This window comes from Malaclemys terrapin, chromosome 13 (assembly GCF_027887155.1).
Source record: "Malaclemys terrapin pileata isolate rMalTer1 chromosome 13, rMalTer1.hap1, whole genome shotgun sequence".
Classification (NCBI taxonomy): Eukaryota; Metazoa; Chordata; order Testudines; family Emydidae; genus Malaclemys; species Malaclemys terrapin.
Genome location: NC_071517.1, coordinates 31,984,263 through 32,050,057, shown reverse-complemented (window position 1 = coordinate 32,050,057; position 65,795 = coordinate 31,984,263). Strand labels below are relative to the sequence as shown.

At 50.2% G+C, this 65,795-nt stretch overlaps 1 protein-coding gene across 1 annotated transcript; it reads right to left on the bottom strand.

Moving 5' to 3' along the window:
• Positions 1 to 23,997: 23,997 nt before the first annotated feature.
• Positions 23,998 to 65,262, bottom strand: LOC128848301 (butyrophilin subfamily 1 member A1-like). The gene is made up of 10 exons (XM_054048213.1): positions 65,157 to 65,262; positions 62,484 to 62,831; positions 53,239 to 53,520; positions 48,779 to 48,895; positions 48,332 to 48,364; positions 47,510 to 47,542; positions 47,389 to 47,421; positions 40,162 to 40,188; positions 38,037 to 38,063; positions 23,998 to 24,768 (listed from the first exon to the last, which is right to left on the bottom strand). Exons 1-10 carry the CDS (start codon positions 65,260 to 65,262, stop codon positions 24,209 to 24,211), a joined length of 1,566 nt encoding a protein of 521 aa, XP_053904188.1. The 3' UTR covers positions 23,998 to 24,208.
• Positions 65,263 to 65,795: the final 533 nt, after the last annotated feature.

The following is a 65,795-nucleotide window of genomic DNA, read 5'->3' as shown; positions in this document are numbered from 1 at the left end:
CTCCCCTCCCTGAGCAATAGCCAGAGCCCTCTGGTGGGGGCAGCTGGTGAAACAAATGTAGCGCCCCATCTCCACCCAATTACTTTCTTTAATGCCAATCTGCTTACAGGTTTTGATGGACAGGTCTGGATCCCGCCACCTACTCAGCAGGATATATCTTCTTTATTTTTTCCTATGAATTTATTTGGCGGTGCCTCCACCCCCCTTGCTCCTTCCTGGCAGGGTCACCAGGGCAGCTTGGGAGGAAAATTCTAACCACAGGGTAACCCCCACTTACTTGCCAGATAGTTGGAGATTTCCAAGAAATAACACAAACACAATAATTATATTAAACAGGAGACATATACAACATAACAGGGTAAAACACTATTCTTAGGGTCACCGATGCCCACACTGATAATACCCGTGACTTTCCTCAGTCATGGGACCTGATGTAGCAAATGTAAGATTAGTGTCCCGTTGGTACGCGTACTTTGTTGGGACCCCAGATGACCTATGACCACAAAATTCTTCTCTGCAGTGGTTTAGCAGTGTGGCTGACTGGGTTCAGTACAGCCCAAAGGACTCACAAGTGGGAGAAGGTGGTAAATCCCTCCACAGGTGTAATATGCAGCAGGTTATAAAATCCCCAAACCCTCACTCACTGACTTGAGGACACAGTTCAGGGAGTAGGGGGTTCCCAAAACAATTTTCCTGACTGACTAACTAAAAGATGGTGCACTCACAAACTCCATGAATGAGCCTCAGGTTCAGAGATGACTCTGGACTCCTCAGTCACTGCAGAGGGGCTGATCTCTGCTGGCAGGGATCCTCCTCAGGCAGGAGTCAGGCTGCTTCGGTCCCAGGATTTCCCTGCACCACAAAGGGGTGCAGCGCTCAAGGTGCAGGCTACACAACTGTACTGAAATCCAAACTGTAGTCTCCTAGCCCAGCATCCAGACATGCTCACAGCAGGTAGCAGCCCTGGACTAGCAGCCAGAGCAGAGCTGACCATGTGGTGACTGGTCTCACCTAGGGAGCTGGAGGGCTAACTCAGCCTGGCTGGGGAAGTTTCCCAGCAAAACTCTACAAACTGGGAGTCATCAGTGGAGCGGGAAAAGCCCAGCTAAGGGATTTGCTTTCAGGTCCCTAGAGGCCAGTTCTCAGGGGGAACCTGTTATGCAGACAAAACTACACAGGATCATTTTGGGGGATAAGGCAAAGATGCCACATTTATTATGATAACACAATTTGATTTATGACCAATACCTAATACTTATACCCACACACACACAAACACACCAAATGTTCTGCAATTGCTGTATAGTTACCAGTCCTGAACATAGCTTGAGTCCGTGGCTTGATTTCGCAGCTTGGGTTCGTAGCTTGTGGCGGCTAACTGTCCAGGAAAGCTGGGGACAAGGAAGGGCTGGGTCTGCCCTCCCATGTTCTGCTGCCAACATTACCCAAAGTCTTCCATCTCACCCATCTTTTTTTATAGGCTTTTAGTTTGAATCCAGAGTCTATAGGTCTTGCTGTGTCACACTGCCTCTGGGTTCAGTGTGATTGATCACCCGTCAATTGCAGACATGACTTTCAGCCTTGGACCTGGCTTTGATCTTCCTTCTATTGTACCTTTGTTCTTTTCTTTTCAGGGTGGACTCTTCTTACTTTGTTAGGGCTGTTGTCTGCATCTTGAGCCATTGGTGTTTGAACTCCGTTTCATCAGAACAGGCTGGCACTGGAGGTTGATTCCATCATCCATACATACCTCATTCACACATCTAAACTAAACTAATAAGACTACAGCAGGGTTTTGCAAAAATGAAGGTTGCAGCAAGCTTTTACAAAATGGAGTGAGCATTTTAAAATGGAGTTTGAATTACAAAAGGGACAAGTGTAAGGAATGACAAAGAGTGAACAGAAGCTACAATGTAGACAAGTATAATGAATGGCAAACAGTGAGCAGAAGTTACAATGTTGAAACAGTGCAAGTTTCAGTGATTTAAGCAGCAATTGGATTGAAAGTGAAACTTACAAGGGCAGCTGGCTCAAGGCTATGGCTCTTAGCAAGCATCTTAATTGTCAATTAGCCAGTTACTGGGGTAACCGGTTTTATGAATGAATGTTGTTTCATTCATAAAACTTTACTTATGAAGTTACATTAATAAAGTGAACAATTAAAAAAAATTTCATTCATCAGTTCTACAAACCCTGCATGCAGGCCTGGGATTCACCAACTCCCCACACAGCCAGTCCTGCCTAGGGTTACCATACGTCCTCTTTTTCCCGGACATGTCCGGCTTTTCGGCAGTCAAACCCCCGTCCGGGGGGAATTGCCAAAAAGCAGAACATGTCTGGGAAAATGGCGGCTCTGTTTAAGAGCCGGGCTGCCTGAACGCTACCGGCTTCGGGCAGCCCCGTGCCTGGAGACCCTGCGCCGCCGGAGCCTGGGAGGGGAAGTGCCCGGCTGGGGGCGCAGGGTCTGGAGGCACAGGGCTGCCCGAAGCCGGTAGCGCTCGGGCAGCCCGGCTCTTAAACAGAGCCTCCAGCGGCTGGGGCTCTGTGTAACTGACACTGTGTCAGTTACACACAGCCCCAGCGGCTGGAGGCTCCAGTCCCCGCGGCTCTATTTAAGAGCCGGGCTGCCCGAGCGCTACCGGCTTCGGGCAGCCCCGTGCCTCCAGACCCTGCGCCACCAGCCGGGCACTTCCCCTCCCGGGCTCCGGCGGCGCAGGGTCTCCAGGCACAGGGCTGCCCGAAGCCGGGAGCTCTCGGGCAGCCCGGCTCTGTGTAACTGACACTGTGTCAGTTACACAGAGCCCCGGGGGCTGGAGGCTCCAGCCCCCGCGGCTCTGTTTAAGAGCCGGGCTGCCCGAGCGCTACCGGCTTCGGGCAGCCCCGTGATGCTGGTAGCACTGGGGCAGCCCTTTCCCCCTGGCTGGGAGTGGGAGGGAGGAGGGGGCAGAGTTAGGGTGGGGGAAGGGGCGGAGTTGGGGCGGGGCTAGGGGTGGGGAAATGGGCGGGGCCATGGCCCGTGGAGGGTCCTCTTTTTTTATTTATGAGATATGGTAACCCTAGTCCTGCCCTTGTCCTGGCTGGCTCCAGACTGACTCAAAAATGGCTTCTCCCCTTTCCTGAACTCCCTGGGAAGGGCATCTCACTCCCTATTGGTTGCCAGGCAGACTCTGAGTTTGCCTTGGCTCCCCCTCCCTACCAGGGACAGTGTGCCTCTCCCTGAGCTGCCAGCAGACAGAGCCCCAGGAATCTAGGTAATCTCCTTGGGGGTTACACAAACAAACCAGAGACAGAGACCCAGAGAAATGTGGCCCCTGCTGCCATTCAGGGCCCTACAACAGCCTCCCTGGGGCCAAGTTCCCATCAGCCCTGGTGGGCCTTTATTTTGGCCACCCCCAGAACAATTCCATGTCCCTCTAGACACCCCCACCTGGGGTGTCCTCATTTCTGTCCCCACCAACTGTGTCTGAGGAGGAGGGAGGCCAATGCTAATGTGGCTGCATCCTCCAGACTTTCCAGAGTCCCTCATCCTAGCTGGGGGTGGGAGGTTGCATGAGGGGATTTGCCCATCCCAGCTGTGGAGGGACCCATCCAGACATGCAGGACTCTGGGCAGAGACATGACTGAGAACAGAAGGTCTCATGGAGTGTGAGAGATGTGTATGGAGAACTGGTCCTAGGGTCAGTATTTTCTGTGGCCACCATCTGGAGGGCTCTATTGTTTCTGGTTCTGTTTTAGAACATAAAGAATTTAGGGGCAAAAGCAGCAGGGGGGTTGAGGAGAAATTAACAAAGGGGAAAGTGAGGCTGAGTCTCAGGGGAAACATCCTGGCAGTGAGATCTGTGGGGTTGGGGAACCATCACCCCACGGCCAGCGCTGGGCTCCCCATTATTCCATGTTACCTCTGGGAACCCTGCATCACCAAGCCCCCCGAGACCTCACAGTGCATATGAGCTGAAACAGCCCCACAGCCACCTCTGTACCCTGCTCTGGGCCTCCTCCCTGTGCTGCCTGCAGACTAAGTGAGGCACAGGCAGCGGTAGCAGCCTGGTGTATTGCAGACTCCAGGATTCCCCAGTGGCAGCAGGCGGTGCTGCCCCCCACAGTGTGTCAGCTGCACTGCACAGCAGTTACATTCCTGCTGGGACTTCACTCCACCCTCTGCAAGGAGGAGCCGCCCCTGCTGGTGACGGTTCTCTGCAGGGCCAGGCCCCCTAAGCAAGAGCCCCTGGTGAGTCGCACTGGAACACATAGTGCAACAGGAGAGAGTCTAAGGGGAGATTCTGGGGGAAGCAGAATAAATCGTGTACAGGCCCTAAAGTGCCAGGGCTCAAGGCTTTTGGCTGTTCTGCCTGTAGCTAGTTCCATGAGGTGAGGCCCATTGTTGTGAAATGAATGAATGAGATTGAATTTCCCCTCCCTGTTCCTCTCCCAGGGCCCATGCTGCTGCAGCCCCCCCGCCCCCTCCATCTCTAGAAGGCACTTGCCTACCAAGTCTGCCTTGATTTTGAACTATGGGCAGAATTTCTGCTGCGTCTGCATCACTCGCAGCTGGGAGGAGTTAGAGGGAGACTTTCACCAAGAGGTGTAAATACCGTCCACCGTCACAGCAGGGCGTGTGGAGGCCTCCTGCAAAATTCCTGCCCTGTTCACCAGAACCAAACGGGACAGTGCAGGGGCTTCCCCACGAGGAGTTATTGTCCCTCCCATTGCTGTAGGTGGCTTCTCAACGGACCACAGAGGGGATTAAAGATGCAGTTACCCCCAACTCTTTCATCAAGGTCCCCCTTTTGCCCACCCCGCCCAGTGCCAAGGTCCCCAAGTGTCTCCCATTTCCTGCTTCCAGATTTCTGATGCAATCAATGCAGTTCTGCCCGCTGATGCCTAGAACATTTGCTGACGTGTTGGAATTGATCAGATGCAGCATTGAACCATTACTGTGTTACAGACAGAGAGGTGAAATGCATTGAGTTGAAGGTAAGGCCTCTGTACCTCAAAGCAGCACCCTGGAACCCCCATATTCACCACTGTCAGATGATTATGGTATGTTTTGTACAAGTATGCCTTGTGAGGTATCACTTTAAAAGTCTTGATCTGTTGGATTGTATGTGTTATTGTATGTGAAGTTATGAAGTGTTGCTATATAGACTCATAGACTCATAGACTTTAAGGTCAGAAGGGACCATTATGATCATCTGGTCTGACCCCCTGCATGCTGCAGGCCACAAGACCCTTCCCTGGACTCTGCTGTTGAAGTCCCCAATCCTGTGTTTTAGTGACTTCAATCAGCAGAGACCCTCCTGCTAGTGATCCCTGCCCCATGCTGCGGAGGAAGGCGAAAAACCTCCAGAGGCTCAGCCAATCTACCCTGGAGGAAAATTCCTTCCCGACCCCAAATATGGCGATCAGTAAGACCCCGAGCATGTAGGCAAGAGTCTCTAGCCTGACCCTTGTTGGCCATTATACTATTTACGTACCGTTGCTTGGTTTTCCTTGGCTACTATGTTTTACCATTAAACCATTCCCTCCATAAACTTATCTAACTTAATCTTAAAACCAGACAGGTCCGTCGCCCCCACCATTTCCCTCGGAAGGCCGTTCCAATATTTCACCCCCTGACGGTCAGAAACCTTCGTCTAATTTCAAGCCTGAACTTCCCCACGGCCAGTTTGTATCCATTCGTTCTCGTGTCCACATTAGTACTAAGCTGGAATAATTCCTCTCCCTCCCTTGTATTTATCCCTCTGATATATTTAAAGATAGCAATCATATCCCCCCTCAGCCTTCGCTTTGTCAGACTAAACAACCCAAGCTCCTCTAGTCTCTTTTCATACGACAGGTTTTCCATTCCTCTGATCATCCTAGTCACCCTTCTCTGCACCCGTTCCAGTTTGAGTTCATCTTTTTTAAACATGGGAGACCAGAACTGCACACAGTACTCCAAATGAGGTCTCACCAGCATCTTATACAACGGAAGCAGGACCTCCTTATCCCTACTAGATATACCTCGCCTAATGCATCCCAAGACCGCATTGGCTTTTTTCACCGCCACGTCACATTGTCGACTCATAGTCATCCTGCGGTCCACAAGGACCCCTAGGTCCTTCTCCTCTTCCGTTACTTCTAACCAATGCGTCCCCATCTTGTAACTAAAATTGTTATTAGTCATCCCCAAGTGCATCACCTTACACTTTTCACTATTAAATTTCATCCTATTTCTGATACTCCAATTCTCAAGCACATTCAAGTCTCCCTGCAGGATATCCCTATCCTCCTCCGAATTTGCAACTCCTCCCACCTTCATATCATCCGCAAACTTTATCAGCCCACTCTTGCAATCGGTTCCGAGGTCAGTTATAAATAGATTAAATAAAATGGGTCCCAAAACCGAACCTTGAGGCACTCCACTAGTAACCTCCCTCCAACCGGACAGTTCACCCTTTAATACGACCCGCTGCATTCTCCCCATTAACCAATTCCTTATCCACCTCTGGATTTTCATATCGATCCCCATGTTTTCCAGTTTATCCAATAATTCCTCATGGGGTACAGTATCAAACGCTTTACTGAAATCCAGGTATATTAGGTCCACCGCATTTCCCTTATCTAATAAGTCCGTTACTTTCTCAAAGAAGGAGATCAGATTGGTTTGGCACGATCTGCCCTTCGTAAAACCATGTTGTAATTTATCGCAATTGCCACTAACCTCCAGGTCCTCAACTAGTTTCTCTTTCAGAATTTTCTCCAGCACCTTGCACACTACAGATGTAAAACTAACAGGCCTGTAGTTGCCCGGATCACTTTTTTTCCCTTTCTTGAAAATAGGAACCACATTAGCTATTCTCCAGTCTAACGGGACCACCCCCGAGTTTACAGATTCATTAAATATTATCGCTAATGGGCCTGCTATTTCCCGCGCCAATTCCTTCAATATTCTCGGATGAAGATCGTCCAGTCCTCCCGACTTAGCCCCATTAAGGCATTCAAGTTTTGTTTCTACCTCGGATGCGGTAATCCCCCATCCTGTATGCCCCTCTGTAGTGGTGCTAGTATCCCTAATACCTTCATTGGCCTCATTAAACACCGATGCAAAATATTCATTGAGATATTGCGCCATGCCTAGATTGTCTTTAATCTCCTCTCTGGCTATAGTCTTCAGTCTTTAGTATATGTGTTACTAAAATATGTTGTCAGGTTGGGAACACCACAACTAGCCTTTCAGGTACAATAATGGAGTAGCCAGACAGCAGTTAATGGCTCATCAACTCCCATCAAGGAAAGAATCCACGATCCAGAGACTGTGTACAATGGAGACTGCTTGACCAATGGGGACTGACTGACCCACACATCACAGCAAAAGATCTTTCCAGCAAGCTGGAAGAAACTATAACAGAAGGGGATACCAGGCTGGAAAAGAGGAACTATACCACCTGTCAGGGTGAGACACTGCTTGATTCAAATCCCATTTAGTTTGTAGAATTTAGCCTGCAAATATATTTTTATTTCTTAGGTAACCAGCTTTGATCTCTACATTTGCTACATATAACCACTTAATCTGTCTTTCTGTAGTCAATAAATCTGTTTTATATTTAATCTAAAACTGTATGTTTTGGTTGAAATGCTTGGAAAATTTCAGCTCAGTTTACGAAGGCTAGTGCATGTCCTCTCCATATCAAGGGAGAGGGCGCCTGGGTAATGAACTTATATCGGCCAGGCTTCTGACAGTGCAGGACAATACAGTTCCGGGGTGCAAGGCTGGGAGCTGGGGGGAATTGGCTGGAGCCTCCCTATTGATGGTTCATGAGTGTCTGGGAGATCATTCATGTAACTCAGTTGGGTGTGTCCCTGCCTGTGCATGTCTGTGTAAGTGCAGCACCTGCCAGAGGTCTGTGGCTTGACATCAGTATAACAGTGTGAGAGGGATGCCCCAGGTTGGTGGGAAAGGGGGCTCAGTGATCCCACAGGTTGTACCCTGGGGACCCCATCATAGTCTCCCAAACTCGGCCAAATATGGAGGAAGGGCTGAACACTCCAAAGAGTCAAGTTCCTATTTTAGGCACTAAGTCCTTGTTTTGGCACCGCCGTGATGCTCAAAGCCTCTGTCAAACCTGTAGGTGCCTAAATTCACTTGGCCCCTAAGTTTTTTTAAAGTAAAAGTTCCCTTTGAAGCTATGCTTGAGTCTCTAGGCACATGCAATGCTGCCTCCCTGTGGGCATCTGGAGGCCTATCTCTCCTGCCTGAATCCCAGAGCGATGCACAAACCAGTGGGAGATAAGCTGACAAACTTCTAAGGGTCTGGCTACACTGCAACAAAAGACCCGAAGCAGTGAGTCTCAGAGCTTGAGTCTACAGACTTGGGCTTGTGCTACTGCACTAAAAATAGCCATGTCATAGTTTCCACTCAGGCTGGAGCTTGGGCTGTGAGACAAACTCCCTGGCTTGGTTTCAGCAACAAGTGGGAACATCTACAGAACTATTTGAGTGCCATAGTGTGAGCCCCATGTGAGCCTGAGTGTGCAGAGCTGGGCTCTGAGACTCGCTGCCATGGGTTTTTGTTTGTTTGTTTGTTTTGTTTATTTATTTATTTTTCAGTGCAGACATACCTGAAATCATATGCAGGGCCTGATTTTACAGGCATGATCAGAGGCTGCCTACTGGATCGGGTCCCATTCAAAATCCAGGAAGAGGAGCCTGGTGGTTAGAGCACTCAGCTGGATGTGGGAGACACAGGTTCCAGTCCCCCCTTTCTAGAAGAAAGGGAGAAAGGATTTGAAGAGGGGTCTCTGACCCCACTTAGAAAGAGAGATTCTGATGTGGGGCTCCCTCAATCTCCCCTCCTGAAGCTGTTCCACTGTAGATAAATAGTGTCAGAGGGGCTGGAGCAGGGGGACTAGACCCAGGGTCTCCCATCTGGCTGCAGCATCATTTTCTCCCACTCTCCTAGGCACTGGCCCTTTAACTGACAGAGGGGAGGGATGGATCTAGAAGGTTCAGTGGCAGCTGGGAGGGGCATCAGCTGGGATGGGCAAATTGGGGCTGGTTTATTAATATTTGGTATTTTGCGGTAAATGGGGCACAGTCTGCAGAGGATTTTCTATCAATAGTTGATGAGTTTAATCCAGTCAGTTGGGATCTGGCCAACTGCCCCGATAGCAGCCCGGCAGCACCGCTCCCCCAAGTTCTGTTCTGTTCAGTCCTTAAAGCCCCTTATCCCCGCAGGGTCCCAGCGCTGTTGTTAGGGGGCTTATTCCTTCACCCGCTCACTTCCCTGGTCCTTCTTGCATGAACGGAGAGCAACAATACCCCAAGTCCGAAGGTGCAAACAATTCGATGTTTATTGAGGTGAACTTCCAGCAAGCATGATTCCAGTTTCCTTCCTCAGTGTCCCCCTTCCCAGCTCTGACACCAGAGAGCCTTACCTGTGTCCCTGTTCCTGTTCCCATTCCCTGTTCCCATTCCTCCCCCCTTAAAAAAACATGATTCCAATTCCCCCACCCCCAGTGTTTTCCCCAGAAATTAAAATTGAGGGGTGGTGGTTCAAAAATAGAGGGGGGAGTAATGAGAACTGATGGGGGGCGAAGGTGGGCTGTATGGCACCATAGTAAAAACTGAAAAATGTTTCACAACCATTTTATTAGATTTAACTCATGTTTTTAAATCATCACAGAAATTAAAGTTGACTGAGCGAAAACGCCCACATTCACAAACTCAGAGCATGCATTCTAGGGGTTGTGAACGTGAGCAAAAACATTCACAAACCCGGAGCATGCGCTCTAGAGGTTGTGAATAAAAAACCAAGGACTGACAAACCAGTCTCCCAACACCATAAGCTCGTCACAGCTCCCCCATATTCTAGTATTTGGGAAAAGTATGGTGCTTCATTCAGAAAACTGATGGATGCTGTATCCTCGGGGGTTCTAAAAGAATGGTGTTCTAAAAAGATTTGGGGAAAATATGACGCTTCATTTAGAATATTGGTGGATGCCATACCCTCAGGGGGTCTAAAAGAATGGAGGGTTGGAAACTATATCAAAAATGCAAAAACTCTGGTGGGTGACTTTTTGAAAAATACTTCTATTTTTCCAAAGGGTGACTCTGAGCAGGCATGACTATTCATGGAAAGGGAATAGTAAAAGGGGCACCCTCAAGGGTACACATTAGCTAAGGTGTAAACAAAAGGGGGGACAGTGCTTGGGGGATAAACAGATGGCTGCCAAAAAGTTCCAGGCCAGGGTCGCTGTAATTTAAAAATAAAAGGCTAAAGAGGTGATGAGGAAAAAAACAAACAAAAAGAGATGCCCCCTACTGGAGGCTCTCAAATTGGTGTGTCTGAGAACAGGGAGGCGGAATCCAACCTGTGGGGTGGTGGTGACTCTCTCACGCAGAGTCTGATTTAGAAAATTCCCCAGATGGCTCTCTAGATGGGTCCCCATCTACTCCCGATGACCGTCACGGAGGCCCCTCGGAGTCTAACTCTCAAATAGCATCTGATGTAGAAGATGACGCTGATGGTCGTGTAGAGGAACCCACAAGTAACACTGAAAATGCAGCGGTGTATATGGAGAGAGTGAGAAGTTGGCAACATGAATTACCTAGATTTGACGGGTCGGTGTATTGTGAGGAATTTTATTTTGTCAATCTTGAGAGAATAAATTCAGCTCAGCAGGTTGTTGAAGCCATACACAGGGGGATACAGTTAGTTCTCGATGACGTTAATGGCAGGGTAGGCCCTGATGATTATGTTCAGTTACATTTAGAGAGCTGTAGTTTAACTAACCATTTGTTTTCGGTCAGAAGAACTAGGGATGAGCTGTCTGCTGAGGATTTCTTAAATCAGACCTTAAAGCTGCTACAGAGCAATAGAAAATTGTATGTCGATGGGATGTTGTGCCGCTTTGTGACAGTTCTAAAAAACAGGGGTGGGGGCGGTCATAGAGTTTTAAATTCTATCCTCAGTAGTCAAATCATCCATAAAAAGAGAATGTTTAGTAGACCTGACTTACACTGGTACTAATCTGTGTTTTGCAGGTGGGCTCTTGGTTGTCATGTCTGACCGTAAACCTACAGACGTGGAATTGTTAGCAGGGGTGAAAAAGTTGCATGAGAAACTGGGGTGGTCAGATCAAAAAAAAGTTATTCTCAGTGATGTAGCAACCTTTGTACAGCATTTAGGAGTCAACATACAGGTGGTGCTGTATGCGGAAAGGAGGATGGTTTTTTTTTTAAACGGGGGGCCAAGACTTTTTTTATCCTGTTGCACGATGAGCATTAATATGGGGTTCTGGATGTGAAAAAATTGTTCGGTGCAAAAAATTACCGTGAGTTTTGCCACACGGTGTACAGTCACGACCACTCTTGCAGGTATCGTTGCCACCTCTGCTTGAGCATAATGTGCTCGGACAGCATGGGCAGGTAGCTGAGGTGTCCTAGCTGTAGACTGTATTGTCGGTCAAAAAAGTGTTTAGACAGACATGTTGACTGTGCATCGAAAAAACAAGTTGAATGCCTGTCTAAAACTTTATGTGATCAGTTTCAGTCTTACGTGGACAAGCAGCACAGGTGTAAAGGGAGGTGCTGTAAGCAGTGTCAGAATTTGATCACCGGTGATGTAGAGAGCCACCAGTGTTTTATGGAAAGCATTAGAAAGCCCAAATCATCGGAAAAGTATATTTTTTATGACTTTGAATGCACGCAGGAGACTGGGTTGCACATGCCCAATTACATTTTTGCTATGTCCCTAAAGCTGGAAAAATCCTAGGAATTTAAGGGCGATGAGTGTCTTTCTATGTTTGTTAAGACCTTTATTGTCAAAGAGTTTCGGGACTACACGTTCCTAGCGCACATTTCCAAAGGTTATGATGTGTACTTCATTGTTAGATAGTTACTGAAGGGAAAGATGATCATAGAACTGATCACTCAGGGTAGTAAACTAATGTGTGTGGAAGTTAAGGCCCTGGGCATTCGTTTTATAGACTCTTTAAACTTTTTGCCCATGAAGCTTAGCAAGCTACCGCAGGCGATGGGGTTTGAAAGTTGCAATGGGTATTTTCCACATTTTTTTAACACTTTAGAAAATCAAAATTAGGTGGGCCCTATGCCCAGTGTGGAGCACTATGGTGTAGAAAGCATGATGCCCAGGGAGAAAGCAGAGTTTCTCGACTGGTATCGGGACCACAGATATGAGACGTTTCACTTGCAGAAAGAGCTCACGTATTACTGTCAGCAGGATGTCAACATTTTGAGACAGGCCTGTATCCTATACAGAAAAGTGATTCTGAAAATGACTGAGAAGGGAGATATAGTAGAGAGAGAACCTGGTAAATTCATGGAGATAAAACTGTGTATAGATCCATTCCGGTACATAATGCTGGCATCTGTCTGCATGGCTATGTACAGGTTTATGTTTTTGGAGCCTAACACGGTAGCTCTTCTCCCTCCAGACAACTACCACAGGCAGAAAAAGATATTCGACCCCATCTATTCAGTGGCTGATGTATACCTCTCACAAAGAAAATATACAGATACGGCATGCTTGACAGCGTCGGGAACAACAGGTAGGCCTCTACTTTTTAGACGGTTACGCCACTGTTGATGGGATACGCATGGCCGTTTAGTTTAATGGATGTTTTTTCCATGTCTGTGTCACCTGTTATTGTGAAAAAGCACAGAAACCTATGACGGGGACAACTTCTAGGTTTCTTTATTACAAGATGAAGCTCAAGACCAACTATCTGAAAAGACATGGTTATGTAGTGAGGAGCCTCTGGGAGCATGAGTGGGAGGTGATGATAGAAACAGACAGGGAGCTTGCAGGGTTTTTTTTCTCGTGCCTAGGGATGCTTTTTTTGGGGGGAGGACAAACGCTATCTGCCTGTATTACAAACCTAACCCAGGGGAAGAAATCCACTATTTTATCAGCCTGTACTCTTCCATAAACAAAACCAAAGAATATCCTATCAGACACCCCAATATAGTTTATGACAAATCTGGACCCCTTGCAAATTATTTTGGAATTGCAAAAGTTAAAGTGTACCTCCCCCCCCCCGCAAGGCCTTTTTTCCCCATTGTTACCTGTCAGAGTGAGTAGCAAGCTTATGTTCCCGCTATGCCGAACCTGTGCAGAAACCGAGCAGCGAGAGACATGCACCCATACTGACTAGGATAGGGCCATCCTGGGACTTGGTGCACGGTGGAATTGTACACGGCCATAGCGAAGGCTTATGCGGTGGCTAAAATCTATGAAATCTGGCATTTTAATTAAAAATCTGACAAACTCTTTTCAGAGTACATAAAATTACACCTCCGCCAGAAACAAGAGGCTTCAGGGTATCCCAGTTGGTGCACAGACGAAGAAAAACAAAATAAGTATGTTAATGATTTCTACCAGAAAGAAGGCGTGCGTTTACAGCAACACGAGATCAGGTTGAACCCCGCTAAACAACAAATCGCTAAACTGTTTTTAAATTCTCTGTGGGGTAAATTTGGCCAAAGAACAAACCTACCCAATACCAGCATTGTGAGAGACCCTGAAGAACTCTTTCAATACTTGTTTTCCCCCAATTACAAGGTTTCATCCTGCGAGCTTATTGACAATGAAACAGCATGCATATCTTGGAAGCACGCAAAAGACTGGTACTCAGTCTCTGGCAATACCAATGTCTTCATAGCCGGTTTCACCACCGCTTATGCCCGCTTAGAATTATAGAACCTCCTAGACAGGTTGCAAGAGACACTGACTTAGTGATATTTGTGAAAAGGTAGGGTGACTGGAATCTCCCTCTGGGGGATTATTTAGGGGACCTCACGAGCGAGATCCCACCAGATCAACATATCACCGAGCTTGTGTTGGCAGGCCCAAAAACATACAGGTATAAGCTGTCGGGAGGAAAGGCCTGTATGAAAGTCAAAGGGATTGCCCTGAACATAGCAAACTGTGAAAAGATCAACTTTGACAGTTTGAAAGATCTCGTCTTGGACTATTGCTCGGGCCTGCGAAGAAACACCTCGAAAAAGATAGAGGTGCAGTAGCCCTCTATCTTAAGGAACAAAAATCAGTGGCAAATAGAGACAAAAACCCTTAAGAAAACACAGAAAGTCGTTTACAACAAAAGGGTCCTAGGAGAAGGGTTTAAAACCCTGCCCTATGGTTTTTAACATGGATATGAGGTGGAAACACCCCTTTTCTGCAATTCTCGCAGGGCCTAGCAACTGTGGGAAAAGTTACTTTATAAAAATGTGTTGGATAATGTTGAACAAACATTGTCTGTTATGCCTGAGAACAGTGTGTGGTGTTACAGTTGTTGGCAACCTCTGTATAAAGAACTGCTCTGTAAATATCCCTTTATCAATTTTGTGGAGGGGCTGTCTGATACTTTTGAGGATGATTGTTCGTTTCCTACCAATAAAGTAAATATGATTATCGTAGATGATCTGATGAACTCTGCTTGTGAAAGTGATGAAATCGAGAAAGCCTTTACCAAGTACGTGCATCACATGAACCCGAGTATTATGTATATAGTTCAGAACTTATTTTGTCAGGGATCACTTGCACCTCTATGGAGCCTGATGAAGTCATCAGCTCAGCGCTGAGAAGAAAGCAGCAGTATAAAAGGCTGAACCAGGGACCAGGAAGGGGCCTCCACATAACTGCTGCTATCTTGTGATGCACGATACATGATAACACTGGTCTACAATTTTTGAGAAGTCGTCTGCTTCAGAGATAAAATGTGTTATTTATTATGTATTTTGATGTGCTGAATTCAAATATGACAATTAAAACAACTGATTGGCTACTGTTTCTAAGATATTTAAGTTTTTACATTTTATGTCTATGTATATTGTGTAGATAGTAGAGTTTTAATCATCAATTGTAAACCTAGGTCTTTTCATGTGTTTATGGTTGCTTTACATGATAATATTTCACCTGTCCTGTTTATGTAACACTTTAAATATCAGCAAAAGGGTTATATAAATAAAATTTATGATGAAACAAAAGGCAAAAAACTATTCAGTACATAGTTTAGTCCTATTCAGTGTCTTGGCTTGTCTCTTCTATTCATTAAATGGAGCATCTCTTGTCACTGTCCAGCAATAGTCTGCAAGCATTGATGGGCTCCATTTGCCCTGATAGCGTTTCTCCATTGTTGCAATGTCCTGGTGAAATCGCTCGCCGTGCTCGTCGCTCACTGCTCCGCAGTTCAGTGGAAAAAAATCTAGATGAGAGTGCAAAAAATGTATCTTTAGTGACATGTTGCAACCAAGGCTTTTGTATGCCTTGAGGAGGTTTTCCACCAACAACCTGTAGTTGTCTGCCTTGTTGTTTCCGAGAAAATTTATTGCCACTAAGTGGAAGGCTTTCCATGCCGTCTTTTCCTTGCCACGCAGTGCATGGTCAAATGCATCATCTTGAAGAAGTTCATGAATCTGAGGACCAACAAAGACACCTTCCTTTATCTTAGCTTCACTTAACCTTGGAAATTTTCCACGGAGGTACTTGAAAGCTGCTTGTGTTTTGTCAATGGCCTTGACAAAGTTCTTCATCAGACCCAGCTTGATGTGTGTAAGGGTGGTGTCAAGGCTGTATCCCCACTTTGAACTTTAGGGTACAAATGTGGGGGCCTGCATGAAAACTTCTAAGCTTAATACCAGCTTAGCTCTGGTCCGCTGCCACCATCCCAAAGCTAATTCCCTTCCCTGGGAAGCCTTGAGAAACCTATCACCAATTCCCTGGTGAATACAGATCCAAACCCCTTGGATCTAAAAACAAGGAAAAATCAATCAGGTTCTTAAAAAGAAGGCTTTTAATTAAAGAAAAAGGTAAAAATCATCTCAGTAAAATCAGTATGGAAAATAACTTTACAGGGTAATCAAACTTAAAGAGCTCAGAGGACCTCCCTCTAGCCTCAGGTTCAAAGTATAGCAAACAAAGATAAACACTCTAGTAAAAGGTACATTTACAAGTTGATACAACAAAGTAAAACTAAGACGCCTTGCCTGGCTATTTACTTACAAGTTTGAAATAGGAGAGACTTGTTTAGAAAGATGTGGAGAACCTGTATTGATGTCCGTTCGCTCTTGGGACTGAGAGGGACCAAACTCCCAAACAAAGAGCACAAACAAAAGCCTACTCCCCCCCCCCCCCAAGATTTGAAAGTATCTTGTCCCCTTATTGGTCGTTTGGGTCAGCTGCCAGCCAGGTTATCTGAGCTTCTTAACCCTTTACAGGGAAAAGGATTTTGGAGTCTCTGGCCAGGAGGGATTTTATAGTACTGTACACAGGACAGCTGTTACACCCTTCCCTTTATAGTTATGACAGGTGGTAACAAAATCTTCCTTGATTCAACAAGTGGTGGATGCTGAACACTTTTCCTCCCAGGCTCCAATGACTGTCAGAGTGGCCAATCTTTCTTGATGTAGTGGGAATCTCTTGCACGACTATCCCATTCGCAGAGAAAACAGCAGTACTTTGTGTATCCAGTCTGCAGACCAAGCAAGAGAGCAACAACCTTCAAATCGCCCACAAAGCTGCCACTGATGTTGGTCATAGTTTATGCACCTCAAAAGTTGTTTCATGTTGTCATAGGTTTCCTTCATATGGACTGCATGACCAACTAGAATTGATGGCAAAACATTACCATTATGCAGTAAAACAGCTTTAAGACTCGTCTTCGATGAATCAATCAACAGTCTCCACTCATCTGGATCGTGAACGATGTTGAGGGCTGCCATCACACCATCGATATTGTTGCAGGCTACAAGATCACCTTCCATGAAGAAGAATGGGACAAGATCCTCTTGACGGTCACGGAACATGGAAACCCTAACATCACCTGCCAGGAGATTCCACTGCTGTAGTCTGGAGCCCAACAGCTCTGCCTTACTCTTGGGTAGTTCCAAATCCCTGACAAGGTCATTCAGTTCACCTTGTGTTATGAGGTATGGTTCGGAGGAGGAGGATGGGAGAAAATGTGGGTCCTGTGACATTGATGGTTCAGGACCAGAAGTTTCATTCTCTTCCTCTTCCTCGTTTGACTCAAGTGAGAATGATTCTGGTGCATCAGGAACCGGCAGTCCTTCTCCGTGGGGTACTGGGCGTATAGCTGATGGAATGTTTGGATAATGCACAGTCCACTTTTTCTTCTTTGACACACCTTTCCCAACTGGAGGTACCATGCAGAAGTAACAATTGCTGGTATGATCTGTTGGCTCTCTCCAAATCATTGGCACTGCAAAAGGCATAGATTTCCTTTTCCTGTTCAACCACTGGCAAAGATTTGTTGCACAAGTGTTGCAACATATGTGTGGGGCCCACCTCTTGTCCTGATCTCCAATTTTGCAGCTAAAATAAAGGTGATAGGCTTTCTTAACCATAGTGGTTATACTGCAATTTTGTGATGCAAAACTCATTTCACCACAAACATAGCAGAAGTTATCTGCACTGTTCACACAAGTCAGCAGCGAACCAGCTGAGCGGCGAACAGCAGAGGCTAACAGAGGGAGTTTGCCTGGGAGTTCGCTTGGGGAGAGCTCACTGAGGCTTTCATCTACAGGTGTCTCTGAGTAGTTCCTGCAACAGTTGAGGAAGCTCTTCAGAGGACGGTGATATGGAAGGTGAGCGATCAGCTGTTGTAACCTGCACAGGTTGTGCCATGTTTGTCTTTCTTCCACAGGACAGAAGCGACTTTGTCTGTACAAAGTGCAAGCTGGTCTCCATATTGGAAAAGAAGGTTCGAGGGCTGGAGAAACGAGTATCAACTCTGCGTTGTATAAAGGAAAATGAAGATTTCCTGGACAGACGTCAGGAGATGCTTCTGCGGCCACAATGTTCTGAAGATTCAGAGCAGGTGCAGCAGGGACAGAAGGATTGTGAAGAGGTTTGGCAGCATGTGACCTCCAGAAGGAGAAAGAGGAGCGTCCATGCACCAGCAATGGAGATACAGGTGAGCAATCGTTTCCATGTTCTCTCTACAGGTACTAATGCGGAGAGTGGACTAGATGACCCATCTGAGGGAAGGGAGCAGAAGGAGACTCCACTGATTGGAAGGCAAAAGATGCACTGTCCTAGGGATGGGGGTTCCACGACCACCATTCCCAAGAGGAGGAGGAGGGTGGTGGTGGTTGGGGACTCCCTCCTCAGGAGGACTGAGTCATCTATCTGCCGCCCCGACTGGGAAAACCGAGAAGTCTGCTGCTTGCCAGGAGCTAGGATACACGATGTGACGGAGAGACTGCCGAAACTCATCAAGCCCTCGGATTGCTACCCCTTCCTGCTTCTCCACGTGGGCACCAATGATACTGCCAAGAATGACCTTGAGCGGATCACTGCAGACGATGTAGCTCTTGGAAGAAGGATAAAGGAGTTTGAGGCACAAGTGGTGTTCTCGTCCATCCTCCCTGTGCAAGGAAAAGGCCTGGGTAGAGACCGTCGAATCATGGAAGTCAACGAATGGCTACGCAGGTGGTGTCGGAGAGAAGGCTTTGGATTCTTCGACCATGGGGTGGTGTTCCAAGAAGGAGGAGTGCTATGCAGAGACGGGCTCCACCTAACGAAGAGAGGGAAGAGCATCTTCGCCAGCAGGCTGGCTAACCTAGTGAGGAGGGCTTTAAACTAGGTTCACCGGGAGAAGGAGACCAAAGCCCTGAGGTAAGTGGGGAAATGGGATCCTGGGAGGAAGCACAAGCAGGAAAGCACAAGAGGAGCGGACTCCTGTCTCATACTGAGAAAGAGGGACGATCGCTGAGTTATCTTAAGTGCCTATACACAAATGCAAGAAGCCTGGAAAACAAGCAGGGAGAAGTGGAAGTCCTAGCACAGTCAGGGAAACTATGATGTGATTGGAATAACAGAGACTTGGTGGGATAACTCACATGACTGGAGTACTGTCATGGATGGATATAAACTGTTCAGGAAGGACAGGCAGGGCAGAAAAGGTGGGGGAGTTGTATTGTATGTAAGAGAGGAGTTTGACTGCTCAGAGCTCCAGTATGAAACTGCAGAAAAACCTGAGAGTCTCTGGATAAAGTTGAGAAGTGTGAGCAACAAGGGTGATGTCGTGGTTGGAGTCTGCTATAGACCACCAGACCAGGGGGATGAGGTGGACGAGGCTTTCTTCTGGCAACTAGCAGAAGTTGCTAGATCGCAGGCACTGGTTCTCATGGGAGACTTCAATCACCCTGATATCTGCTGGGAGAGCAATACAGCGGTGCACAGACAATCCAGGAAGTTTTTGGAAAGTGTAGGGGACACTGGTGCAAGTGCTGGAGGAACCAACTAGGGGCAGAGCTTTTCTTGACCTGCTGCTCACAAACAGGGAAGAATTAGTAGGGGAAGCAAAAGTGGATGGGAACCTGGGAGGCAGTGTCCATGAGATGGTTGAGTTCAGGATCCTGACACAAGGAAGAAAGGAGAGCAGCAGAATATGGACCCTGGACTTCAGAAAAGCAGACTTTGACTCTCTCAGGGAACAGATGGGCAGGATCCCCTGGGAGAATAACATGAAGGGCAAAGGGGTCCAGGAGAGCTGGCTGTATTTTAAAGAATCCTTATTGCGGTTGCAGGAACAAACCATCCCGATGTGTAGAAAGAATAGTAAATATGGCTGGCGACCAGCTTGGCTAAACAGTGAAATCCTTGCTGATCTTAAACGCAAAAAAGAAGCTTACAAGAAGTGGAAGATGGGACAAATGACCAGGGAGGAGTACAAAAATATTGCTCAGGCATGCAGAAGTGAAATCAGGAAGGCCAAATCACACTTGGAGTTGCAGCTAGCAAGAGATGTTAAGAGTAACAAGAAGGGTTTCTTCAGGTATGTTAGCAACAAGAAGAAAGTCAAGGAAAGTGTGGGCCCCTTACTGACTGAGGGAGGCAACCTAGTGACCGAGGATGTGGAAAAAGCTAATGTACTCAATGCTTTTTTTGCCTCTGTCTTCACGAACAAGGTCAGCTCCCAGACTGCTGCACTTGGCAGCACAATATGCGGAGAAGGTGACCAGCCCTCTGTGGAGAAAGAAGTGGTTCGGGACTATTTAGAAAAACTGGACGTGCACAAGTCCATGGGGCTGGATGCGCTGCATCCGAGGGTGCTAAAGGAGTTGGCGGATGAGATTGCAGAGCCATTAGCCATTTTTTTTGAAAACTCATGGCGATCGGGGGAGGTCCCGGATGACTGGAAAAAGGCTAATGTAGTGCCCATCTTTAAAAAAGGGAAGAAGGAGGATCTGGGGAACTACAGGCCAGTCAGCCTCACCTCAGTCCCTGGAAAAATCATGGAGCAGGTCCTCAAGGAATCAATTATGAAACACTTAGAGGAGAGGAAAGTGATCAGGAACAGTCAGCATGGATTCACCAAGGGGAAGTCGTGCCTGACTAATCTAATTGCCCTCTATGATGAGATAACTGTCTCTGTGGATGAGGGGAAAGCAGTGGATGTGTTATTCCTTGACTTTAGCAAAGCTTTTGATACGGTCTCCCACAGTATTCTTGCCGCCAAGTTAAAGAAGTATGGGCTGGATGAATGGACTGTAAGGTGGATAGAAAGCTGACTGGATCATCGGGCTCAACGGGTAGTGATCAATGGGTCCATGTCTAGTTGGCAGCCAGTTTCAAGTGGAGTGCCCCAAGGGTCGGTCCTGGGGCCGGTTTTGTTTAATATCTTTATTAATGATCTGGAGGATGGTGTGGAGTGCACTCTCAGCACGTTTGCAGATGACACTAAACTAGGAGGCGTAGTAGATACACTAGAGGATAGGGATCGGATACAGAGGGACCTAGACAAATTAGAGGATTGGGCCAAAAAAAAACCTGATGAGGTTCAACAAGGACAGAGTCCTGCACTTAGGATGGAAGAATCCCATGCACTGCTACAGACTAGGGACCGAATGGCTAGGTAGCACTTCTGCAGAAAAGGACCTAGGGGTCACAGTGGACGAGAAGCTGGATATGAGTCAACAGTGTGCTCTTGTTGCCAAGAAGGCTAACGGCATTTTGGGCTGTATAAGTAGGGGCATTGCTAGCAGATCAAGGAACGTGATCGTTCCCCTTTATTCGACATTGGTGAGGCCTCATCTAGAATACTGTGTCCAGGTTTGGGCCCCACACTACAAGAAAGATGTGGAAAAATTGGAAAGAGTCCAGCGGAGGGCAACAAAAATGATTAGGGGTCTGGAGCACATGACTTATGAGGAGAGGCTGAGGGAACTGGGATTGTTTAGTCTCCAGAAGAGAAGAATGAGGGGGGATTTGATAGCAGCCTTCAATTACCTGAAGGGGGGTTCCAAAGAGGATGGAGCTCGGCTGTTCTCAGTGGTGGCAGATGACAGAACAAGGAGCAATGGTCTCAAGTTGCAGTGGGGGAGGTCCAGGTTGGATATTAGGAAACACTATTTCACTAGGAGGGTGGTGAAGCACTGGAATGCGTTACCTAGGGAGGCGGTGGAGTCTCGTTCCTTGGAGGTTTTTAAGGCCCGGCTTGACAAAGCCCTGGCTGGGATGACTTAGTTGGGAATTGGTCCTGCTTTGAGCAGGGGGTTGGACTAGATGACCTCTTGAGGTGCCTTCCAACCCTGATATTCTATGAGGCATCTCTGCTCACTTTGGCTAAACAGAAATGTGTCCCTCTGCAAAATCAAACACTGACAAATAAGAGAGCACGACATTGTATGATTTCTAGAGCTGATATAGGGCAATTTGTTCAGCAGAGTGACGTAAGCTCCGTTGTGATTGCATCATCCATGACTTCTAGGAATAACATGATGCAATTCATATCATGTATGACGCAATACCAGCTTCAGATTGCATCATTCATTGTTTTGCCTAAAAAGCAAATACTGTCCAAACCCAGTCATAGATGTATTCATAGATCCAGTCAAAGATGTATTTTAGTCATTTCTGGTTTAAATTGAGATCCCTTCCCTTTATAACTCACTTATCCTCCGCCATTCCCAAGTCAAGGGTCGTATATACTGACCCAATAGCATATCTTGAAAACTAGAGCCAATCAACAATTTTAAGCATCATTTTCGTTCTCAGTGACCCAGAATTAGTAAAGTTTGACTACATTTATTTCAGAAGCATTTTGCCTGTAGAGCAGTGCAATAGAGACACTTGGTGGAGGTTCCCTGGCAGACCGGAGGCTGCTTAATTCACACACAGGTCTGCCAGCCAGAGGTTGCAGGAACTGATGCAGGAGCCCATTCATAGTTAGAAATTTAAAAATGAACATTGCCAGAAATCTCTTAATGACACTTCATGCTATAAATTGTTAGTGACAATACACTTTTATGTCTTGTCAGATATGTTAATATACAACATAGTTTTTACTATTTGCCAACATATTTTCCCATGTAATAACACAATAAGACTGAATAAAAACCACAGTAATTACACATAATTCAGTGAGAAATAGGGAAAGGAACGCAGATATTTCTGAAGGAAATTTTAGGGAAAAATTATCTATTTTTAGATTAAAATTTCCCTGTGTTAAAAACTAGGAAAAGCAGATAGCTTCAGCAGCCCATGCCACCTAGACACCAGCAGACTGGATAAAAACACAAATGAATCCATCACAAGATAATTTTAGGGTATTTATTTTCAAATAAGGTATGTTTAGGGCACAAATAAATTTTCAAAACTGAATTATTACATTGAAAATGTTCATAACGCATCACGTTTAAAACAAAAAGTAGTCCTAGCAATGCCATGTGATGTGCCTCCCCTCAGACTCTGCTGACCTAGCTCTTCAGGAAATGAGGTTCAATGGCTAATTTCAAGGAATTAGACCAATCAGTCACTATTTGTACACAGCATTCCAGAAGATGGTGGACAGAACCCAGAGGGACTGAGATGAATTTCCTGGAGCAACTTTATTTTCTTTGTACTCTAAACCTCACATGACAACAAAATATCACCCTTTCAACTGATTTATGGCCGAGAAGAAAGGTTTCCCAAAAAAGCTTCACCAAATTTCATGTTATGGCCATTAAGTGGCAGCATCTTTACTACAATTAAGTTAATTTGTGATGATTCAGTAAAGGAATACACCCCCTTCTCTATTTTTTTTTACCAAAATACATTTGTTTCATCCTTAGAACCACAAACATGAAGAGCCCGGCACATTGAAATCAACAGTGAACACTGACAGTACATTGGCTGAAAATAATATTTCTAAAGAAAAATAAACTAAAAAGAGGATATTGTAGAAGTGATTTCTATATATAGGAAGATAATATTTGAGGTTCGGGACTATGTTTTGTTAATTGATGTGAGAACAAGAAAGGAAGGATCATGTCTTGATTACCGATTATATGTAGCTAGAAAGTTAAAAATCACATGAATTAATGCTGACAGAAATTCAAAGACTATTTTATAATCTTAAATATATTGTTTAATTAATTCTACAGTTTTTTTACCTATTCGTTTTCAAAGTTGTAGTGCAGGAGGTATGTGCCCAGCCTTCCAGAGAAAACCAATCGAGGCAATAAAGAGAGAGAGCAAGAAAGCAAGAGCAATTGCACATGTGTGTAGTTGTTATATTTATGACACATGTACATTCTAACTGAATAATCCAGTCTGACAGTTTTTAATAATTATTTTGATAAGATAAATATTTTGGATTTCCTGAAATGACACAGTTGAAATACAAATGATGCTATGGAGAGAAGTTAAACCTCAATATAGATTTGAGGGAAAAATTAAAAAAAATGTAAATAATTCAATTTCTAAAAATATGCTTGTTTCTGAAATACTGTTGAAATGTAAATGTTTTTGTTTACAATAACAACATTTTCTAATTTAGAATAATCATTTGTTTTTAATATTTTGCATTGAGATTTCACAGGGGTAGAAATTCTGATAGGAGTGAATGATCCCCGTCCATCACCATCTGCTACGCCGGGCAGGAGACAGGGAAAGGGAAGGGCAGCAAAACCCACTAGCTGTCTGGCAGTATTTCTTACCAGCATCACCCTGTGCCAGGGGTGGAGCAAACACATGAGGAGGGGGAAGCTGTCTGGTTCCTTCCAGCAAGTGGGTCCCATTCACCCAGCCTGGGCTGGGGTTGCCAGGTGTCCGGTTTTCTACTCCAGCTGAAAAGGGAAACTGGCAGCGTCTGGTCAGCACAAAACATCCAGTTGCTGCAGTAACCGGCCCCCACCACCGGGGGGCAGAAGAGCAGTGGCGCTGGGCGGGGCCAGTCTGTGCCGCGGGTGTCGCTGTCAGGGACAGAGATTCCCTCCGGCCTGAGCTGGGACCGGGCAGATGATCAGGGGAGCCGCGTTTGTACCATCAGCGTTGTTAGAGGGACAGAAATAAGGGCGGAGCGTCCCGGAGAAGGTGTCAGTGAAAGTGAAGAGATGGGACCTGTCAGTCACATTGTAAAACGAGACCTCGCCCGCCTCATAGTCCAGGAAAATCCCCACCCGGCTGGGCCTGACGCTCACGGGGAGGAGGGTCCTGGGGGAGGTGCTGGCCGTGTATTCCCCACCCCTCAGCCACATGGCCCAGTATCCATTCCCAGGCCAGAGTGTGCTCTCCCCCTTCCTTTCCACAGATTCCCTACAAACCCCCAGAGCCCAGTCAGTCTTGTCTCCCACCTCCACCTCCCAGTAACGCCGCCCGCCCGCGAACCCCTCAGTGCCCAGGACAATGGCATATTTCTCAAATCTCTCAGGCTTGTTGGGCAGATCCTGTCGTTTGTCTCCATATCTCACACGTTTCCGATCCTCAGACAGGACTAGCCAGGGATTTGCTGTGCCTGGATCCAGAGTCACGTCCACTGGGGAGAGAGTCACAGAGTCAGTGCTGAGGGCAGGGGCTGGTCGCTGGGATCAAAGGGAAATTAACCTGTGTCCCTGTTAATCACTGTGCGGGGGGGAGGTGGTTGTTGCCTGAGCAGAGTCAGGGCCCATCTGCCTGTGAGGAAATGGCAGACACCGGGGGAGGGGGTGGGAAGGTGTTAGTGGGGGAGGGGAGGGGAGGGCAGACATGGGATGGGGGAGGGGACAGCTTGATGCTGGGAGAGGAAATGGGAGGGGCAGGAGATGGAGCAGAGGGGGGCAGGCACAAGGGCAATGGGGGGGCAAGAGGATCTGGAACCAGGAGGGCGGGGGAGTGAAGGGGGGCAGGTTCGAAGGGGCTGCAGGGGGTGAGGAATGGGGCAAAGGGAGGGGAGGGGCAGACACAAGTGCAAGGGGGGACAAGGGAAGGGGCGGGCACCAGGAGGACAGGGGCGGGGGAAGGGAAGAGCAGGTTCCAGGAGGTGAGGGGAGGGGTGGGTGCCAGGAGAGAAGAAGGGGACAGACCCCAGGGGCACAGGAAAGCAAGGGAAGGGTCGGGCACCAGGGGCACAGGGGTGTGAGGGAATAGGGGGAGCTCCAATGGGGTGGGAAGGAGGGGAGGAGGAGTGGGGCAGGTACTGGGAAGGCAGGGGGGTAGAAGGAGAGGCTGGCACCAGGGGAAAAGGAGGGGATGGGAGAAGGCGTAGATAACAAGGGGAGGAAGAGGGGTGAGGGGTAGGGCAGGTGCCAGAGGGCCATGGGGGGGCAAAGGGTGGGGCAGACCCCGGGGGAAACAGGAGACTGAGAGAAGGGGCAGTCATCAAAGAGGTGAGGGGCATGATGGTAGGGGTGGGTGCCAGGAGGATGGGGGGCACAAGGGAATGGCTAGTCACCAGGAGGGATGTGGGGGCTGAGCAGAGGGGCAGATGTAAGGAGGAGAGACAGGAGAGGGGCGGGTACCAGGGGGCAGAGTGGGGGAAGGGAACAGGTGCACACAGGGGGGTAGAAAGTGGGGTGTGGAGATGTGGGCAACAGGGGGCAGGGGTGGGACCCAGAGGTTAGGAGAGGGTGTGGGGAGGGGTGGACACCAGGGGGACAGAGTTGGGGGGAATGAAGGTCTGACACCAGGGGCCCCAAAGTGGGTCAAGGGAAGGGGTTTTCACCAGGCAGGCAAAAGGCAAAGGAAGGGGCAGGCACCATGGAGGCAGATGGGGTGAGGGTAGAGATGGCCCTCAGCGGGGCAGAGGAAGAGTGAACAGACGGGGTACCAGGGCACTAGAGGGGGATGAGGGGTGCAGGTGTCAGGAAGGCAGAGGGGGCGACAGGAGTGGCGGGGGGAGAACTAAGGGGAAGGTGGCAGGGGGAGGGGGTACAAGGGAGGGGCAGGCACTGTGGCCAACAAGGGGCAAGAGGAGGTATTAAGGTTACAGAGGGTAAGGGAAGAGGTGGGTTCCTAAGGGGCAGGTGCTGGGGGACAGAGGGGGAAAGGATGGGGTAGGGAAAAGGAGGGAAGTGGGAGGTGAGCAGTGGGTGCTAGGAACTGGATGGTGTGAAAGCAGGGGGTAGGCACCAGGAAGGCAGGGAATGGGGGAAGTCATGGGTGATGGGGGCAGAGGATGGTGTGGGGGGGCACCAGGGAAGAAAGGGGCAAGAGGAGGGGCAGGTGATGGGAGATTCAGGGGGGTGAGCAGAAGGGCAGACACAAGGAGGTCTGAGGGGGGATGGGTGGGCACCAGGGGGCAGAGGGGTGAGGAGAGTGGCAGGGCAGGAGCCAGAGGGTAAGAGTGGGGCAAGAGGAGAGCTGGGCACAGGGGAGCGAGGGAAGGGGCGGGTGCCAGGGGAGCAGAGAGGATGTGGAGGGGGCAGGTGCCAGGAGCGCTGAGGGGAGTGAGAAGAGCAGAAGCCAAGACAACAGAGGAGGGTGAAAGATGGGGTGGGAACTAGGGGCAGATGGGGGTGAGGGTGAAAGATGGGGTGGGAACTAGGGGCAGATGGGGGTGAGGGGAGAGCTGGGATTCGTGAGCAGGGGGGAAAGAGGAGAGCAGAGGCCAGGGAGTAGGGGGAGTGAAGTGATGGGTTGGCACCAGGTGCAAAGAGTATTTTGAAGAGGGGGAAGGTGCCAGCCCAAGAGGGCAGGATGAGAAGGGGGTTGGGTTCCACGGGGGCAGAGGTAGGTGGAGGGCAGGGGCATGTGACAGGGCAGGGGGCACGTGACAAAGTGGGTGGAGAGGGGACCATGGGAGCAGAAAGGGGGTGAAGGGAAAGGGTGGCACAAAGTAGAGCAAGGGAGGATAGAAGTAGGGGCCAGGTGGGCACAGAGGTTGAGGGAAGGGAAAGGGAGGGGCAGAAGCTAGAGGCCAGAGGGCAATGAGGAGATTGGCAGGTGCCAGGGGGCAGAGAGGGGTGAAGGGGACAGGCCTGCATCTCTGTTGCTTTGGGGCCATGTGTGGTTGGTTTGTTACTAAGAGCAGGTCGGTGCCATCCCCACATACACCGGGGTGGAGCTGGGACTCTCCATACCAGTCGGCCCCATGGGCACCACCTTCCAGCCAGGCAAACCCCACAGCCGGCCCCTCCCCTCGCCAAGCCCAGCCCCTCCCCTAGGCCATGGGAAGTGGATCTGGGCTTGGTTCCTGGGTGGGGGCAGGACAGTGGGGGGATGGGCAGTGTGAGGATGCTTCGAGGTGTAACTGGGTAATCGGTGGAACAGGAGTCATTACTAATGAGGCCGGGGCAGTGGGGAGGGGAGGGGGCATTTCCCCACTTCCTGCCCCCTCCATCTGGGAGAAGCTGCACCAGGGTCCAGTCCCAGCTCACACCCGCGCAGCGCGTTTGCACTAGGGGTTTGCCCGGGGGCACCGACATGCTTGAGACAGTGCTGTGCAGAGGCCGTAACCCCTCCCCTCACTGGAGTTATGGGTCAATAATTACAGGGTCACTGGGGCAGGGGAGATGGACTTTGGGCTCCAAGTGGGACATGACCCACTGGGCTGCAGAGTCATTCTCACTCCCATCCTCTGGCCGGGGGCCCATGGGAGTGTTTAGACACAGGGGGTGTCTTCAGCAGGAGAGATTGAGAGAACCCCATTTCAGACACCCGGAGCCCAGCGGTTCCAGCCCTCACCTGAGGCGGGGGAGACCCACATTCTAATTCCTGCCCCACATCACACGGGGGGATTGAACCTGGGGCTGCCAGCTGAGGGCCCAGCCACTGGGCTAAAGGCTAGAAGGGAAGCAGTGGCACCTTCTTCTGGTCACTCAAACTAGTCAGCAAACTCAACATGGTTTTGCAAAGTTTCAGTCGATCCAAAATAATATTTTGCAGCAAATAAACTATTTGTCCAAAACATTTCACCCAGCTCCACTTCAAACCTGTCTGAGCAACTTAGGAGCCCAAATCCCAGTGACTTGCAATGAGTGACTGTCAACATCCCCAGCAATGCAGAGTTACAGGCTCAGGACATCAGTTATGAAACACCGCAGAGCTGCCGTTAAATTTTCCCTGGGTAAGAAAATTCCCCACCCCGCCCAGCTCCTGATCTGACCCCAAAAATCAGGCTGAAAATGGAGTCGCAGCTCCAGCCTGAACTCTCTGCTCAGAGCGATTTGTCCCCTGGACTCTGCAAGCAGCACAGACCCTCTGCAGCTGCACCTGGTCCCAGAGACCGTCTCAGAGCCCCAGGGGCTCAGGTGACTGTGAGTAGTCTCATAAGATGGGGCTGCCTCCAGGAGCAAGGACGGAGAGACTGGCCTGGTTTCTCAGAACACTTGGGGAACAGGGGAGTCCCAGATTATTAGAGACACACTGCCATGGGGAAGTCAGGCCCAGGACTGTGGGAACCCCATTTTGGGCTGGGAAGAGTGACCCCTCCAGGGTTAATTTGTTTTGACTACACGAAAAAGGGACACATAAATGGATGCTGCCCTACAAGAACTTTGGATTTTGGATAGAGGGGATTGGGGATGTTGCTATGGGGCAGTGAGAGTTTCTAGTACTGGGTAAAATGGGTAGCTAAGAAAGCAGGCCTTGGGGTATAAGCTTCAGAGGGAGAGGCCAGCCATGGGTTTCAGACGTCCCTCTGCTCACCAGGGATACCTTAGCCTCACTCCCAGATTCAAAGCTTGGGAACTGGGGGTGTTTGAGTAGCTTCCTCCAGGAGCCTGAAAGGGACTCCCTTGGAAAATGATCCAACCAGCAGCTCTAGGGGACAGCAGGTTCTCTGGGCCAGGGGAGCCAAGGCAGAAGCTAAATGTGATTCAGCATTTCTGGTGGTCCCAGGAGAGGGGTGTGACTAGAGCTCTGAGAGGGCTATTGAACAGCTCTGTAATTTGTAGGCCCAGGTGCAGGTTTTGTTACTGAAACCGGTCAAGCAACAGGAGCAAACCCAGTGACCAGAAGACAGGCAGAAGGAGCTACTCGCAGACAGGGCCGGTTCTAGGCACCAGCAAAGCAAGCAGGTGCTTGGGGCGGCACATTTGCAGGGGCAGCAGGGATCCAGCCTGGGAGCTGAGAACCAACAGGGGGCCCTGGGAGCTGTAGTTGCTTGGTTAGCTCCCTGCCTATAGAGCCAGCCCTGGAGCAGGGAAAGAACTACATTTCCCAGCATTCCCTTGACAGGAAAGGGAAGGGGAGGGAGGGAGGTAGCCAGCCGAGACCTCATGTTGCAGCTCACTGCTAGACCAGGGTAGCATTGTGAATGGTAGGGATACCATATTTTAACATTTAAAAAAGAGGACACTCCACGGGGGAGGAGCCCCACCACACCCCTATCCATCCCCTCCCACTCTCCACCCCCTGAATGCCCCCCACAGAACCCCCAATCCTGGACCTTTTGAGAGTTTTACAAATTCCTCCCGGATGGCTATTTAAAACACAAAAACCTGGACTTGTCCGTGAAAATACGGACATATGGTAGGTAACCCTAGAACGGGGAACAAGTATGCCCAAGGAGTAGAAGGCTTTGGCCCAGGTATCTCTTTTAGAAGACATCCTTAGACTGGATTAGGGATACTGGTGTGACCCCACCTTGCAGCCCCCAAAGAAAGAATTGGATGGACTAAATAGACAGTGCCCCTCTTTTTTTCTGAAGCCTAGCAAGGGAGGTACGTGGATCCCACTAGAATTTAAAATGAAAAGTAAGGGAGGGGAGGCTCAACTAGAGGACCTGGGCAGCTTTAGATAGAGTACCAGGCACGTAGGAGTATTTCCACTTCTGAGCCATGGAAGCAGAAATTGACTTTTCCTTTCCAGATTTAGCTAATATTCAGAAAGGGAATCTAGCACCTGCCTTCCAGATTTGAATACCCTCAAAATTCAGGAGTGCTCAAGCTCAATTTAGGCAGCTGTTATTTCATTTCTCCCAAATCAAATATACTGATCCACTGTAACTTGCTGTAGAAAAAGTAGGATACAATTGAGCAAGAAATGCTTCCCAGTGGTTATTAGGACTGGAATTGCTATTTTCAACAGCCATTGCCATTTTTTAAAAGTTTTATTTGTTTAAAAGGAAGACAGTGATAGTGCATTGGCAAATTCCCCATAGAAACAAAGAGTGGAACAAAAGAATAATAAAGGCACCTCAACTTTTCCTCATTTATGTAGGACAGTCTCATAATATGCATCCAGATATCCTCCAATCACATAAGCTGAAAATTGTTCTACCTTACTGCAGTTCTGTAACCATATGAGAATCAATCCTGTCTGAGTTCTGTGCACATCCAAAATTCCTGCTTAATGACCCAGCCTGGGAGCGAGTTACCAGTGACTCACGGCTGGGGCAGCAGGAAGGTGCAGTTTGGGGGGGAGGGCCCAGGGCTGGGGCCGCAGGGGGTGTGGGTGGGGGAGCCCAGGGCTGGGGCGGCAGCGGGTGCGGGGGAGAGCCCAGGGCTGGCATGGTGGGCAGCCAAAAATTTTTTTGCTTGGGACAGCAAAAAACCTAGAGCCGGCCCTGCTCGCAGAGCAGGAGAGAAGCCACCAAGTTTTGGCTACAGAGAGCAAACAGCTCAAGACTCTGAAAAAGAAACAGGGCATTTGGCAGAAGAAATTCTGCTCTAGCTCCCAAGAAGCCCAGCTGTTGAAGATTAAGCTCCAGCCAAGGACTGATGAGATTATTCAAATGCAGGAGAAACTCAAAGCTGCTGAATGTACCAAGTGCCAGGCACCACCCCACAGTGAGGAAGCGGCAGTTGGAATTGCTAATACCCCTGGATAAGAAACCCTGGCCCTATAGGAGAAGCAGCACCTGGAGACCGGAATAGTTCAGCCAAGAGAGGTGCAAAGCAACAGGGAAATGGGGAACAACAGTCTCAAGGCAGCCAAGTTGCAGGCAGCCAAGGTAGAAAATGAGCCATGCAAGAGGAAAGTTACCCAGGAGCCAAAACTGAAAGGGCTTGAACAAGCCCTAGGCCTTGTGAAGGAGGGGCCCAGAAAGGGCTACAGGATGTGAGTGGTGTGGCTGGGAAACTAGAGCAGGGTTTGCTGGGACACAGAAGCCTTCCATGCCGGTCAGAAGGAAGAAATCTGGAGAACTTGAAACATAGGGTGTCTGCAACTGAGCTGGGAGGGGAGATTCCCAGCTCATGTAAACGTACCTGCACTAACTCTGCTCAGGCTAGCACGCTGAAGGTAGCAGTGTAGCCCGGCTAGGAAGGGCAGCTCTGGCCAGCTGCCTGAGTACATACCAAGGGGGCTGTGTGGGTTTCTACTCAGATGGTTAGCTGAAGCTGCCACCTGTGCTACCCTGGCCACATGGCTATTTTTAGGTGCTAGCTCAGCTACGTCTACATGAGCTGGGAATCACATCTCTTAGATCAAATGTAGATGTTTCCTAATAGAGGAGAAGGAACAACTCCTGGAATAAGTGAAAGAACTAGACAGACAAAAGCTGAGGGCTCAGGAGAGGGCAGAGGTGCAGGCTGAGGGCTCTGGTGTGTGCGATAAGAGAGAGCCTAGCAATAAATCACCAGGAGGCTGAATTTACACAGGGGAGTGCAGTGATGCTGTGGGTGTCCTGGGAGGCTTTTTAGGGGAACAAGTGGATCACGCACTGAAGGGCTGGATGTCGACAGGCACAGATACAGAGGTGCTGGCTACAAAGGAAGCTGCACTAGTGGCTGTGTCCTCTACAGCGACCCAACAAACCCACCCACTAATGGACTGGGAAGAGCTAGAAGAAAAGGTTGCTGCAGCTGAGGGGAGCAGGGCAGACGGCCTTGCACAGCTGAGCACCCTCCAGGGCCAAAGGCTGAGGCCCTGCAGGAGCTAGAGGAGATGCGCTGACAAGGGACTGGATCTCAGCCCAAGCCATCCAACAGGGACAGGAGCTCTGGAAGGAGCCAGTCTCAGCACTGGAAGGTGACTGGAGAACAGCAGTGTTTGTTGTGGAAGATGGACTGTCTGAAGTGGGGATTCCACCTGCTGGAGGGAAAAGCCACCATAAAAACACACGTCCAAGAGGAAGTTGAAATAGAAAAGGAAGAGACTGGGGACTTCTCCCCGCAGAGACCTGAAAGAACAACACAAAGCCCAAACCAGAGCTGGGCTAAACCAAAGTCCATCCTACAGGAAAAGGGGAGGAGCAGAAAGGCACTTTCCCAGCTGCTAACATTACACCCAGCCATGTGGACAGAAGAGGATCTGAAATGTGCTCCCAGAGCTCATTTACTGAAGGCTGCAGGAAAAAAAAGTTGTGCTCAGTAATAATTAGAGATGCTAATAAGGAGCTATCTGAATGAAAGACAAACTTAACTCCAAAGGGCACATGTGTGAGTGTGTCCTGGGAGGCAGCTGTTGGAGGGACCTTGTAGCTACCTGGGGCTGTGTGTTACAGACCTTATTTAAGCAAACCTCAGCCATACCTGGCAGAGCATTAAAGGGTCTTGTGATGAGCACATCTGGTGTGTATCTGGCTCCGGGGGAAGCTCTGTAGCCAGCTCGTATCTGTTACAGCAGCATGACGGCAATGGTGGAAGCCTGGTGCTATTGCCTACTTCTGCTATGGCCAGAGGGCCTGACTTACAGAGTACAAGTTCTTCTGAACTACGCCATGCTGAAGACTATGGGGGATTTTACCCATCACATGAGCTACCCAGGACTGTGGGGAACACAACTCCTGGTCTCTTCATTTTTTCACAGTTCAGTGACGAGAATAAAAATATGGCCAAGAGCCTTGTAGGTTTCCTGGTGGCAGAAGGGCAGGAATTTCCCCCTGGCTGTAGAACATCACCAAGTGTTAGCCACGATCAAGCCTGCCTTCAGGCAGACCGGGGGAAGGGAGGTCATGGGGGCCGGCCCTTTAAGGGGAGTCAGGGACCAGCCTACCTGTGACAGGATCCTGTAAGGGAGAACCAGCCAACCCAGCCCCACCTGGAAGTAATTAAATCCCTAGGTGGCTGGTTGGCAGCTAAACAGCTAATGAGCCTGATAAAGGGTTACCAGGGCTCAGCTGAAGGGATCCCAGAAACAGGAAGCTTCTGAGGAGAGGGGATCCCAGGAGAGGTCACAGAGCAAGGACCCGGGAAGGGTGTGCCTGGAAAGAGGAGCTCCTCTAAGGGGGAGGATCTGCCAAAGACAACATTGATAGAAACAGCAGCTGTATGAGGACAGAGGCCTCGGGGTGAGAGCTGCAGGGAACAAAGGTACAGACTGAACTGAACCCGGCTCCAGGAAGGAGGGCTGGGGGCTCCTTACTCAGGAGAGTGAGGACCTTGAATTAGAGCGAGAGGCTGGAGCAGAGTGAAGGAAAAGATTTTATTTTTGGGTTTACTTGGACTCAGTGTGGACCCCAGCAGGGGACTTTTGTCTCAGACCTTTTGGACTGTGTAGAGCAGTTTAAGGAGGGCAGAAGAGAGTAAACTGAGGCAGGGCAGTTGCAGGGCCACCCAGAACCAGCTGAAGGGGAACTTGGTGATGCCACCCCATGATGAGTCTGCACAACTGGCTCCCATTTAACAGAACTGCTGCCCATTCCCCAGGCAGACAGAGCCTCACTCTCTCTAGTCTGTCTGCTTGGGCCCAATGGAGCCTGCATCCCTGAGTGAGAACCTGGAACCACTGAGCACAGGGTGGTGCCTCCCACCTAACTCCTGGCCTCCCCATCCCAGCTCCCAGGCTGTTCCCTCTTCCCTGCAGCTGTCTCTGAGCCTGCTGCCCCTGCCTTGCCCTGTGCCTTGGGGATACTGAGCCCCCTGATGGCTGGATATTGAACTGGGGGTGACCCAGGGCCCAGCATGGAGCCAGCAGGGTCACTACAATACTCTGTCAGACCCAGCCAGACAGGCCCAAGGGTGCACTGGAATCCTTGCACCATCTCAGTGTTTGCTGCTTTCCTTGCTGGGCCTTGTCTGCACTCAGACCGGGAGCCCTTTGGGGCCGGCAGCCCCTTGTTCTGTCTCTGCAGTGCCTGGCTCTCACATGGGCACTAGATCAATAATAATGCTCACTGCCCAGCCCCTAAGGGCTGTGTGACAGCACGGTGCCTTCCCCATTGCACACGGGGACCCTAGGGTACAGGGAGCCCTAGTTACTGACCCACACATTCACCCAGCGACTCGCCCGAGCTGCTGGACGCAGGTCCCTGGGATCAGAGCGCGGGCAGTCGAGTGGCACTGACCGTTCGGGGCTGCTGGGGTGGGTGGAAGGAAAGGGTTAATCCCATAAGGGTGGTGCTTTGCTGCCTGGCCCTGGCTGGTCTCTGCCCTCTGGGTGCAGCACAGGGCGTGTCTCTGAGCAGATCCCTGCCCACTCACCCGGCCATTTGTCCCAGGCACAGAGAACCCAGGTGCAGAGGGAAGGAGCAGCCCCAGCAGTGTCGCATTGGCCCTGGCACGTGCTGAGGCTGTGAGCGCAGCAGCAGAGGCAGCGGCAGAGAGAGGGGGCTCAGCCACTCAGAGCACCAGGGTCCCCACCTGCAGGGGAGGGGTCAGCGCTGGGACAACAGGCCGGGCTGGGAGCTCTGGCAGCGAGTGCGGTGCCAGCACCGATGGCCCTGTTGGAGACCCTGGGCCTGGCCAGCCGGGAGCAGCCAGCGAGTGACTCAGGGCCTGGGACCCTGCCCAGGACAGGGCAGCTGGGGAGGCAGGAGGCTCCCCAGGGGCTGGAGATTGCCTAGAATGAGGCTTTGAGGAGATGGGCTCAGGATCCTGACGGGCTCAGGGGCCAGGGGTGTGGAATGGCCCAGAGAGCCCAGCCTTGCCCAGGGCCCCATGGCCATAGACTGCGCTGGGCTGCAGGCAGCAAGGGCAGGGAAGGAAGCAGGGCTGGCAATGGCAGGGGTCTGAAATAATCCAGAAGGAGCATTTGGCCTTCCTGACTCTAGCTTTGCCCTGCCATTCTGTCCTGATCGCTGCCACCAACTCCTCCTCCTCTAGGGTTACCACACGTCTGGCTTTTCCCGGACATATCCGGCTTTTTGGGCCTCAAATCCCCGTCCAGGAGGAAATCCCAAAAAGCTGGACATGTCCGGGAAAATAGGGAGGGAGGGGCCAGCAGTGCTCGGCCAGGGGCTGGGGCTGCTGGGGCTGGCGGTGCTTGGCTGGGGGTGCAGGGCCTGCTGGGGCGTGCGGGGCTGGGGGCCGGGCCGGGGCCAGCGGTGCGGGTCCGGCGGTGCTCTGCCGGGGCCGCTGGGTCCGGCGGTGCTCTGCCGGGGCCGCTGGGTCCGGCGGTGCTCTGCCGGGGGCCGGGGGCCAGTGCCCCAGGGCCCGAGCCGAGCCGGGCGGGAGACGCCGGGGCCAGAGCCTCTTGGCCTGGGCCGGCCGGCCGCCAGAGGGAGCCGCTCGGCCGGGAGGGCCGGACTGGGCCATGCCGCGCCCCGCCCCAGCCCCAGCCCCAGCTTACCTGCTGCCTCCCTGTTTCAGGCTTCCCGCGAACATTTGATTCGCGGGAAGCAGGGGAGGGAGAGGAGTAGGGGGCGGAGCGTTCAGGGGAGGGGACAGAGTTGGGGCGGGGACTTTGGGGAAGGGGCGGAGTTGGGTCGGGGCTGGGGGTGGGGAAGGGGCGGAGTTGGGGTGGGGCCAGGGCCCCGTGGAGTGTCCTCCTTTTTTTAAATTAAATTATGGTAACCCTATCCTCCTCCTCACTCTGGCCCACCACATAAACAACAATGGCTCACGTTTTAGGTTCTTTTGCAAAAAATTATCTAAGTACACCTCTACCTCAATATAATGCTGTCCTCGGGAGCCAAAAAATCTTACCGCATTATAGGTGAAACCGCGTTATATTGAACTCGCTTTGATCCACCAGAGTGCGCAGCCCTGCCCCCCCCCCCGGAGCACTGCTTTACCGTGTTATATCCAAATTTGTGTTATATCGGGTGGTGTTATATCGAGGTAGAGGTGTATATGAATGTGCCAATGGACGTTCTATAGTATCTCTGTCTACCTTCCTGAGCTGGGGTGTCTATGACTTTGCTAAATGTGTTAATAAACTGTTTGTAAAGCTTAAAGAGTTCCAAGAGTGTGAGTGGTGCAGCTGTGCACAGCGGGGTTCCAAATTATGTTATGATTTAAATAATACTGCTCCTGATCTTGGGACAAAACCGGTCAACCCTCAAAGTGACAACTACAAATTCATAAGTAATCCGTATAATCAATATAGAATCTCTAGATCGGGCTACAGGCCCTCTCACATCCACTTCCGTCCCCTTCACTGGCTCCACTCCTTGTCCACACCCCCAGGCTCTGCCCTGCCCACCCCTCAACTGATACCTCCTGCTGCTCCCCCACTACCAGCCCCACTCACCCTCCTTTTCCCTTTGTTCCCTTCTCCCACCAGCTCCCGCTACACCCCGAACAAACTCCCTGCTGCTGAGCATCATCCAACCACCTCCTCCTCCTTCCTGCCTCAGAACCCCCTGCTCTCACCCGGCTTCCCAGCTCCGACTGCTCCCCCCCCCCTCCTGTGCTGCTTTAATTCACACACTCAGGCACTGGGCACTAGCACAGTGCATATGTGCAAGGTCCATATCCTATGGTGGTACATGAGACCCAAGCTCTGTGACAGTCTCCTGGCCTTACGGGGCTCTGCTCCCCAAGCCCTCCCCTGTCACTGCCCCTCCCTGGCCAGTCCAGTGTCCTGTCTGTTACTGGAGTAGTGAACGGATGCTCTTGTGGTTAAAGTGCTGACCTAGGAACCAGCAGATCTAGACCTAACTTTGCCACAGCAGGGGGTAGTCAGGGCTTGTGGTCCCTGGGAGGGGACCTGATGGGAGGCTTCTCCTCTTTCCCTTGGAAGCAGATGTGAAAGTAACTTAAATTTCTTACAGGTACTGTCCTATGGCAACCGCCCCTTGGGGAGGGGGCTCAGGGCAGGAGCTTGGGGCAGCACCACCTAGGGACTGTGTGTGCTGGCTCGGGCTGGGGCCTCACCCCTCTGCCCCTGGTTGTCTGGCGCTGGGGCCGTGGGTCATGGGGGTGGTGGTTTGGGCTCCTGTGGGGGAGGAGGATAGAAGGGGAGGGAGCAGGCAGAAGGGGAGGGAGCAGGCAGAAGGGGAGGGATGGGCCGCCCACACCACCCATGCCCATCACCGCCCAGTGTTACCCTGCCGGCAGCATCCAGAGACCTGCCCCCAGCCGGCCAATCTCTTACTGGTGCACTGCACCGGGGCACCCCGGCTTACTTTCACCTTGGCTTGGAAGTAACTTTAAGGACTTGTCTACATGGGGAAAAGCCCTGGGTAGCTAGTGCAGAACAGCTAATCAGCACTAGCTGCCTGTGCAGACACTCTTATTCTATGCTGAGTGCCCTTGTATGCTTTGGGTTAATACACATTGGAAGAATACAAGTGCAGAATATTCCACACTAGCTACTCTGGGCTCTTCCCCATGAATTCCCTATGCTGAGAAACCCTAAGTGTGGGGACAGGAAGTTTAAATTCCTTGTTCCTCACCCCAGCAACCCTTCTAGAGCCACCAGCTGCCCCTCTGCCCTCCATCCACTCTGCCATTGCATCCAGCAGGGTTGGAGAAGCTCATCGGCTGGATGTTTCTGACAAAAAATGGCCAGTATTGAAATAAACAATGTAGTAACTAGAGGCTATAAAATAGCAACAGAGAGCAGTTAACCAATTATCTGTTTGCACCAGCTCCCTCCTGCCCCCAGCAGGTACCCTAGCGGGGGTGTGAATAACCAAGCTCCTCAAAGTTTCACACAGACAATCACATTTTGCCCGACCCCTTAGATACCGTGAGAACTGTAAGAGGACTGAGCAGGGACCGAGTATCCCAGAGGAATGGGACTGAGAGTGACAGCGGGAGTATCAGCGTTAGTTACCTGCGTATCCTTGGGCTCTGGTGAGTCCTGAAATAATCAGAAATGAGAATTTACACAAACGAAATGCAGACTCAGCAAGTCACAGACTGTGAAAAACAAACCACACAACTAGAAACAGCTTACCTAGTGCTGCCAGAGGGACCATGGGAACGAGAGGAGAGAAAAGGGAAAAAAGAACATAAATGAATCAACAGGAGAGATTCTCTGGAACAAAAGTGCCCAGTTCTAACCCCACATTACATTGGCTTCAGTGGGAATTTTGCCTGAGTAAGAACAGCAGGATTGGGCTCCTAATCACTAACTATGACTTCTCCTTTATTGCATCTGATCCTGCAAAGCCTTCCCCCAGAAATCAATGGGGCTGCACCTGTCAGGATCACTCATGTGAGTCAGGGGGGGCAGATGGGGCCATTAGAATCATAGAATATCAGGGTTGGAAGGGACCTCAGGAGGTCATCTAGTCCAACCCCCTGCTCAAAGCAGGACCAATTCCCAACTAAATCATCCCAGCCAGGGCTTTGTCAAGCCCGACCTTAAAAACCTCTAAGGAAGGAGATTCCACCACCTCCCTAGGTAACCCATTCTAGTGCTTCACCGCCCTCCTAGTGAAATAGCTTTTCCTAATATCCAACCTAAACCTCCCCCACTGCAACTTGAGACCATTACTCCTTGCTCTGTCATCCGCTACCACTGAGAACAGTCTAGATCTATCCTCTTTGGAACCCCTTTCAGGAAGTTGAAAGCAGCTATCAAATCCCCCCTCATTCTTCTCTTCTGCAGACTAAACAATCCCAGTTTCCTCAGCCTCTCCTCATAAGTCATGTGCTCCAGCCCCCTAATCATTTTTGTTGCCCTCCGCTGGACTCTTTCCAATTTTTCCACATCCTTTTTGTAGTGTGGGGCCCAAACCTGGACACAGTATTCCAGATGAGGCCTCACCAATGTTGAATAGAGGGGAATGATCACGTCCCTCGATCTGCTGGAAATGCCCTTACTTATACATCCCAAAATGCCGTTAGCCTTCTTGGCAACAAGGGCACGCTGTCGACTCATATCTAGCTTCTCATCCACTGTAACCCCTAGGTCCTTTTCTAATAATGGAGATATCCTAACTCCTAGAACTGGAAGGGACCTTGAAAGGTCATCGAGTCCAGCCCCCTGCCTTCACTAACAGGACCAAGTACTGATTTTGCCCCAGATCCCTAAGTGGCCCCCTCAAGGATTGAACTCACAGATAAGGGGCCCGGTTCTTTCCCCTGCTCTGGTCACTGTGTGCTGGGATGGTGCAGACTGGAACCAGGCCCTGGACATCAGAGAATTCCCCTGCCATAGGGAGAGCCCAGCTGGGGTAAAGCAGCATAGCTGGCTCCTGTGTCAACTGCCCCCCCACCATCCCGGTATAGGGGGGTGTCAGGGCTGGGAGGAGGTGTGCTGGGGCAGAGTAGAGCAGAGCACATCACCAATTCTCAGGGACCACAGCCAGCTGGAGCGAATTAGAGCAGCCCCAGGGGCAGCCTGAGACCAGGGAGCCATAACCAGCTCCCGCCCTGCCCCCATCCCAGGCAGGTCCTGGCCAAGCAGAGAACCTGGGCCTGCAGCTCAAAGAACTCTTCCTTCGTAAGTGTCTCCATCATCTGGGTGATGCTGGGTGACCCCAAGGGTTGATGAGTCCCTGCAACTCCTGCCAGCTTCAGTGGGATAAGACCCATGTGCCTGATCCTACAGCTGCTGTGTGTGTAAGCCAACAGGGCCCAATCCTGCTCCAAGGATACCTATGGGTGCAGGAGAACATCCATGGAGAGCTCACCGGGCTGGGCCCTATTGGTATAAAAGAATAATTGTTCTTATTACAGGGTCTCTCAAGTGTCAGTAAGTGATGTTTGTTTGTTTGCTTTTTAAGGGTATTTCCAAGGGTTAATGTTGTGAAAAATAAAACTGTTAATATTCATATTTCAATACCAAAAATTTCCCATCCATTATGTCTAGATAATATCTGGATTGCCCCTTGTTGTGTAGGTTTCCTGTCTCAGTAACACATTCATTTTTTACACTAACACGTCTTTGCACACACAGCTCTGAGTGTTCTTTTTCCAATTTAAAGCATAATCAAAACTAGTACAAATGCCCTTACCTTTCGCTGCCTCGTATTCCACTGGAAAGTAAAAGACAGCGGGAGTTAATGTTGAGTCTCAAAACTTAATGGGTAACAGTCAAGCTAAAACAAATGTCTCCCTCACTGGTGATACAAGTGTTTTGGAAGATTTGTCCATAAGGCACTAAGCAGAGCAAAGCACAAGAGCCGGCTTCTTATGGGCGAATGGACTGAAGCTGTCCTGCCCCATCTGCTATATCTACTATGTTATAAACCTCAGATACTTGACAGGTAAACCTGGCCCAGAGAGCAGGGATTCCTGGCACCATGTCATTACTCGTCTTTGGCCGTGCTAGACTGTTCCCTGCAACCCACCACCCACCTGCCCCTCTTCGTCCCCCATCTTCTACACACACACACACACACACACACCTTTAAGCCACACCCTGGGCCATAACTCCAGTCTCCTGCCCCACTGCACATTGTTATTTGCATTCCAGTAGCATCTACAGGTCGCACTCAGAGCTGGGCCCCACTGAGCTGGGTCCTGTACACACACACACAGGGCTGGGACCCACTGGGCTACATCCTGTATGCACACACAGTGCCAGGCCCCAGCTGCTAGGACCTGTACACACACACTCAGGGTCAGGCCCACCACGTTCCCAGCCAGGAGAGATTCCAGGGGTCGCAGCACAGCTGGGTTTGGAGGAGGGATTGAAGAGAGAAGGGGGCAGCTTTACTAATACTTTACTAATGGAGTGTTTTTCATGGAGTGGGAAGGGGGAGAAAACACTGAAGTGTTTAAGGGAGAAGCAGACAGGCTGGTGACCCAGGCTGTGGGTGACCAGACACCCCAATATTATCAGGACCGTCCCAATATTAGGGGCTTTGTCTTATATATACAACTATACCCCGCCCTCGCCCCCCCCTTCCCTCCCCCTCCCTGCACACACAAAATATGTCCAGTTTTTTCACACTTACTATCTGGTCACCCTACCCAGTACCCAGGCTGCCAGGAGAAAAACAAAATAAAAAGCCCAGTAGCAGTACAGCTCCCCCTGGAAGTGGTGCCGAGGGTGCTGGCCCCAAGCGCGAACCCCTGGAACTGGCCATCGCGAGCAAGGGGAAGGCAGCGCCAATCACTCAGACAGGATGGGACTAAATGTTGAGTTGAGAGGCCTAAAGGCAAAGACAAGGAGTTTGTGCTGGAGCGGTGCTGGAGAGGGCCTCAATGGAACTAAGTGGTGGATGTGGCAGAAGAGACAAGCCTGAGGGCTGAGCCTAGCAGCCGTCCTTTGGATGCAGCTGAGGGGACAAAGCAGCTGGCATCAAGGCCGGGCAGGAGGAGATCACAGCAGTGGAGGTGTGAGGTGATGAGATGAACGAGAGCCTGGGCTGTTGGGACAGACACAAGAGGCTGTATCTGTGACGTGTTATACAGGCAGGAGCAGGGAGACTGGGGTGAGGTCAGGACATGCAGCCCAGCAAGAGGCTGAGTCAGAGACGATGCCCAGATTTCCGGCCTGAGTGACTGGAGATGTTGTTAGGATGCCCAACACTGTACTTAAAAAATACAGGACAGATTTTTTTCTGGCCACCCCCAACCCAGGCCTACATCATGGAGTGGCTCTCCCAGCCAGGGCAGGGGAAATAACCCTGGTCCCCTCCCATAAGGAGCCACCTCGAGCCAGACTCCAGGCCTCCCACTCCACTTTGGGCTCCCTGCAGCCAGCTCAGGCCTCACACCCCACGTCAGGACCACAATCCCTAGCCCACAGAAGGGGCAGATATCCTGGTACCTAGCTTGGGGCAGCCCAGTGTGCAGGATGGGAGGCAGGGAGGGAGGGAGAGCTGTCACAGCCCCCAGGCTCGTGGTGTTATCCAAAGAGATGAAGAAACTAGGAAGTGGGGTGGGCTATGAGCGGCCGGAAGAGCTTTGACCTTAAGTTACCCTCTGGCCATCGACGAGGAGGAGTTGTCAGACAGGCTGAGATGTGGGATGGGATGCCCGGGAACAGTATTTAGCAGAGCAAGAGTTTGAGAGTCACTGGCATAGAGGTGGTATCTGATGCCTTGAGTGTCCATAAGAACCACTAGGGCCAAGCACTGAGCTTTGGGGGATGTGCTGTGAAAGAGGAAGACAGGAGGAGACTGACCCAACAGAACAGACACAGAGAGTGATTAGCGAGGCAGGAGGAGAACTGGGAGAGGAGGGAGCTGTGAAAGGCGAAGATTTAATGGAGATAGGAGTGGTCAGGTCGCCGACAGCAATTCCAGGCCCCAGGGCAGAACAGTCATTGGGCCCCCACGCACACACAAGCTGCGCCCATGCGGACACACTCCACTTGACATTTGGCAGTGCTGCCGGGTGCGCTGTTGGGCTTGCTCTTCCAGCATGGCCAGGGCCACATGCCCATCTGGTAGTGTTGCCAATTGTCTAATGGCGCAAACCCAAAGACCCTTGCCATGCTCCCTGTCCCGCCCCTTCTCTGAGACCCTGCCCCCTGCCCACTACATCCCCCCGTCACTCGCTCTCCCCCACCCTCACTCACTTTCACCAGGCAGGGGCAGGGGATTGAGGTCCAGAAAGAGGTGTAGGGTACAGGCTCTGGGAGGGAGTTTGGGTGTGGGACGGGGTGCAGGGTCTGGGCTCTGGGCTGGGGCAGGGGGTTGGGGTGCAGGAGGGGTTGCAGGCTCTGGGAGGGAGTTTGGGTGCAGGAGGGGTGCAGGGTGTGGGCTCTGGGAGGGAGTTTGGGTGCGGGGTGCTGGCTCTGGGCTGGGGCAGGGGGCTAGGGTACAGCTGGTCAAGGGTTCAGTGCTTTCCTCGGGCAGCTCCCAAAAGTGACTGGCACACCCCTCTGGCAGCAGCTGCTTGGCATGGGGGCTGGGGGCACTGGGGGGGCCAGCGGCCTTGATGGGGAGCTCAGAGCTCAGGCAGGGGCTTGGGAAGAGAGGCAGAGGGCAGAGGGGTGGTTCACACAGTGCCTATGAGGAAGGTTCTTCTCCTCCCCATCTCCCACCTCAGTCTGTGTGCTGTTGCTGTTGGGTGGCCTCTGAGCACATCTACTGGATCAGGCCCCACGGGTGAGCTAGATGCTCCTCCCCTCAGTTTATGTGTTGCCGAGGTCACAGGTGGGAGATAGGTGCCCAAAGTCTAGAGTGAGGCAGCAGTGCACTCTTCGTGCCCAGAGGCAGAAGCTTAGACAGTGTGAGAACTTACACAGAGATTTATGTCCTGAGTGAATTTAGGTGCCTACAGGGGTAGGTGTCAGCCCAGTGGGGGGTTGTGGATCATGGTGCCTAAAACCGGGATTGTGGCTGGAGTTTAGGTGCCTAAGGCTCTTTGTAGATCGGAGCCATAATGCGATTCTGAGATAAAAGCTGAGGAAGGTTGTGGAATCTCCATCATGAGAGCAGGTTAGACGAACACCCACAGAGCCGGTGCAGCCACTAGGCGAACTAGGCAAGTGGTTGGGGACGCCCGGGGCTGTCCTCAGGCATAGGCAGCTGGGTAGGGTACCTGAAAATTTGGGGCACCACTGGGTCTTAGTGTCCACCCTACTGGTTTTCCTATCCCTGTTCTGACCCTTCCTGTAGGTATGTCTTCCTGGAAAGGGGATCTAGTAGTTAAAAGAGAAACAGTCTCCAGCCTGCCAGACCTATTAGCACAACACTGAAACTGTTAAAGAGCCATTCAAGGGGTAATGAAGCCATTTAACAGGCCTTTGCCAACCCACAGGTATCTACTGTCAGTTTCTGAATGTACTGATGAAAACAGTTGTGCATGACTATCACAGGATACCGTCAATACCACATTGAGTAACCGAGACCGCCGACCAGGGAAATAACCCACTTCCTTCCCTGACAGACCCAGGGATGCACCCCACCCATGTACTTATCCGCTACACCGATACTGACTTGGACTCCTTATTCATTCCATGGGTGGCATACCCGAGCCCACCTATCCACTGACACTTTAAAAACCCTTGCACCCCAATATGGGTCTATGCAGGTTATGCGATATGTATGTATCTTTTCATCCTTGCAAATGATACCTGTAACCCCGCATAACCCAAGCCTGACCCCAGATGTACAGTACCTTGCCTCTTAACTCGTGTATATTTCATTTTAAACATTCACTTTAATAAAAAATTTAAATTTACTCAGAACATGTCAGTCTACAGGACCTTAGTTTAAAATTTGCTTTAAAAATATTTCATTAGTGAGTTGGTGAAGATTATAAAATCACATCTCTAAAAAATTCTTGCATAGATTTTTAGATGCACAATCATCTTTAGCCTTAAATGCTTGGATCTTCAGGCATATGTTTTTTTAAATAAATTCTTCAAAAGACCACCCTTATCTAAAATACACATTTTAATTACTATAGTAAAAAAACGTACTTCCAAAGTCCTCCTGTCCTTTCTGTCCATCCATTTCTCCCTTCACCCCTGCTTCCCCCCCCCTCCCCCATTGAAGGAAGCAACAGCCCTTTGCTTCCAGATAGCTGGACAGAGTTTCCCTTTCTTTACTTCTGACTATCTGATGAACTAGTTTTAAGAGAACCCTCCAGCAAAATCAGAACCTTAGTAAGATATAAAATCCTTTGTTATGCCTAAAATCTTTGGAAACATATTTTTTAAAGTTGGTGGAATTTCATAAACATGTGTATTGTTACGGAGATCACACACAATAAATTAGTGTTCCCTTTTTCTAAAAGCAATGAACATTGTTATGAACACACTAAACCTCTGTGACTGATTAATTTAAAATAATGTCTGTTTCAGTGAGTTAAATATGTAGTAATCTGGAATGATTACTTTATGAAGGCTTAAGAATACATTTAAAATATAAAATGAGCTTAGAAATACTGATTAAGAAAATGTAAAACAGAGAAGAGCTGCATCATGTATTCCATAATATTTAATGTTGTATTCAGTAAAACAGCTGACTCACCCTTACTACAAAGTTTTTGCAAATAAATGTCTGACAAACTTCAGGGCATATCAAAAAACCTGTGACTGACATTCTTTATTCCCAAGTTTAGTGCTTTTAATTAGGTACCTTCTGCATGTCCATTCTGCGTGAGGGAGAGGGTACGGGGGTCTCTGCGAGGAACTGTGACTCTCTGCCACCGTGAGGCGGGCCGGGCATCTTGTTGTTCTTTCTGCCTTGTCCCCCCGCCCCCGCCCCCACCGGGCTGCAAGCTCAGGCTGCCGTTGGGCATAGGGGAACCAATTTAATAATACTGCATAGGGCTTGCGGGGGCGGTGAGCCCCAGCCATGGAGGAGCCGATGCAGCGTAGGGTGGCAGGCGCCCTGCAAAGGCAGTGGCGCTGCTAGCGGGGAGCAGCTGTGCCCCCCGCCCCTCCTGCCCAGGCTGTGGCCTGGTGCCCCCCTGGGGGGCACCTGCAGACTGCAGCAGATATATGCGGGCAGAGGCCCCCATGTACCCCCCCAACTCCCCCCTCGCCACGCTCAGGCTCTGCGGCTCCCGGGCATGTGAGGTGCGGGGCCCTGAGACTGCTCTGGGAGGGGGAAGGGTGTCGGTGGTTCACACTCCCAGGAGCCACAGAGCCTGAGCGCGGTGAGGGAGGAGCCGGGGGAGTGGTGCACGGGGGCCTCTGCCCACATGCATCTGCTGCAGGAGCCCCCAGAAGGCAGCTCCTCGCTGCTGCAGCGGACCAAGCCCGGGAAAGCCAGTGAGTGGACTCGGGGCGGGGGTCTCCAGGGTGGGGTGGGGAGGGCTTGCGGGGGGGGCTGTTCACCCTCCAGGGGAGTTCAGGGGGCGAGGAGGGGGGCACGGCTGGTTCCTGGGGTCTATAAAGGCTCATTGGGATTTGCCCCTCAATGAACCGATGTTACGGGGCGGGGGGGCACAAAGTGGAAGTTTTGCCTAGGGTGCAAAATATCCTTGCACCGGCCCTGAACACCCACCAGAGATCGTCTAGATAATACTTAGTCCTGCCATGAGGGCAGGAGACTGGCCTAATTGGCCTCTCGAGGTCCTTTCCAGTTCTATGAGTCTATGATTAGTGAGGGTTACAGTGGGGGGGACGTACTTGTAATTTAAGGTTAAAGCACATTACAGGGATCTTGTAATTATCCCCAAACCAAGTGTTATAAACTCAGGAAATACAAAACTAAGGTTAAATTTAGAAGAAATCCAAACATGCCATGGTGTAGAAATGCAGCTAAGGAAGCTATGCACCCTTAACTCTGCTCTGCAGTAACTTTACGAGGGGAAAATTGAAAAAAAAAACAAAAAAAACAACAGCGTGCCGTTAAAAATCAGTTTAAATTAATATAGATCCCCCACACACACTGCTCTGCACTGACCAGACCGGTTATTGTGCAGAGTCGCTGCAGGGTGGAGCTGAGGCTGTGGGTGCGAGTGGTCACTGAGGGTGAAATCCTGCCCCTTCTCACATTACATGGGCATGGAAGGGCCAGAACACAGGGGGTTCCCAGGTGAGGGATCCTGGACAAGTTTCTGTGGGTTTGTCTACACTAAAAAAAAAAAAAAAAAAAAAGCCCTGTGGCAGTTGGTCTCAGAGCCAGGCTTGTGGGGCTCACGCAGTACAGACATTCCCACTCAGGCTGGAACCTGGGCTCTGACACCCAGTGAGGAGGGAAGGGGGATGTCTCACAGCAGGAATGGCTACACTGCTAGATTTAGCCCTGTAGCGCGAGCTCCAGTCAGCTGACCCAGACTCTGAGACTTGCAGCCATGGGTGTGTTTTTGCACTGTGCACGTACCCACAGTCTCCAGCAATGAGACTGACCAAGCTGGGCTGGTGTATTCAGGGCCCTGGGCTCAAGGTGCCATTTCTGTAATTCCCATGGGGTTTATTAGATCAAATGATCCCTTCCCCTTCAGAGCCTCTTTGTGTCAGCGTGAGCAGCCCCTGAGCTCACTGCTTGGGCTCTGGTGCTGATATGGAGATGTTCTCCACCACTCATTCAAACAGGCTGTAACTCCACCTCCTAAAATTGAGCTCAAGGTGTTAAACTGTGACTCCACTGGCAGTAAATGGGACTTTTAATTGAGTTAAGTTGGTTTGGCTGAGCTGACTCGACTGACATGACATGAAATCTTCAACCCATCAGATCCCATTGGTCCCAGACACTGACCTTTCTGTCTCTCCATCTCAGATCGCAGAGTCTCTAGAGGGAGAAAAGGGTGAGACATGAGATTCCCCCTGTCGTGTTTATAACGGTAACCGCACAGCTAACATAACTGTTCTGGACACTGACCTTTCTGTCTCTCCATCTCAGATCGCAGAGTCTCTAGAGGGAGAAAAGAGTGAGAGGTGAGACTTCTCCCTGTCATGTTTATGGAGATAGAGCTATTATTGTAACTGGCCCAGACACTGACCTTTCTCTCTCTCCCATTCAGACAGCAGGGTCTCTAGAGAGAGAACAGGGTGAGAGGTGATTCATCAATTCACAGATTCCAAGGCCAGAAGGGACCATTGTGATCACCTAGTCTGACCCCTGCATAACACAAGCCAGGGGACTTCCCCACAATAATTCCTACAGCAGATCGTTTAGAAAAACATCCAATATTGATTAAAAATTGCCAGTGCTGGCGAATCCACCATGACCCTTGGCATGGGCAGTGGGTATAATAGGCTAGGGGAGGCTCAGCCTCCCCTGCCACTGACACGGCCACCGGACCCCCGTTTGTGGGGTTTTTGGGGGAAGTTTTTGATTTATTATGGACTGGAGATTACTGAGGAACCCAGGAAGATGAGTAGCACATACTACCTCCTCAGCTGCCCTGGAACCTGCATGGGGCAGACCTGAGAGATGGTTTCCCACAGGCAGCTTGTGGTCTGGGGAGGGGAGGCATAGCACAACTGCAGCTGACCCGGGGCAGCTCCTGGCAGGTGGGAGGGGAGGGCTCGGGGCTTCAGCCGGCCTGGGGCTCCTCCAGCCGAGGGAGGGGGTGCTTGGGGCTCCTCCAGGTGTGGGGGAGGGACAGGGGGTCTCGGGGCTCTGGCTGCGGGGGGGGGGAGGGCACGGGTGAAAGAGGCAGAGCTGGGGCTAGCTTCCCCAAAGGGGGGCTCCACCCGCCACCCATGACCCTCGGTAAATTGTTCCAATGATTAATTAATAATGGCTGGCAAGATTTCACCCTTTTGTGTTTATGGGGATAACTCTACTGTCAGCTAATGTGATGGGCCCAGACACTGACCTTTCTCGCTCTCCTTATCCGATCGCAGAGTTTCTAGAGGGAGAAAAGGGCGAGAGGTGAGATTTCACCATCATGTTTAAGGCGCAGTTCCCGCTATTCATGTAATTGTGTTGTAACTATGAAAGCGAGGCAGACAGACTGACAAACAGGACACACAGGTGTTTCAAACTGAGCCATGCGGATCCCCAGGGAACAGTTCAGACTCACACATTTGCTCAGGATCCCAGAGTGAGATCTGAAGGGCTGAAAGCACTTGACAATTCTTGGTTCAAACATGATCATAATTTCTTCAGCTCCCTCTTCACCCTCCGTCTGGCTCCCACTGCCTGAAACTCCTCTGAACACTGAATCAAAGCCCCTTAATCACTGTCTCTATACTTTTGGTTTGGTTTTTAAATCTCTGTCTGTCTCTCACCATGTTCCCCTCACCCCCTCTCATTACATCACCTTTTGCTCTGCGTTGCCTCCAGAAGCAGTAATTGGCCAGGGCAGTGAGACCAGCCAGGAGAGGCAGGATCAGACCCAGAGCCACTGTCCAGGGATTGTCTCGTGGGAAAAACAGCTCTGCAAGAGAAAGTGCCAATCACTTGGGAGCAAACACTTGCAGAATGAAGGCAAGACACTGCGACAGTGGTGACACTGGGACTAGTTAAAAGACTCTCACAGGGAAATACACAGAGAGATGTGGCTGCTCTGTGCTTTATTACTAAGCCAATGGATGACCAAGCTTTAGCCTGGTTACTGAACATGGTTAATTAATGGGAGGGGGCATGCTGGGGATAGGGAGGGGGTAGGGTGCAGCTCCATTATGCTACACCTATCCCCCACTGGCATATGCTCAAGAAGTCCCTAGGTTGCTCTAAGTGATCCCAAGGCTACAGACTGGGGTTCAGCTTCATGGGAGAGTCTGGCCCAAAACATGTTAATGCAGGTGTGACAGTCGGTGCCCCCCATAAAGCTTTATGGAAATATGCTTATGTATCTGTATATATAACATAACTAGAATGTGTTTTATGCAACATATGCCATGTAACATATCTCTGTAAAGGTTATGCTGTATTGAATCTATTAATCCTATTTGTATGCATGTATCATTTTTGTATTCGAAGTTATGAATATTGGCTGCATACTTGTTTTATTCTAAGTAGGCTGTAGTGAAGCAGTTGGTCAGCTTCCTGAGAAAAGACTATTCTCAGTAAGTACCCAATCAAGAAACACTTAAGCCAACAATGAACTTGGAGACACCAATCCACATCTGGGCCTTCCTAGGAATGTGGCTTGGCTGGTAAGGAACTCAGTCATGTATGGACATGTGACTTGCCCAGGTGACTCCAAAACTCCATTTTGTAGCTGGACTTTGCATAGGAGAGAGGAGGGGGTCTCCACCCACAAGAGAAAGTCTATTTAAGCCTGTGGGAGACCCCTCCATTTTGTCTTCAGCTGGCTAAAGAGGGAGCCTCTCCACCCCCAAAGATACCTGAAAGAAACTGGAACAAAGGACAGTAACTACAGGGGGTGTGAATGATTGCTGGACCAGACTAAAAGAAGATTAGTCTGTAAAACAGAGCATTCTGGAACTGGTGAGGATCTTATCTGTATTCAGTTTTTTACTGTATTAGACATAGACTGGCGTGTTTTATTTTATTTTGCTTGGTAACTCACTTTGTTCTGTCTGTTACTACTTGAAATCACTTAAATCCTACTTCTGTATTTAATAAAATCACTTTTTACTTATTAATTAACCCACATTAATTATGTGTTAATACCTGGGTGGGCAAACAGCTGTGCATACCTCTCTATCAGTGTTATAGAGGGAGAACAATTTATGAGTTTATGAGTACCCTGTATAAGCTTTATACAGGGTAAAACGGATTTATTTGGATTTAGATCCCATTGGGAGTTGGGCATCTGAGTGTTAAAGACAAGAACACTTCTGTGAGCTGTTTTCAGGTTAAGCCTACAGCTATTAGGGAATGTGATTCAGACCTGGGTTTGGGTTTGCAGCAGACTAGCAGGTCTGGCTCAAACCAGGCAGGGCAGTGAAGTCCTAAGCTGCCAGGGCAGGAAAGCAGGAGCAGAAGTAGACTTGGCACATCAGTTGGCAGCCCCAAGGGGGTTTCTGTGATTCAACCCGTCACAGCAGGATTTTAATAAAAACAAAACTGGAGCCTATAGATTCAGAGTAAAAATTCCTCCAGAGTCGTCTTCCCTGGGCCTTGGAGCAATGGTTGACTAGAGGGCCCTTTGTTAAGTGGTTAGTGGTGTATATTGAAAACTGCGTAAAAATTACAAGCTGACACTTGAAATCCTGAGGGGATTCCTGGTCCTGCTTGCAGGCTAAAGGGCTCTTTTGGGAGTGTGCATCTGGGTCCTCTGCAGTCAGTCGGCAAAGAGCCAGCCTAGAGCAGAGTGGATTTGGTTCTGCCTCTCTGCCTTAGGGAGCAGCCTGCTTTGTCTCTCTCTGTATTTGGCTGTGGCATGTTAGAGTTCTGGGTTCTTAGAAATAAAGCTGTGCTACATTGCAGCCTTTCTGGAAGAGAGTTTATGTGTGGTTTCAACTCTCTCTCTGTGTGCTGTGAACATAACAATTAAGTAATACTGGGCATATCATGGACTAGCCATCAATGCAGCACTATGAGACCTCAGATGAATAGTGCTTTACAAATACAACTGTCTTACTATTACAGTGATGAAATATTCATTCAGTACTAATCAAGTTATTTGGTAGATAATAATACATAAAATCGCAACCTTTTTTTCTAAAAATTAAGATGCTCCTAGGTAAGATTTTGTTTCAGCCAATTTTGGGCCTCAACTTTTGTTCTGGTAGTTTCAGATGTATTCTAAGTAGCAATGCTCAGACCATATCCAGGGCTCTCTTCTGCTGTTTAGGAAAAATAACTTAATTAGTCAGATTTTCATAAATACTCAGCACCCAGCAGCTCTCACTGAGAACAAAGGAGAATTCCCTCCTCCACGCCCACTGAGAACTGTGATGGTCACAGCACACAGAGAGCAGTTAGACACAAACATAAATACTCCTGTTGGAAGGTTGCAGCGTAACACAACTTTATGTCTTAGAATCCAGAACCTTAACACACAAGAAACCTTAAAACAGGAGAGGGGGGCTGTTCCCTAAGGCAGTGGGCACAACTCACCCCATCTTGCTTTATGTCAGCTCGTCTATAGGCACAGAGAGTACACGGCAGGCTGGGGTGTAAATCCACCTCACACTAGCCTGCTGTGCCTTAACTGGCTGTGTGCATCCTGCTGCACTGCACTAAAAGTTCCCTGGTGCACTTTGATCTGTTCCTGTTTCAAAGTGGGGCAGATCAAAGCGCACTATGGAATCGTTAGTGCATGTGGCAAGGTCCACACAGGCAGTTAGTGTGCGCCAGGTTAGTGAGAGGCAGATTTACACCCCAGCCTGCCATGACCTGTAGACAAGCCCTGATTCTGCTCATACGCTTTGCTACAGAGCCCTCTAGCCTGCAAACAGGACTGGGAAACCCCCCCTCCCTTAAAGTGACAGCTTGCAATTCTAACACAGTCCTCAGTACAGCACAAGAACAAAGGAGAATTCCCTCCCCCTCCCATACTGAAAAGAAGGATGATTGCTGGGTACTGAGCTGTTATGAAAATCTGGCCAATGGTGCCCCAGCCTTAAAAGTGCTAAACACCCTCAGCTCCTACTGGAGTTAAAGGGTACGTCTACACTGCAATTAGCACCCACAGCTGGCCCATGCCAATTGACTCAGACTCAGGGGGCTCGGGCAAAAGGACTGTTTAATTGCAGTGTAGATCTTCAGGCTCAGACTGAAGCCAAGCTCTGGGAATCTCCCACTTCCCAGGGTCCTAGGCAGGGCCATCCTTACCCATACGCAAAGCACGCAGCTGCGTAGAGCACCAGGAAATTCGTGCACTACATTTCCTGGTGCCCTGCGCAGCTGCATGCTGCTCCAGCCCCTGCTCCAGCTCTTCCCCAGGCCCCCGCCTCTTCCCACCCCTGCTCTGCCCCAGCCCTGCCCCGCCGTGCCCCCACTCTCCTGAAGTTTGCAGCCAGGCCTGACCTTGCACTCACTGGTAAGTGGAGCAACCCGGCACCAGCCGCGCCGCCAGCTAGTGCTGGGAGGCAGTTCCCCCGTCCCCCAAGCCTGGGAGCCAGGGGAGCAGAGCAGCCTGGAGCCCCAGGCCTCCACAGGTGTGAGTGGGGGCAGCTGGCCCCAGGCCTCTGCGGGGGGTCTGTGTGGGGCCCCAGGCCTCCGCGGGGGACTGGCCACTTCCTGCGGGAAGTGGAGTGACCCGGCCCCAGCCTGCTCTGCTCCCCTGGCTCCCACGCTTGGGGGGAGGGGGAACCACCCCCCAGCACTTGCCGGCGGTGCTGCTGGGAGCCAGGGGAGCAGGGCAGGCTGGGGATGGGTCTCCATATCCCGCAGGAAGTGGCCAGCCCCCACCCCCCACAGAGGCCTGGGGCCAGCTACCCCCCTCCCGTGGAGGCCTGGGGCAGGGCCCCAAACAGGCCCCCCACAGAGGCCTGGGGCCAGCCCCCCGATGGAGGCCTGGGGCCCCACACAGCTCCCCCATGGGGGGGCTGCATAAGCCACCAAAATAGCTAAGGACAGTCCTGGTCTTAGAGCCCGGTCTCCAGCTCAACCTGAACATCTACACTGCCATTTAACAGCCCCTTAGTCCGAGCCCCTTAGCCTGAGCCAGCTGGCACAGGGCACCAGCAGGTGTTTAACTGCAGTGTAGACATATCCAAAGAGAACTGAGGTTGCTCAGGACTTTCCAAGACATGCTCAGCACCTTGAAGGTTCAGGCCAATGAACAGGAGACACAATGATAAATACTCTCCGCCCGTCTGCAGCATCTCAGTCTATCCATGTGTGGCACAGATGGGCACTGACCTGCTATGGAAATCACTGACTCTCTCTCCTGGTTGAGTCGCGGGTTCCTGACACAGCAGGACACTTTCTGGTTGGACTCTTCTGTTAGAACAATGACAATCTCTGTTTGAAACAGGCCATTGGCCTCTGGGGTTATTTCCTCAGAGGCTGATGGTAAGAGCTGCCCCTGGTGATCTCTCCACTGAGTCTTGGGCTCTGGGTACCATCCGGATGATTGACACACAACCCGGATTCCTCTGTCCTGATGTCCCTCCACAGAGATGGCAGGAGCAGAGCCCAAATCTACAGAAGAAATAAATGAACTTGTGATAATCCTGCAGTGCCCAGTAATGAGCCAAAAGATTTATTACGTGGTTATTAAAAGCCATTTCCTATTAAACTAATAATAGAGTGTGGGTAGGTAGGTGTTTGTACTGTTTGGCCTTGCCTATGAAGGCTCTAAATGTGATTTTCAATCCCTTTCTCTATATTGTGTAATAACAGAGCTAATTTAGACTTAATTAAAAGTCTAATTATATGTTGTAGAGTAGAAATCACTGATACCTGAGTCTAAGCATTATACCTACTTTGGGTTAGGGGTTCTAATGCAAGAAGATTAACCAGTATGCATCAGCAGTGAGGTTTCCCTACTAACACCTGAAATCATTGAGAACTGGGGGGGATGATACCAAACACCTCTGTGTTCTTGGGGAACCAGGGTGCAGTATCCAGCCTGACTCATGAAAGACATCCCCTCCCTCCCCCAGCCTCTGCTTAAGCCAAAACCCATCAGAGGAAAAAACTTGCAGAGAACAGTGAAGGGCATTGGGAGACACACCTAGACCCCTCCTGACAAGGGTGACAAGATTAAGACATCTCAATTTGCATACAGAATGGAGAACAGAGAACCACACTGAATTCTGGGATCAAAAAAAAAAAAAAAGCAGGGAAGCACTGCATCATGGGAATCTCTGCTCCAGATGCTAATGAACCTATGTCTGCACACACCCAGCTCAGCAATTATCAGACCAATTCTAGTAATGAATCCTTAATTGATATCCAAATACTGAAGCAGCCTAGTTGCATTGTGAGCTCCCTGGAAGAAAACACCACCCATAGCCAAGAGTGATCAGCTCCTATTGTCTAGTCTAAAGAAAACCCTTGAGTAACAATTGTAATTTCTCTACAAAAATCCCTACTCACCCTCTAGTCAGGGTTCTGATGCTTAGATCCAAACTATGCATCAGTTCCACTGGAACTCCATCTTCTCCTGACTGATCGTGCTGGGGGCTCTGCCTGTCTCCAGCATTCAGGACCCTCAGCTACTACCATCATCTGGGAACCCCGACCAGTTCAAGCCTCATGGAGTGGGTGACCAGTATCAGGGGGTAGCCGTGTTAGTCTGTATCTACAGAAACAACAAGGAGTCTGGTGGCACCTTAAAGACTAAACAGATTTATTTGGGCATAAGCTTTCGTGAGTAAAAACCTCACTTCTTCGGATGCATAGAGTGAAAGCTACAGATGCAGGCATTATATACTGACACATGGAGAGCAGGGAGTTACTTCACAAGTGGAGAACCAGTGTTGACAAGGCCAATTCAATCAGGGTGGATGTAGTCCACTCCCAATAATAGATGAGGAGGTGTCAATTCCAGGAGAGGAAAAGCTGCTTCTGTAGTGAGCCAGCCACTCCCAATCCCTATTCAAGCCCAGATTAATGGTGTTGAATTTGCAAATTAATTTTAGTTCTGCTGTTTCTCTTTGAAGTCTGTTTCTGAAGTTTTTTTGTTCAATGACAGTGACTTTTAAATCTGTAATAGAATGACCAGGGAGATTGAAGTGTTCACTTACTGGCTTGTGTATGTTACCATTCCTGATGTCCGATTTGTGTCCATTTATTCTTTTGCGGAGGGACTGTCCGGTTTGGCCAATGTACATGGCAGAGGGGCATTGCTGGCACATGATGGCATATATGACATTAGTGTATGTGCAGGTGAATGAGCCCCTGATGGTGTGGCTGATGTGGTTGGGTCCTCTGATGCTGTTGCCAGAGTAGATATGGGGACAGAGTAGGCAACGAGGTTTGCTACAGGGATAGGTTCCTGGGTTGGTGTTTCTGTGGTGTGGTGTGTAGTTGCTGGTGAGTATTTGCTTCAGGTTGGGGGGTTGTCTGTAAGCGAGGACTGGCCTGCCTCCCAAGGTCTGTGAGAGTGAGGGATCATTTTCCAGGATAGGTTGTAGATCGTGGATAATGCGCTGGAGAGGTTTTAGCTGGGGGCTGTATGTGATGGCCAGTGGTGTTCTGTTATTGTCCTTGTTGGGCCTGTCCTGTAGTAGGTGATTTCTGGGTACCCGTCTTGCTCTGTCAATCTGTTTCCTCACTTCCCCAGGTGGGTATTGTAGTTTTACGAATGCTTGATAAAGATCTTGTAGGTGTTTGTCTCTGTCTGAGGGGTTGGAGCAAATTCGGTTGTATCTTAGGGCTTGGCTGTAGACAATGGATCGTATGATGTGTCTTGGATGGAAGCTGGAGGCATGTAGGTACGTATAGCGGTCAGTAGGTTTCCGGTATAGGGTGGTGTTTATGTGACCATCACTTATTTGTACTGTAGTGTCCAGGAAGTGGATCTCTTGTGTGGACTGGTCCAGGCTGAGGTTGATGGTGGGGTGGAAATTGTTGAAGTCCAGGTGGAATTCTTCAAGGGCCTCCTTTCCGTGGGTCCATATGATGAAGATGTCATCAATGTAGCGCAAGTAGAGGAGAGGCACTAGGGGACGAGAGCTGAGGAAGCGTTGTTCTAAGTCAGCCATAAAAATGTTGGCATACTGTGGGGCCATGCGGGTACCCATAGCAGTGCCACTGACTTGAAGGTATAAGTTGTCCCCAAATCTGAAGTGGTTGTGGGTGAGGACAAAGTCACAAAGCTCAGCCACCAGGCTTGCTGTGGCCTCATCAGGGATACTGTTCCTGACAGCTTGTAGTCCATCCTCATGTGGAATATTGGTATAAAGTGCTTCTACATCCATGGTGGCCAGGATGGTGTTTTCAGGAAGAACGTCAATGTAGTCCTGTTGGGTTTCCTCAGGAAACTACAGTGCATTGTGACCCCTAGGTCCTTTTCTGCAGAACTGCTACCTAGCCATTCGGTCCCTAGTCTGTAGCAGTGCATGGGATTCTTCCATCCTAAGTGCAGGACTCTGCACTTGTCCTTGTTGAACCTCATCAGTTTTTTTTTTGGCCCAATCCTCTAATTTGTCTAGGTCCCTCTGTATCCGATCCCTACCCTCTAGTGTATCTACCATGCCTCCTAGTTTAGTGTCATCTGCAAACTTGCGGAGAGTGCAGTCCACACCATCCTCCAGATCATTAATAAAGATATTAAACAAAACCGGCCCCAGGACCGACCCTTGGGGCACTCCGCTTGAAACTGGCTGCCAACTAGACATGGAGCCATTGATCACTACCCATTGAGCCCGACGATCTAGCCAGCTTTCTATCCACCTTACAGTCCATTCATCCAGCCCATACTTCCTTAACTTGGCGGCAAGAATACTGTGGGAGACCGTATCAAAAGCTTTGCTAAAGTCAAGGAATAACACATCCACTGCTTTCCCCTCATCCACAGAGCCAGTTATCTCATCATAGAAGGCAATTAGGTTAGTCAGGCACGACTTCCCCTTCGTGAATCCATGCTGACTGTTCCTGATCACTTTCCTCTCCTCTAAATGTTGATGAAATTCAATGTTGATAAATGCAAAGTAATGCACATTGGAAAACAATCTCAACTATACATACAAAATGATGGAGTCTGAATTAGCTGTTAACACTCAAGAAAGAGATCTTGGAGTCATTATGGATAGTTCTCTGAAAATATCCACTTCATGTGCAGCGGCAGTCAAAAAAGCAAACAGAATGTTGTGAATCATTAAGAAAGGGATAGATAATAAGTCAGAAAATATCATATTGCCTCTATGTAAATCCATTGTACGTGCACATCTTGAATACTGTGTGCAGATCTGGTCACCCCATCCCAAAAAAGATATATTGGAATTGGAAAAGGTACAGAGATGGGCAACTAAAATGATTAGGGGTATGAAACAGGAGGAGAGAATAAAATGACTGGAAATTTTCAGCTAGAAAAGAGATGACTAAGAGGGAATATGATAGAGGTCTATAAAATCTTGACTGGTGTGAAGAAAGTGAATAAGGAAATGTTATTTAATCCTTCACATAACACAAGAATTAGTAGTCACCCAATGAAATTAATAGGCAGCAGGTTTTAAAAAAACAAAAGGAAGTACTTCTTCACACAACATAAGTCAACCCGTGGAACTCTTTGCCAGGGGATGCTGTGAAGACCAAAACTATAACAGGATTAAAAAAAAAACTAAATAAATTCCTGGAGAATAGGTCCACCAGTGACTATTAGCCAGGATGGGGAGGGATGCAACACCATTCTCTGAGTGTCCCTAGCCTGTTGGCCAGAAGCTGGGAATGAGCAACAGGGGATGGATCACTTGATGATTCCCTGTTCTGTTCATTCCATCTGAAGCACCTGGTATTGACCACTGTCGAAAGACAGGATACTGGGCTACATGGCCCATTGGTCTGACCCAGTATGACCATTCTTATGTAAAAATTAATTATAATAAAAAAATGTTTAGTACAGAAACTCCCCAACATAATGACCTCTCAAGATAGCAACGATGTGAGATAACAACCTTGGCAAATAATGCATTTTAAAAATCTTGGCCTATTAGGAAACATATTTATATAAGTTTCCATTCCCAGTCACAAATCTAGCATTCTGGAGCAAAGTCACTAAAATATAGTCCAACAAACAAATGTTTATTTAACGTGCCCCTCACTTTTCCCTCCACCACACCCCACTCACCGGTGTTGTCCTTGGTCAGTGGAGACTCAGAGTTCAGAGGTGCTTTCACGTGAGTACATCTCCCAGGTGGGAGGCAAGAAGGCACCTTGCTCGTTCCTCCAGCAGCTCACTGTTCGCTCTGGCCACTGCTGTTGGTTGTGCCACCGTTCACTCCACCACTCTGTTGCCAATGGCCCTGTGCAGTCACCTTCTGCTGCCACCTGCCACTGTGACCTCTGCGAGTTGGTCTCTTGAGGTTCCACCCAGCTCTCAGTGATTTCAGCTGAGCTCTCGGGGGTGGGGAACCTCACTGCTAGTGCAGTCTGGGCTGTCTCTTCCACAGAAACACTGTCCCCACAGCAGAACTAAGCACTTAGACCTGATTATCAGTGATTTCAGCTGCAGTGGTCACTGAACAGAACAAAAGACTATCTATGGAGCCTAATCAGCTCTGTCTTTAAATAGTGGAGAGGGACAGGTCCCCACCCTCTCTTGATGCCCTCAATCAGCACAGGCTAAGTACAGTTCTACTGCCCTTTACTCATACAATAAGAACAACAACATTTCATCCCCCCACCCCACCCCCCACATTCAAGTGATCTGTAACCCAACCCCAACCAAAATCTATCACTTGGGCAACACAGCTCTGTTTGCTGGATACCTAGGTAGATTAGGTGTGAATGTAAATACAATCTGGTCCTGAAGCCTTTCCCTCCAGCCCCAGCTCATCACTAGCTGTCAGGGAGAGCTCATTTAGACTTTGCTTACAAAACACCATTTGAAATTATTAGGTTGGCCAGCATCATCGAAATGAATGCACTGACATTGTCATAAAAAACAACAGCTGTATAAGGAAGCTAGTCTATGTTCATACTTTTCAAATCTATTATACTTTTTCAGATACATGTATTTTATCATACACTGTATATGCTTTTAAAGTGTGTATTAATCTTTCAATATCAATTCAAATTTCCAAACAGTCACTAAATTGGCATGTAACTAGTTCACAAAACTGGGGGGGTGTTGGGAAAATTCAGGGGGGGTGTAGGGAAATCACTGCAGACAATGCCTCTCAGCACACACTGTGCAGCAGGGACAAAGGGTTGGATCAGAAGAACCACTAGAAGGAGCTGAGCACTGTTTAACTGATGGGCAGGGAGGCCAAACTCTTCCACTACTTTCACTTACAAAGCTAATTAAAAACATTTGTGATCCCCCATAGAGTGTGTGTGTCTGTAGATCTGGACAAGAGGGCTACAGCGAGAGGCCCTCACACAATGACAGCAGCCAAAAACTTGCCAAAAGCCCAGGAAGGACAGAGCAGCCAACTGGGGACGTCACAGGACGGGAGCCAGGAGGACCACTATGCCAGGTAGGACCAGTGGCGTAGCCAGGTTCTAAGTTCAGGGGGAGCAAACATAAAAAAGACGCCCACCCCTTGGCTCCTCCTCCGGCCGCTCCGTGCCCCCCTCTTGGCGCCTCCAGCCACGCTGCGGCCATGCTGTGTCCCCCCTCGGAGGGGCTCGATCTGGGGGGAGGGGGCCGGATGCGGACCGGCCGTGCTGGTTTCCGCTGAGTCCGGCTCGACCTAGGAGCCGGCTCCCCATGGGGAACGGAGTCTGTCCCCATGGCTCGGGTGGGGAGCTTCCAGCTCGTCTCCTCCTGGGCTGGGAGCAAGTGCCGGGCTTGCCGTCCCTCCTCCCCAGCAGGGACTCAGGCAGAGCGGGCTGGCGGCAAGGGCTAGCTGGGGCTGCCGACTCCCCCCGGCGGAGCAGCAGGCACAGCCTTCGGGGAAGAGCCGCACGGCTCCGGTCGCATTCCGGGAACCGGGACCGCCGCCCTGGGGCCCGAGCCGGGCCGGAGCCGCTGGGGCCGGGGCCGAGGGTGCTCAGCCGGCGCCTCTCAGCCAGGGGCGGGGCCGGGACCGGGCCGGCACGCTCAGCCAGAACTGGGACCGGCGCCCCAGGGCCCGAGTGGGGCCGGAGCCGCTGGGGCCGGGGCCGGAGCCGCCGGGGCCGTGGGTGTTCGGCCAGCGCCGCTTGGCCAGGGCCGAGACTGGGCCAGTGCACTTGGCGGAACCGGGGCTGGTGCCCCGGGGCCCAAACCGAGCCGGGCCGGAGCCGCTGGGGCCGGGGCCGGGGCCTCCGTGTTCGGCTGGGGCAAGGGCCAGCACCCCGGGGCCCAAGCCAAGCTGGAGTTGCTGGGCCGGCCGGGGCCGGAGCCGCTTGGCCGGGGCCGGGGCCGGAGGAAGCCGCTCGGCCAGGGCTGGACTGGGCTGCGCCGCGCCTCCCTTGAGCCCTCCTCCTCACGTCCCCCCCGACCCCAGCTTACCTGCTGCTGCCCGCTTGCCCCTGCTTGTTTTCAGACTTCCCGCGAACATCTGATTCGTGGGAAGCAGGGGAGGGGGAGGAGAAGGGGGGCGGAGTGTTCAGGGGAGGGGAGGAGGGGGAAGTGAGCCAGGGGGCCTTTTAGGTGCGGCCTGCCCTGCTCCCTTGTAACCCTAACTAAGGCGCCACTTTTGAAAAATGTGCTGAGGGGAAGCGGCTGCTTCTCCTGCACCCCACTAGCTACGCTACTGGGTTGGACTCCCCTGGAAGTATCCCTATCACCCAGACCTGTATGTGGCTGTGAGTACTGGGGTTTGTGACTCTGTATTGGGAATAAGGAGGGAGGCTGTTAGCTAGTTAAGTGGGGAGGTGGTCGCTCTGTGAGGTTTGTAGACAGCAGCAGAAGAGGGCACCGGAGGGGTTTGTTGGGGAATGTTCATTGGCGCGGAAGACGAGCAGAAGCACCCAAGTCGCACTGCTAGACTGGAACTCTGCCCAGGATCCCTGAAATCTGAGTGTAGACACAGTGACTGGCATCTACGCTTTAATGTTGTGGTACCACTGGGCACGTGGGGCCTCTTGCTGGATCTAAGTGTGTTTTATCCCTCCCCATATCTGCTCACTGTTGTTTTTCTACCTTCATCCCTCTGTAAATACATATTTTCCCATCCTATCTTTGCTCTACTATTCCAATGGGTGTGCGTTGACACTGGAGGTTTTGGAACAGGCAGGGACACCCCTTGCCTGTCAATAGTGTGCGTGTGTGTGTGGGGGGGTGGGTTAGAGTGATGGCATCTGGCTTCAGCAATATTACTGAGCAAGTTCAGTCCATGTCAGCATACTCAGTACAAGCCAGGCTGCAAATCTGGGGGACCATGTGACCTTGTATGCCCTACCACCACCACCTGTGTTCTGGGGAAGGGAGTTACCCTGCTGCGCTCCAGTTCAGGCTGTTCTTGGCCGGAGCTGCTCTGCAGAGCAGACTCCATCTTGGCCACAAGGGTTCTACAGTTACATACTAAAGCCTACAACATACTTGCCAATGCAGAATAACGGTTGCCCAGCAGGGCCTAGTGCCTTTCCAAAATTCAGAGAGCAGCTAAACTTAAACTCCTGAAACCCAAGAGATACAAAATAACGGCACACACCGCCCCAGCCCTGCCACCTGGACTCTGCCTCCTGGGGCTTGCAATAAGCTCTGGGAACGGTTCAGTGAGGGTGGTGCCACAACACATAGGCATGACGGAGACTGTATTATAATTTGGAGTCGCTGTAGTGACTGGGGGAGGGATTAATTCGAGCAGGCTGGCAGAGCTGTCACTGCAATGTGAGGAGATCATGTATGTGTCTCATTTCAGTGCTGAGGTCTGTAAGCTGTGTCAGTAGAAGTGCACAGAGGTGTCTTCTTGCTACGCCCTGGGGATTGTCAGCAGTCTGGTGTTCGCTGCACTTGACCTAAACCTCATGTCCTGGTTACAGAACTAGCTGCACCTGTCCCCTTGCTGGTCTCTCTGACAGCAGCTTCAGGGGTCAGGCCTCCTGCCTTCCCCTGTCCTGGGGGGCAGCGGGGGGAATTCCTCAACTCTCTTATACCAGGCTCTGGGCTACACGACTGTGTATCAACCACTGTTACCCTGTGGGCACCAGGCACAAGCCGAGATCAGTCCCAGCTGGTGCCATCAGCATGGGGAGGATCAGCTATTGTCTGGCCCCAGGTGTGCACAAAAAAGTTATAATAACCACAACATGCCGATATCACCTGACTTTTAGGGGTGTTTGTGCATCTCATTAATTCCTTGCTTTAATGAACTCAATCTTAGCCCACTAACCCTGTCCCAGGTTCCAATGTGTCACAGCAAATTTCAAGACAATCTGAGTATGTTTCTGGATTTTAGAGCCCTTAGAAAAAACTTCTGTTAAACAGTGAGCTAGAATAAACCTTAACCAGAGCAGAGCTACTACCCCACTATAATGAGACACATTAGGTGGCATCTCAGAATGACCCATCTGACTCCACTTATTACCCTGTTGAAGACATCAAAGTATCAGAACAAGTTACTGACCTGCCACCTGTAGTTCCAATAAAGCATCTTTGTAAGAGGCACTGGACTCAAAATAACACGTGTACTGCCCATCATCGGAGGGTCGGATATTGCGTATTCTCAGGGAAACTCTCCCACTGGTGATGTCATCTTTCAAGAGTTCAGTTCTGCCTTGATATTCCAGCATCTGCTGTCCATACTGATCCTTCCCATCACGGTACAGGTGCACGACTGCAGAGTCCTGGGATCGTAACCATCCCACCTCCATGTTCTCAGCGCTCATCCTGGGGGAGAGGTGGCAGGGCAGGACAGTCTCCCCACCTAGGGATGCAGTAACTGGACCGTCAGGTCCAGTCACTGTGAACTGTGCTGTGAAATGAGTCAGGGAAAAAAGAAAACTAAATTTGAGAGGAACCAAGACAGACAGGAATATAAGTGCAGCAGGAGGCATATTGCCAACTTTGAAGTGTTCAAAAATCAGGAGACAGCCCCCCCCCCCCCCAAATTATGAGATTGGCTTTAAAATAAAGATATTTTTTAAAAAATCATAAAATTGGTCTCTGCCTTCTGATTTCTGAACCTTTAAAGATGACTTGGGTCACATTTTCATTTTCATCTGCATGAAGATGGACAGAAACGTACTTTAAAACAAAATGAAAACTGAGATTCTCAGCCAATCACAGGCCTCCGGGAGCTGTGGCTTTAAGAAACCCATCAAATAGCATGAGACTTGTGATAAAGTTCTGTGAGCTGGTAACATTGAGGGGACATCTACACTTTGAGCTGAAGGTGTAATTTCCTGTGTGGGGAGACATGCACCTACTAGCTTTGACTGAGCTAGCATGAGAAAGTGTAGCCGTGGTGGTGTGAGAGGGGGGATGGGCTAGCTCCCCAGGTATGATCCTGCCCAGGACCCTAGGTATATATTCAGGGAGGCTGCTCATGCTACGGTGTCTACTATGCCATTTATAGCCCGACAGCTTGCTCAGAGCTAGCGCAGGTACGTCTACCCCATCTGGAGACAGCAAGGAACAACATCTTACATATTAAAGGCTTCGACAGTGCTAACTAATGGCTTCATGGAGAGGGAAGGGGAGGGAGAGCTGGGATGTTGGAGGAGGAAAGGGGGGTCTACATGTGAGGGATGGTGAGGCAGAGGGTGGAGAAGGAGTCAGACTCAGCAGTTTTCTCTCACATTTGCAGTCACTGTAAGCACCAGGGAACTGTCGAGATGCTGGGACATGGACTGTGTCTCAGATTTCTTGCACCAGCCCTGTTAGCAACTACACACTGTAAACCCTTCAAAGCACAACCCCATTATCCCCATTGCACTGTAACAAAATGTACAGGCAGGGGGAGGAGTGCTGAGGAATGACATAGCAACCGTGTGGCCTAGTGGAGAGACCACTGGACTGGGACTATTCCTGGCTCTGCCATTGGCCTGCTCAGTGATCTTGGGCAAGTCTCTTCACTGCTCTGTGCCTCAGTTTCCCCATCTGTAAAATGGGGATAATGAATAAAGTTCCTTGAGCTCTACCGATGAAAAGCACTATATAAAAGGTAGGGCTTTGTGTTATTATCTAGTCACAGTCATGTATCAACTGCAAATCTGAGGACTACAACTGCCTAAATGACCATTAATGTCTACTACAAGGAGTCCTCTTTCTTTTCCAGAAAGTAGGAAAGAGACTGACAAAAATCTTTGCTAATGCAGAGTTAAGGTTCCCAGAGGTATCTCAGATTCTTCCAGAAAACAGTTCAGCAAAACTCAGGGCTCTGAACACCAGCAAATGCAAAGTTAAGGTACAGACCAAAGCAACCTTAACTCTGCCCTCTCTGAGAGATGATCCAATACACCCACCGCACACAGACCCTCACTCTACCTGCACATCACTTAGCAATCAGGGCACATGACAACCGTACCACAGAGTCAAATGCCTTCTCCTTGCTAAGGGGAAACTTGTTCTTAGGGGAGCTGCTCTGAACCTGAGCTACCGACCCTGTTCTACACTGAGCTACTGCCCAGAAACAGCCCCACACTTGTCACATTTTACAAGCCCTTCAGCCCCTTTAATAGCCCCTTCACCCCAGGGCCGGCTCCAGGGTTTTTGCCGCCCCAAGCAGCCCCTCCCCCAAAAGTCGCAATCGCGATCTGCAGCACTTCGATGGCAGGTCCTTCACTCCCAGCAGGAGTGAGGGACCCACCGCCGAAGACACCAGACGTGCCGCCCCTCTCCGGAGTGGCTGCCCCAAGCACCTGGAGCCGGCCCTGTTTCGCCCTCACTCTGCGTCAATGAAGGTTTTTGTCAGTGAATGTGCCAGGTGGCAGGAGGAAACGGGGAGGGGGGGGAGGGGGACACGCTCACACTAGCAGGAAGGGGCAGAGAGGAGGCTGGTGCTAGATTAAAGCAAGGACCATAAGGGAAGTGGAGACACCAAAAGCCAGGGGAGAAATCCAGGCCCCACTGAAGTCAATGGGAGTTTTCACCCAGGAGTTTGGCTGGCAGGAGTCCATTGGACAGCATTAGGAGGAGGGATATTCTGGGTGTGCCCTGAGCTGCGGGGGTGTCCAGTGGGGGTGACCCTGGAAGGAGTGACATGGTCACTTCTCTCTGTATGTACGAGGAGCTGCAGGGCAGCAGAGCTCTGTGTGAGAACAGGCAGCAAACCCAGCGAGGAGGCCGGAGCTCCTACCTGATGCCAGCCTGTGAACCTGTAGAGTGAGGCAGAGAGTGATGTAGCCGGGCAGAGCAGATCTCACTATGGAGCCATGGGAAAATGAGGGAATCTTCCCCGTCATCGTAGCTGGATCTGGGCACAGAAGAAACAAACAAAGTCAGATGTGCAGTGACTGGCACAAGGGTTAGCCCACCCTGGTGTGCAATGCATGGAGTTGGGAAGGGAGTCTCCCCATAGCTCTAGTTTGCACTAGCTCCAATCAGGGTCAAACATCACTGAGGTTAAAATGCCAGCAGTAGCTGGCAGCCCGTTTGTACTAGCATTTGCTCCCTGGAGCCGCACCTGTGCTAAGGTTAATGATTATTCCAGAATAAATCCATATGTGGACACTCTAAAATTTCGGAGCAAGAATGCCTTGTTTGTGTGTTAGCCCACTTCTGCAGTGCATTGGGTAAACAGGAACAATGCACTTGTCTTCTGGAATAAGAGTGTTGGATAAATTTAGCTGTAATGTAGGGTGTGTCTACACTTTCTGTTGACCCACCCAGACTCTGAGACTTACTGCTGCGAGTCTTTTATTGATGTGTGGACGTACCCATAGGGGCCCAAAGAGTCAAAGGTGTTAACATGACCCAGTCACTGTTCAACATTAAA

Excerpts from the sequence above, each read along its gene's own strand:
- LOC128848301 (XM_054048213.1), bottom strand. The coding sequence starts at position 65,262 with ATGACGGGGAAGATTCCCTCATTTTCCCATGGCTCCATAGTGAGATCT. Across the intron at positions 48,365-48,778 it reads GAGGCAACGCAGAGCAAAAG|AAACTCTGCGATCGGATAAG; the intron begins GTGATGTAATGA and ends TTCTCCCTCTAG. Across the intron at positions 38,064-40,161 it reads CGAGGCAGCGAAAGGTAAGG|GACTCACCAGAGCCCAAGGA; the intron begins GCATTTGTACTA and ends TGATTATTTCAG.